The following is a 63,509-nucleotide window of genomic DNA, read 5'->3' as shown; positions in this document are numbered from 1 at the left end:
TATACAAGCATTTAAGCTCTTTCTCATTATACCAACATTTAGCTGCATATTTCTTTTTACGAGCATTGTAAGCTAATTCTTGTTATACCAGCGTCCTATGCAGCTTCTTGTTATACCTGCATCCTAAGCTACTTGTTGTTATATCAGTTAAAGCTGCTTCTTGTTATACCTGCATCCTAAGCTACTTGTTGTTATATCAGTTAAAGCTGCTTCTTGTTATACCAATATCCTAAGCTACTTGTTGTTATTTCAGTTAAAGCTGCTTCTTGTTATACCAATATCCTAAGCTACTTGTTGTTAAATCAGTCAAAGCTGCTTCTTGTTATACCAATATCCTAAGCTACTTGTTGTTATATCAGTTAAAGCTGCTTCTTGTTATACCAATATCCTAAGCTACTTGTTGTTATATCAGTTAATGCTGCTTCTTGTTATACCAATATCCTAAGCTACTTGTTGTTATACCAGTTAAAGCTGCTTCTTGTTATACCAATATCCTAAGCTACTTGTTGTTATATCAGTTAAAGCTGCTTCTTGTTATACCAATATCCTAAGCTACTTGTTGTTATATCAGTTAAAGCTGCTTCTTGTTATACCAATATCCTAAGCTACTTGTTGTTATATCAGTTAAAGCTGCTTCTTGTTATACCAATATCCTAAGCTACTTGTTGTTATATCAGTTAAAGCTGCTTCTTGTTATACCAATATCCTAAGCTACTTGTTGTTATATCAGTCAAAGCTGCTTCTTGTTATACCAATATCCAAAGCTACTTGTTGTTATATCAGTTAATGCTGCTTCTTGTTATACCAATATCCTAAGCTACTTGTTGTTATACCAGTTAAAGCTGCTTCTTGTTATACCAATATCCTAAGCTACTTGTTGTTATATCAGTTAAAGCTGCTTCTTGTTATACCAATATCCTAAGCTACTTGTTGTTATATCAGTTAAAGCTGCTTCTTGTTATACCAATATCCTAAGCTACTTGTTGTTATATCAGTTAAAGCTGCTTCTTGTTATACCAATATCCTAAGCTACTTGTTGTTATATCAGTTAAAGCTGCTTCTTATATCAGTCAAAGCTGCTTCTTGTTATACCAATATCCTAAGCTACTTGTTGTTATATCAGTTAATGCTGCTTCTTGTTATACCAATATCCTAAGCTACTTGTTGTTATATCAGTTAAAGCTGCTTCTTGTTATACCAATATCCTAAGCTACTTGTTGTTATATCAGTTAAAGCTGTTTCTTGTTATACCAATATCCTAAGCTACTTGTTGTTATATCAGTTAAAGCTGCTTCTTGTTATACCAATATCCTAAGCTACTTGTTGTTATATCAGTCAAAGCTGCTTCTTGTTATACCAATATCCTAAGCTACTTGTTGTTATATCAGTTAATGCTGCTTCTTGTTATACCAATATCCTAAGCTACTTGTTGTTATATCAGTTAAAGCTGCTTCTTGTTATACCAATATCCTAAGCTACTTGTTGTTATATCAGTTAATGCTGCTTCTTGTTATACCAATATCCTAAGCTACTTGTTGTTATATCAGTTAAAGCTGCTTCTTGTTATACCAATATCCTAAGCTACTTGTTGTTATATCAGTTAAAGCTGTTTCTTGTTATACCAATATCCTAAGCTACTTGTTGTTATATCAGTTAAAGCTGCTTCTTGTTATACCAATATCCTAAGCTACTTGTTGTTATATCAGTTAAAGCTGTTTCTTGTTATACCAATATCCTAAGCTACTTGTTGTTATATCAGTTAAAGCTGTTTCTTGTTATACCAATATCCTAAGCTACTTGTTGTTATATCAGTTAAAGCTGCTTCTTGTTATACCAATATCCTAAGCTACTTGTTGTTATATCAGTTAAAGCTGCTTCTTGTTATACCAATATCCTAAGCTACTTGTTGTTATATCAGTTAAAGCTGTTTCTTGTTATACCAATATCCTAAGCTACTTGTTGTTATATCAGTTAAAGCTGCTTCTTGTTATACCAATATCCTAAGCTACTTGTTGTTATATCAGTTAAAGCTGCTTCTTGTTATACCAATATCCTAAGCTACTTGTTGTTATATCAGTTAAAGCTGCTTCTTGTTATACCAATATCCTAAGCTACTTGTTGTTATATCAGTTAAAGCTGTTTCTTGTTATACCAATATCCTAAGCTACCTCTCTTAAACCAGCCTTCTTAGCTGTTCTCATTAAACCAGAACCTGTAGGTGTTCTTTAATTATACCAACGTCAGTCCAAATGAGAACAGGCAACATGCCCATGTATGGTCATCACGCATTAAATACAGGGCTAGTATTGACGTGGTTCTCCGCAGAAAAAAGGTAACCAAATGAACTCTATCACTGTTGGTGATGCATGTGGTAGCTAGCTGATGGAAGGATAGTCAATTCCTAGAAGAATGATAATATAATTTTTCCAAGAGGTTCTTTTAGATTCACAGTCTAACAAGAACTCCTGGAACTGCACTCGGTTATCTTTGTTAAAATACAGTGATATCAGACTCTGGTCTCCAGATTTCCTCGATATGCCTTTCATTATACCCGTCTTTATCTGAATGCCCCCCAAGGGATGAGCTTCCTGAAGGATGGGCTTCCCGAATGATGGGCTTCCCAAATTATGGGTTTCTGCTGGATGGGCTTGCTGAAAGGGCTCCCTGAAGGATGGGCTTATAGTAATCAAATTGCCCATTTCTTAGTCCATCCTTTTGTACAGATGTCAGACTGCCCGTTACCTATTCACAGCAATAACTTGAGTACTGATGGGATTGAATTAAATTTCACATAATTGTAGAGCATCGTTAGAGGAAATTTTATATCAGAAGTCAAGGTAAGTGTTATACAATTTGGTTTTCATAGTAGTAATTTGTGTCTCAGCAACATTTTTACTACGGATGGGAATTCAATCAATTTCCTTTATAAAGCATTATGGGATGGTTTGTTGAGCATAAAATTCTTCCTTTATTCTCAAAGGTCAAGGTCATACTTTTACAATATGGATAGGGGCTCCTAGCAATAATTATTAAAATCTTTTTTGGTACTATTTCAGTCACAGCCATCTATTCAAATTTTCTTCACTTATACAATATGGCTACCACTACGACAAGGCCAAATCAGGGTCATTTGCCACAGGTCTTTGACAGCTTGTTTCTCTTTATTTCTATGTAATGTCGAATTTCTTTACAACATATGTTTGACTATAGATGTGAATGTACTCTTGCAGTCTCAGCGGATGAATTTTACCCTTTATGGCAGAAAAGGTGCTAAATTGTCAAGACGTTTCCAGCTAATAGAGGGTGATGTACAACAGTCATGTACACGTGATGATTCAGAAGATCAAGCAGTATTAAGTACTACCAGAGTGAAACCAACTCTTCTGGTTTTATAACTTTTCCATTGTGAAAAAATGGCAATGGTGAATGAATACAATTGACCATGCAATACTACTGCCTGTTAGCAGATAAATATTCCTGGATTGAAAAAAAAAACAATCTAGGATGATCAAACATTTCTGTCTGACAAACATAATCGTTTGTGCTCCAGTTGTGTAATTAATTCCTTCGTTAAAATAAGAGAAGAGCCATCCGCTCGTGCACAGCTTATGTACTGTGCGTTCGCTTGGTTCAGTAAACACCGAGCAAGTCTTAGTGACTTACATGGTACAGTAGATATGGCTCAATACTTGCAGAATTTATTTTTTTGTTCGGACATTGCCACATTATTGCTGGATGCTATTTGGGCTCATTTGACTGCATTTTCTTTCTATATTCCTGTCATCAACTGTCAACAGACTGTTATCACAAAGGATGTGTTCATGGCCTGTAATATCTTGCCAAGCAATAAAAAACAAAAAGGAAAATATGAGGGGAAGATGCTTCATTATGGCATACAGTGTCATAATGTTTTCAAACAAAACACCAGAATAACTTCATGAGTATTTTATTGTTTTAGTGATTACCACATAACACATAATTTGACAACAGGACCAGAGATTGAAAAGAAATAACATCTAGGTAAATTTACCCTAATTTCCATCAATGTAGCATGAATAAAATACATATAATTATAATACAAGACAATGGCATGGTTTTCAGAATTTGAGAAAACTTATCAACAACATGTTAATCGTACTGGTACTCTCCCGAGCGAGTCTTTATTAATATCACTATTGTATATAATAGTGAATATGACCATGTTCAAATCAAACTTGCATTCATGCAAGGAAATTTGAGAATGTCAAGCTTATTGCCTTTTCCTGTTCCTATCAACTCTTTACCATCATCACAGAGTTTAGTGAAGTCAGCTTCATGTACAATGTTCAATGCCATTTGACCAGTATATTCTGAACAAAATGAACAGATTGAAAATAGTTATTGATGTATATCAAAAATGCCATCCACTCAAAAAAGTATTCAGTTATATAATTCATTGGTGACTGAATATTTCTCAGTTCCAAAGATGTTGCACCACAATGTCCTACCAGTCCAAGTGTTTGGAGAAGCCAGGATTAAGGATAAACTATTTGGACCAGAAATGCTTAGAACATGAAGTACAATAAAGTTCACTAAGTACACTAAAACATATTGCCAGTTCTCAACATAGTAGCACGATTTATTACTACCATCAAAACAATAGTATATTCCAGGGACAACTTTTTCAAGTCTATGTTGACTTTGAAGTGGTACATATTTGTGTTGATACGACTCCTTACCTCCAGTTAATAGCTCAGTCTGTGTTTATGGCAGACGAATGGCCTATTAACATGTTAATATCATATTGGAAAACTGGTAGAACTGTTCAATATGTCCAATTAGCAACAAAAAACTACAGCTCCAATGTAAGTTGGAAAAATGTAGTAAAGAAACATAGAGATTTACTTGACATGGATTTTAAATATTCAGCATCTGAAATGAGCATTGATCACTGGTGCAGGCCCTGCTGCATGCTGGAACAATATCAAGTAGTTTGAACAAGTTTGTTGAACATAATCTGTTGCATAATTTAAAAATCCACGCTCTTTTAAGGGACTCATTAGATTTTAAGTCAGTAACAATTACTTTTCTAACTCTGTTACAAGGAAATTATCTTAAGTCTTTTTTACGACCTCACACCAAACATCAACAACAACAACAGCTACTCATTTATACAGAATTTGGAAAACCAAGCCTGAAGTTATGATATTTTCATTAGAGTTTTTCGAATACCTTTCTGTATTGTTTGTCATATTTGTAAATAAATGTCAAAAAAGAGCTGTTATTTAATATTTTGGTGATGTATAACATTGCTACAAGCATTTTCCTTGCATTCCTCAAGATTGTTTTTTGATGTCCGTCCTATAAAGCGTGGCCGCAATATAATGGATTCATTATTTCATAACATTCCACCCAATATAACATGCAATGCAGAAGTGTGTGCTTAATAAGAGAGTGACAAACAATGAATATATTTCTTACTTTGCCATTTTTAGAGTCCCCTAATTTGCTGGTTTACACTTGCCTGATTATTATTTGTTAACACAAAATTATCCTGGGAAAACAGTACACTGTAATGAAAAGGAACTGTGGAAAAACACAATGCCTGTTTTACTATATCCTTACAATAACAAAACAGACTAGTGGTCATATCCATAAAGCATCTTTGCGAATGTTTTCAAAGTAGTTAAACATTGTTAAACACGGTTGAATTTAAAGAAATGCAACAATGTTTTTTTCAAACAAAATTTTTCAAACAAAAATATGAAAATAAGCAAGAAAAATGTCCAAATAATAAAAAACAAATTTGAATAAAATTGATGAAAAATGGAAGGTATTTAAATTATTTGTTTTCACTAAGCTGAAATGTTCACTAAGAAGCTTTATGATTACGGCCCCAGGAAAACATACCATACCACCATCACACTCAGATGCTTCATAAAATCTCAAATGTACATGAAATCTTTCTCCTTTCAAATACATGTGCACAAAATCACTAGCTTTATAATAACAATATCTCCAAGTAAATCAATTTATAACACCAAATATATATATATATATAATCTTTAACAACAAAAAAGAAATGTAAAGAAAATAAAAATAAAAACAACAATGCACTATGATAAGAAATTTAGCGTCACACTCAACGACTGACATCAGTTATGACTGGCTCAGTTTGTTTCGTACATGTATCTGCTTTGGGGGTACTTGATCGTGAGGCAGATTTTACTGAAGATGTGGAGTTTACGGGGCTTGGGGAGCGTCGGGGGCTGTGAGAGGGTCTTGGGGACATTGCGACTGTGTGTGGAGGTGATCCACGCTGGGTGGGCACTGCTGACAACGACGCCTTGCCACACACGTGGTGGTGGTTTTCCCAGTCCTTGTGTTGACAGAAGCTCCCGCAGTAGCGCGCCGTGTTACAACCACTACAAGTCTCACTTGCCTTACGTCCGCAGTTCCAACAACTCTGTAAAATAGAGTACAGATCAAACTTATTTCAAGGTTGTTTTTTGGTTATGTTTTACTATAAGGAAATTCTATGGAAAATACTGTTATTGCTGGACAGATAATAATTGCTATCAATTACATGACATGCCTATTCAAACCAGTCATTCCAAACACTAAACTGAACATTATCATTCTATATATTTGATTTTGTATACACAAATAACAAAGTAAATTATCAATTAACATTCACTTCTTACTGAGTGTAGAATAATTATCTGATCTGTCCTGGAATTATCAAACTATGTTGATGTCACTATTTATTATTTTTCACACACTGACTTCTTATTAAACACCCACCTCGCTACTCTCTTCCTGGTGGTTAATGGAGGTGATCACTTCTTCTCGCGTCTGTTTGCGGATGTCTTGTATCGAGCGCTCCATTTTAGCTCGCTCCTGGGATACCATTGTGGTGGCCTTGGACTCCGCTGCTGTTACGGCCTTGTGAAGTTCCAACATGGCCTGTCGCTTCACTTCCTGTACGGCTTCTTCTGTAAGAGGTAACACTAGCATGAACATTGGGAACAGTATACAATAGAAGTCTATTATGATTCAGATTACAACATACATAAAGTGCCTATTGGCCACTAATTAGTACAACACATAATAATTAAAAATTGCAGTTTTACAATTTTGAACACATGAGGTCACTTTTTTGTTCCCTCGATGCTAAAAAAACACATTATAATCCAGTCAGACAATAGTGCAAAATCTTAATTAGTAAGAAGGGCTTGCTAGCTATACTCGTCCATTCTATTAATATTACATAATTGCCTATGACCAAATCATATACAGAAAAACAATATATTATCAGAACACAGGATTAAAACTCAGCTCTTGTGTAAAAACACCTTACAGTAAATGTTCCATGAAACATTTTACAATAAAACATATATACTTCAGGCTCAACATAATCATTGTCGACCTCAAATACATAGGTTACAACTTATGGTTGACAAGATACAGAATATTACTGGAATATCCACTTTTAATATTCATAATTCACCATTTTTAACTGATAACTTCAGGCATGGGTAATAGTCATCATGATTGATTGTGATGCTTGAAAATACTTGAAAACAAATGAAATTAAACTGATTTGAAAAATCAAATACAATCAAAGTAAATTTATTGATTACTTCTGAAAAATATGCACTTATCATTGATCATATTTTGATAACATTATAATTACATATCCATTATGAAATAGCATCTATTACCTGCTCTTCTGCGAACATCTGCAATTCTATCATCCACATTTCTCATGCCTGACCAGTCAGAATTTGACCGTTTTTTAAGGTCAATCTCCTCGCCAGCCCCTCGACGAGTCCACATGGACAACTCCTCACGATCCCGCAAACTTCGGTCTTGGAGAACGGAGAGTGCCCTTCTCGTTTTGTCCACCATTCCAATTATACACGACAACATCTGGAAATAATCAATTATTTTTAATATAAATCAAAACTAATAAATGAATGACCACGGTTAAAAACTTGAATGCATGCTCAATATGATGGTTTTACACATACACAGTCTGACTTGTAATAGTTTCGAAAGCCAAATATTAAAGGTCGGTTGTGATTTCTGATCTATACCCTGATGGATGACCGTAATATTGAACATCAATAAAATGGTATAATAATCAAATGTAAATAGGAAATTAATAACTCTTGATTTTCTAGAATTGTTATCATACATTGACAGTGTATGTGTGGTATAATGTACACATTAATCAAAATAAGTCTTAAATTTAGGGGAAGGGAGTTTGGTCCACATAAAGAAAAGACAGTATACCTGGTTAGAACTACCACGAGGCCTTTTTTTTTACAGATCTCAGCCATAAAGTGGTACAATCTTACTGTCCTTCACTGATTATTCTGCTTTTTTTTCGTTAATTTTTGCACCAATCAAAATTGAAAACAAAGTCAGTTGTTTATTGTCTATGTTTCCAAAGTCTCTGTATGATGGCCATCATATACAAGCAGTATTTGTGACGGCCATATACAAGCAGTATTGGTACTGTATGATGACCATCATATACAAGCAGTATTGGTGCTGTATGACGGCCATATACAAGCAGTATTGGTGCTGTATGACGGCCATCATATACAAGCAGTATTGGTGCTGTATGACGGCCATATACAAGCAGTATTGGTACTGTATGACGACCATCATATACAAGCAGTATTGGTGCTGTATGACGGCCATATACAAGCAGTACTGGTGCTGTATGATGACCATCATAATTTATACAAGCAGTATTGGTGCTGTATGACGGCCATATACAAGCAGTATTGGTGCTGTATGACGGCCATATACAAGCAGTATTGGTACTGTATGATGACCATCATATACAAGCAGTATTGGTGCTGTATGACGGCCATATACAAGCAGTACTGGTGCTGTATGACGGCCATATACAAGCAGTACTGGTGCTGTATGACGGCCATATACAAGCAGTATTGGTGCTGTATGACGGCCATATACAAGCAGTATTGGTGCTGTATGACGGCCATATACAAGCAGTATTGGTGCTGTATGACGGCCATATACAAGCAGTACTGGTGCTGTATGACGGCCATCATATACAAGCAGTACTGGTGCTGTATGACGGCCATCATATACAAGCATTACTGGTGCTGTATGATGACCATCATATACAAGCAGTATTGGTGCTGTATGACGGCCATATACAAGCAGTATTGGTGCTGTATGACGGCCATATACAAGCAGTATTGGTGCTGTATGACGGCCATATACAAGCAGTACTGGTGCTGTATGACGGCCATATACAAGCAGTAATTAATAACTCTTGATTTTCTAGAATTGTTATCATACATTGACAGTGTATGTGTGGTATAATGTACACATTAATCAAAATAAGTCTTAAATTTAGGGGAAGGGAGTTTGGTCCACATAAAGAAAAGACAGTATACCTGGTTAGAACTACCACGAGGCCTTTTTTTTACAGATCTCAGCCATAAAGTGGTACAATCTTACTGTCCTTCACTGATTATTCTGCTTTTTTTTCGTTAATTTTTGCACCAATCAAAATTGAAAACAAAGTCAGTTGTTTATTGTCTATGTTTCCAAAGTCTCTGTATGATGGCCATCATATACAAGCAGTATTTGTGACGGCCATATACAAGCAGTATTGGTACTGTATGATGACCATCATATACAAGCAGTATTGGTGCTGTATGACGGCCATATACAAGCAGTATTGGTGCTGTATGACGGCCATCATATACAAGCAGTATTGGTGCTGTATGACGGCCATATACAAGCAGTATTGGTACTGTATGACGACCATCATATACAAGCAGTATTGGTGCTGTATGACGGCCATATACAAGCAGTACTGGTGCTGTATGATGACCATCATAATTTATACAAGCAGTATTGGTGCTGTATGACGGCCATATACAAGCAGTATTGGTGCTGTATGACGGCCATATACAAGCAGTATTGGTACTGTATGATGACCATCATATACAAGCAGTATTGGTGCTGTATGACGGCCATATACAAGCAGTACTGGTGCTGTATGACGGCCATCATATACAAGCAGTATTGGTGCTGTATGACGGCCATATACAAGCAGTACTGGTACTGTATGATGACCATCATATACAAGCAGTACTGGTGCTGTATGACGGCCATCATATACAAGCAGCATTGGTGCTGTATGACGGCCATATACAAGCAGTATTGGTGCTGTATGACGGCCATATACAAGCAGTACTGGTGCTGTATGACGGCCATATACAAGCAGTACTGGTGCTGTATGACGGCCATATACAAGCAGCACTGGTGCTGTATGACGGCCATATACAAGCAGTACTGGTGCTGTATGACGGCCATATACAAGCAGTACTGGTGCTGTATGACGGCCATATACAAGCAGTACTGGTGCTGTATGACGGCCATATACAAGCAGTACTGGTGCTGTATGACGGCCATATACAAGCAGTACTGGTGCTGTATGACGGCCATATACAAGCAGTACTGGTGCTGTATGACGGCCATATACAAGCAGTACTGGTGCTGTATGACGGCCATATACAAGCAGTATTGGTCCTGTATGACGGCCATATACAAGCAGTATTGGTGCTGTATGACGGCCATATACAAGCAGTATTGGTAATGTATGACGGCCATATACAAGCAGTATTGGTGCTGTATGACGGCCATATACAAGCAGTATTGGTGCTGCTTAACTTGACACATGAGGTTATGCTTTTTAGTGCTATAAATTCCCGTTTGATCATGATGTAGATTGTTTATTAATGCTGCTATTAATAAGTTTTTTTTATTAAACAATGTGGGAGTTAATGGGAATGGCTTGAAAAAACCTTGGCAGTGTTGGTCTAAAATCCTACAACAGTTCATTCATTATCAAACACACAAAAAAACAAAAATAAACATGTTCTGGGAAAGGTATGAACAACTAAATAGCATGTGACAAACAAGTATTGAGACAGCTACTTCAAGGGATGATAAGTACAAGATTTGTTTCCATATGTATGGGCTTGATTGAGAAATGTGTTTATTCCACTCTGTTTAATAGAGGCAGAACTTACTGTTTCTACGTGTCTCCAGTCATCATCATATCGTTCCAGAGGGTCAAAGGCCGACTCAGAGCGGCCAAAGTCTGAAATCATTGATTAGAAAAATAAGATTTTAACAGACAACATTAATTTTAAAATAAAGTGGCATTTTTTTCATTAACAAAAATATGTACAATATTCAATTTTGGCACTTTGCTTTCACATCTCAATATAATTATAACTAAATTTTTTAAAGATAATCAACTTCAGTTAATTTCATAGTGATGGTGTTGTTTCACTGTGTGGCGTGATATGACTGACAGTGTGATTATATTGTCCAGGATTTCATTTAAAATAGAAAGGTATAACATTTACATAGTCTAAAATGTAGACAAACGTTATCAGAACATTATCAAAAGCAGTTTACAAACACTCACTAAATGCCTGAAATTGTCTGTCTCTGCCCTCGTAATCGCGTTCCCGATGTTCTTGGCGGTCTTTTTCCCGTTCCCTTTCCAGTTTTTCCCGTTCCCTGAGTTCTCGTGACAGACTGAGTTCCTCGAGTCTGATTGGTCCGTTAGAAAGGTTGAGAATGCCATTTGGGCTGATACGACTGTTGCTGTGAGGACTGTGGGACTGGTGACGCTTCGCCGGTTGAGGCTCCAGACCGTTCTCATGGTGACTAGAGATTGGAAAGAACATAAAAATTACAGATATATTTGATGTTCGAAAAAATTATTTTGTACAACTCGTCAGAATGGGATTTTTTTTCTTATTATACTCGAAAATAATGGTCACTGTGAAGTCATTATCTAAAAAAAAATCATTGCCAACACTTAACGTTCCATTGGTAAAATATATACTGAGTTTATCATCTTTTATTTTCAACGTAAATAATATTCCAATGATCATGTTTTTTTTACTTTTTAGAAAAATTATTTCTTTTTCAAAATAACTCAAATCTGACAAAAAAAACAATAGTATTTCATTTTTAATATACTGTTCTGAATTAATCAGGAAATAAGTCTATAATTTTTTTTATCACAGTCCACTCCAATCACATACCTATTTGGTGAGAGCCTTTTTCCATTCTCATTGATCTGTGGGGGAGCAGAGGAATTTTCCTGAGGGTCAAGAGGGGATTGTGCAGCGTTCAGGAGAATGTGCTCATTCTGAGATAGGTACAGCTGAGGTGTCTGCTTCGCCATGCGTGCCAGGTGCATCAATTCTCGCTGCAGGAGCGGCAAATTGGCCTGGCAGGAAAAAAACAATTTGAATATAAAATGACATAGATCCAGGCACCAAGTGATGTCATAAAAAAATAATCTGAACATAAAAATGCTCATAAAAGTATATCACACTTTTTTGATACATCAGATTCCCAGAAGATACATAGGGCTGAAGAGTGTTATTTAAAGTTACTTTTTAACTTTTATGAAGGTTAAAATATAATTTTGTTTCATGGTGCATCAAAACTCCATACATAAATGGTCCTTACCTTTAAGAATGGAATAACAAAAGGCCGTAGTGGAAAGTTAGTCGCCTCCTGCAGTTTTGAATGGAATTCTTCTATTGATAAATGGGAATTCTGCAATAAAAAATAGAATTTATCCTACTTGAATAATTTAGAGCATTCACTTTAAGAACTTAACGTAACAGAATAAAATGTCAATCGTTTAATCACAATTGAAAAATTTCATGTACAGTAACTTCAAATTTCACAAACATTACTTGAAAGAAAGTCAACAATTTATTTAAGATTGACAGTGAAGAAAGCTTCCTGCTAATTTGCATCCCACTCAAGTCTGTTTCCTGGGTAGAAACCCGTATATCTACTGGCGTCCATTGTGAGAGGCCATGTGAATATGCCCCAGTTCAGGCTTGAATCATGGAGGAATTAGATGAGAGGCAGAATACTTAAGCAGTGGAAATCTACGACCCCTACTACAAGTAATCACTTTCATCACTACAAGTCAAAGATTTTCATGACAAATTACTCATATTCATTAATAGAAGAGCAACAACCCAACATTTAAGTGAAGATGTAATGTACTTACGACCAGCCCGAAAAAAGTAACAACCCAACATTTAAGTGAAGATGTAATGTACTTACAACCAGTCCAAGGACTAGTGCTCGTACCCGCTCCCCGATCTCGGGCGATATATCAGAACCAAACTGCTGTAGCGTCGTCAGGAACCTCTTAAGCTTGGAGAGCTGTCGGGCGCCACACGCTGGCGGTAGTTGCTGGGAGGAAGATGTCGGTGTTGACGTCGGCGACGGCACCTGGCCGTTCATCATGCCTGGCGTCACCGGAGACAATTCACCTGAAACATGCACAATCATTTTGTAAACATTTTTCTTTTCATCTTTCAAGTGCATCTCTAATGCAGTGTAATTCTACTGTCATTTTTTGTTCATTTTGTTTGAATGTGTATTCTCCAAATGCTTTGAAAATATGCATTTTCAGAATGAGCTATCTTTTTCTTTAACAAAATAACTCCTTATATCCATTATTTAATATCAGCGTTATGTTTTCTTCATTCCAAATCGCTTTAATATGCAAAATTCACAAATAGTTACCATCAAAAGTAAAACATCTGATTTCCTTTTTTTCTGATTCCATTACAGCACAGTACATCATCTGTTTTCAAAACACCTGTATGTTATGATAGTGTTTGAAATTGAGTCGCTTTCTTTATACTATACCATCAGTTCTAAAAACAGAAGCTGCTAATATGCATGTTACGTCAAGTATTTACGTTAGCAAAAATCCACGTCAGGAAGTCTTGTTTCCTATAAGCTAGGATGGAGGTGTTGAGTATATGACATCAAAGCTCCAGGAAAAGTCTACTTATTTGCTGTTAACATGCTCATTATCCACTATGACATCAGGAAGTCTTGTTTCATATTAGCTAGGATGGAGGTGTTGAGTATATGACATCAAAGTTCCAGGGAAAGTCTACTTATTTGCTGTTAATTTGCTCATTGCATCATTAGAGAAACCAAGTCCTGAAAACGCCAACAATGGCATGTACATTGCCTTCCCCGAGCGTGAGAGTAAGTAGCTCACCCTTAACTCCCCATCCCAATATAGCTACAAAATCAAGCAAGAGTACACTCTATGGTTTGCATCTTTATCAGAGCAAGTTTCAGAACAATTGCTTTTGCAAAGAGAATCAAGAGGTTTGTTTAAAAAAAAATCATATATATTATATTGAATAGTGTTAAAAAAGTAAATATTTATGTTCAAGGGCACATAACTTCTGAATGACCGCTGCAACTAACAGAAATATGTTAGACACTTTAACACATTAAAAGGATTAAATGCACAAAGTTTCAGTACTTTGCCGCTCTTTAAGTATTCAAATAGTTTGCACCACAAACTTCAGTATAGCTATTATCCGGTAAGTAAAATTAGGTCATATAGCTCTTAAATAATTTGGGCACATTTAAAAAAAATGCGTAAGGCACTAATAAAGTTCATGGTGATCAGGGGTACTAAATTTCAGAACAATCTGTCGAAGAACGTTGCTCCACAAACTGAGCTAACACTCATGACCACCAGGACACTAGCAGGAGAATTATTGACTGAGGTAACATGTGGTAGCTTTTATTATTGCACCCTCAGAGGTGCTGTGGCTGTGGCCCAAATATTTTGTCTAAGTATAAAAAAAAATGACTTCCTTTTTTTCCATTTACCCAAAATATTTCAACCGAACTTTCTAAAGAAATTGTCACCTACAGAATAACACTTTACGGTTGATGGAAATGACAAAAAAAAATGTATCTGTCAATTTATGAATTGCCAATCTGTATTTATGTTGTCATCGCTATCCAGATAAGAAAGTTTTCTATGAATCTAGAATAATCACAGGAAATATTCCACAACATTTTCCATCAGGTTTTTATTGTCCTGTTGTACATGGAGACACCAGGAAAGGTTGCACCAGGGTAATAACCTTCTCAGGACAAAAAATGCAGGTGGAACACAGGTCCCGACAATGAGGAACACATTACATTGATTACCAACATGTTGCTTCTATCGGCTGGCATCATGTGCAGGTGAAAGCTGTGTTAATGGTTGTGTAATTGAGCTGTTTGCCTTGATTACCCCCGTGCACTAATCTGGTTTCCATTAATCTACTTTGCTGGAAAACTAGTTGCCTGTACCATTGTGGAATGTTTTTCTGGCAAACAAAGTAAAACAGCTAAGGCATTAACCGGAGCCACATCCAGGGTTAAACACTGCTTCAAAGAAAGAATCTTTAAAAACAATGATAAAAATATGGATCCAAATTCAGGTGAATCATAGACACAATCAAAAGCTGTCTTACCATCATATTTTTTTAAAGCCTTGTAACCGACATAATTTTTTTGTTTTTTAAGTATATTAAGTAACAAAATGATGTTTCTGTCAATGGATTTCACTCAATAGGGGAGGTAAACCAGGACATATTCAATATTAATTTTGTGTGCAAATTACTCCCCTTGGACAAACAAAATTTCATTAGTTAGTAAAGGAATTTCCTATGAGCCTCACAAAGTGTATCACAGCATAATATGAAGTCAGCACATGGGCCATGTGCGCCCATGTGCTTTTTAAAGAAAGAAAAAGCTACATAAAAACACTGTCTTCATTGGATATAAAAAGAAAACCAAACTCAGTGCAGATTAAATGACATTATTTTTTCTATATCACAATAATCTATCCGCTATTCTCAAGCAGTAACAAGATCATTGAAACACCCAAATGGATGACCGCATAATGCATAATTTGTAGCATGCCACAGTCTGCTACCAATATTATGATCAGGTGCGGTCAATGTCCGGTCAATGGACACCTGTAATGATCTTTGTTGGTAGTTTGTGAGTAGCTAAATGCAATTAACTCTGACACTGTTTGACTGTATAATAAAATCCCATCATGTCTTGCAAAATGCAATCGAAACTGACTATTTGGCTGATTGTACAGTTAAAGCCCACCATTTCTAGCCAAATACAATTGAAACTGACAATGTTCGACAGTAATAAAAATCTACAAAAATCAAATTGTTGCTGATGAGATTGGAACTTTATTTTTTTTCAGTTTTTTTTTTTTTTTTAAATTCTTCTATTCCTCGTACATATAATACTGTGAAATCATAAATATTTGTGGGATATAAGATTAATGGTTTCCAGGGGTTGGGTAATCCACAATTTCAAGATCACAGATATTGGACCTTAAATCCTCAAAATATACTACCTATGTACAAAGGTATCCTTGTAGTCACATTAAATATTCATGGTCACCATATTAAGTGTAAGTATCTATCAAAATGATGAAAATCATTGTTCATATTACTAACTATAACATGATATTGTTAAATATTAAATAATTTCAATAATAATATATTAAAGGCAATAACTTGCATTCGATGTTATTGTATGACATAAAAGTAACATTCAAATGCTGATTATTGCCCTCCAGTGCAGGAACAAACATAACATGCTGTTTTGAAACCTTGTGCGTTTCAGTGTCGGCACTTGACTTTGGTTGCTTGATGAAATATTAAATTGATCATGTCCTAGCTGCATCAATAATGCACAGATAACGAGTCAACGTAAAATAACAGTTTATTGTCCTTTTTCAAAAAACCAACAAATTAAATGCCAAAGAACATAAATGATTCCACAGGATAATGCTCCAAATCTCAATCAAGACAACAAAGATACATATGTGCATATCCATGACTGTGTAACATGTCTTGGCCCAATTAAAAAACATTCAGGAGGCCGATGGCAACATCACAAACGATGCCGTTGGGCTTTGACAATACTCCCACTTTTTCGCTTAAGTTCAGATAAACTGACAAACTCAAACACTAGTGCTATACTCACCAGAGTTGTTATTAGAGAGGGGCCTGGCTGGATCTCTGTGGGCAGGGGCTGCAACCCCACCCGTCATTGGGACAGGGGAGGTTACTGGCGTCTGGTGATGTCCCTTGGTCTCAGGGCTTTCCGGCATTATGCCCTCAGAGTGATCTGCAAGTAAATTATGACATATTGATATCACAACTATTTCTTCCTTCTGTAAGGTAGCATTCTTTAATGGAAGGAAGGATAGCGTAACAGTTCGGAGACAATCCAAATTGTAGAAGAAGTCAAAATAACTACTTGTATATAAATTATTAATAGAAAAGTTCGCTTCAAAGAGATTGTTTATCATCTAGTCCACTTTTTGTCTGGCAAGCTAATATCAATTATTGTCTTATGAAATATAAAAATTTAATACAATTCCATTTACTGTATATTGAGTCAATCTGATACAATAAATGCTAATTTAAATAATCCAATATATTTTTTCTGAAAAAACAACAACAACTCATACTTAAACAAAGACTAGGAACTCCTACAATTACCTATAGGCAGAAAATATCCTTTCATGGTCTTTTCTAATTAATTATTTATACACTTTAGTTCGTGTCACTCTTCTAAATGGCCCACAAGGAAATTACAACATTGATTTTTAAAATCTTTGAAGGTAAAAATGTCACATTCAGTTTTTTTTTATAGCAAGTCTGCATCATGAAGCACAAGAACCTTTGAAGTGGTGCGCATGTTAAAACACAACATCAGCTCAAAACAACAGTTTTCTCAAGTCTTGCTTTTATCCATTTAAATATGATTGAGAAGAAGTATTTCTTTAAAAATGTAAATGATTTATCAAGAACAGCTCTGAATATTTGTGAACATTCACAACTCCTACTGCTCGCGGATCCTTTCTTAATAGTTTATTGCTCTCAAATTGCTCACAGAAGTCTCACTGGCTGAAACTGTTCAAACTGCACAAGCACTTGCACATGACTAAGTTTGGAACCATTCTAGTTACAACATGTGAACAGTGGCAGGTTTATTCTGCATGATATGCTGTCATTGTGCTCAGTCTTCAACAGATAAGGATTCCTTAATATGTCTTTCATTACATTGCAGGTAAATCTAAATTAAACTTCATATTCCTTTTCACAGAGTTAAGTCTCTTGTAATGTTTTTTTAATGATATACTTCTCAACAACAACAAAAATGCTGTCATAAGTTGATATCACATATGGGCAATTGAGAACTCCCGCGAAAGACACGTTTTTAACATATATGGAGACAACAAAAACTTAAAATTATAAATTATAGAAAGAGGGCAATAAAAACCTTTTAAAATTTGGTTCCAGTTCAAACAATCACTTAAAATTGCCCTTTTATTCCCAAGTGCGAAAAAGATGTGACAATTACATCCCCTATCTAACCAGCATCTTTAAGAGTGTAATTGCCGTTAGAAGTCAAATTGGTCGGAAACAAATCACAATACACGTCAATTTGCTTCTTTGTGTCACCAGCATGCCAATCGCCATGATCAGCATGGCGGATAATAAATCGCTAGTCATGTCTTTGTCATTTGAAGTGATAGGAGAGATTTTACACATGCCTTTGATCAATAGGATGCTGTTAAAAATCCCGCAAATCAGTCTTTAAATTCATTTTAGAAATTGTTATTGTTGCTATAACAACAAAACCAAAAGAAAAAGTTCAAAAAGAACAAAATAATAAATATTTGATAAATTTGTTTCATGTAAAGGCTAATATTGATAAACTCCTCAATGGCTCATAACAGTATTAGAAATTCAAACATTTAAGATATTCTCTAAGGTAATGGTGCAATAAACAGAAAGCAATTTATTATCCATTCGATAAAACAATTAGAATTTGGATGCAATTAACAGAAATGGATAAACACTATGGGTTGAACTGTGGCAAAAATTGATTTCACTTGAAATAGTTTAAATTTTTAATCACCAAGCCGATGTGTATTATTGTAACCACTGAGAACTTCAGCATATGGAAAGTGGGAGCCTGCCAGGAGCAAATATTTGTTGTTATTGAATAATCAATCCCTCCTCACTGTCTTTAGCCCAGAAGGACATATTCCAGCAGATGGTCAGCATATTATACCATTCCCAGGGGTCATCTCAGGGCACAATTTCAGGGGTCATGCACTGCTGGTGTTATTTAATTCTCCAGGGTCATTTCAAAAGCCTTTAGCATGGTCTGGTTTCCAGCTGCTGATACAAGTGAATTTTCTGAACAAAGATCTCACAGACAATTCAGGGCATGGTGTCATCCACATTCGTAACACATTTTTACACTGAACATATGTTATATCTGGGTAAGCAGTGTTCTATGCACCATAACATTTTCTGTATATCAAGTTTGCCTGATATTCATCAAACCTTCCACATTTTTCTCCCTACTAGAATGCTATTGATTGATTTATTTGTGTTTTCCAAAGAATTTATGACATTTTAATAACCTATCAAGAGTTTGTAAAACTTTAAATGAATTGTAACGTACCTACATCAATTAATTACAGGTTGGATACCTGTCAAAATAAATAAAGGTTTTCTCTTCAAAATTGTCACCAATTAAGGTCCAATCTATCTCCTGTCTCAACAACTTTACTGTCTAAAAGTGCTACTTCATAATTACTGTGTATTTCCAGGAATTTTAATCAACTATGTGGACAAACAAACAAACACTCCAGGGACACAGAAGGGAGGCAGATGCAGGAAACATTTTATGTGTGGGGTTTAACTACCATGAGCCAGTTCTGCAGTGTTACCATCAAGATTACCATCTGCTGCCCCAGCAGAAACATCAGGACAGAAAAAACAAGCATGCCCCGAGTCGGAGACCATCAGTATTCTGATATGAACAAAATTAATATTGTATAAGGTAGGAATTGTTCATGAAATGTATTGCACAAAAGAATTTCATAAACAAAATCTACAAACATATTTTACTAATGGTTGACTCTGCCAAACAACTGAATGTGCCCAAATTGTTATAACTAAGCCATACCTGTTTGTTTGTCTAGGGATTTGTGTCCAAGCTAGGCTCAGATATTTCATGATATTATGTTATCATTTGCATACAGAAATTAATCCTTATATTTACCTATCTACTTATACAATCATCTTCCTCCTCACCCAAATTGTTAAATAATTATAATTATGTTAATTTTTCACCCTTTATGCTATTCAGAAAACATGAGTTCCGAAAAAATCCTTTGTTAAAAGTTTTATAGTGTCCGACATCTAAAATAATAATTTCACATGAACTGTGAACAAATTTCTTGTAACAATGAAAAAACATAATCAAAAATTAAAATTTGTTATCCACTGTTTATTTTAAAAATGTGACAGACAATATTCCACAGTGGAGAACCCAGTCGTGACTGATTGGTCAAGTGTACAGCAAAAATTGGAAATTATAAATAACTCTCAAAAATCCTCCCAATATTAAGAAAGTAATATCTTTAAAACCTTCCTGAGTCGAGACCTATTATTTACAATTATTTACAATTTTTGTAATTTAGATTTACAGTATTCTGTACAAATGAGTATCTACAAATTGTTGTTTTGGTTTTGTTCATAAAAGTAGGTAAAATAACTTAATGCTCATAGCTTTAAAGCAACTGTGCACCAGATGATCAATTTGCAAGAAAAAAAAGATAGGAATATTGTCGAAAACTGTCATAGACTTGGTATTAATGTGTACAATGCATTGAAACTTACTAACTGAAGTACCACATAGTTTACAATTTATTTAAGTTTAGCAGTTATTTCGTACTTTTCCATTAAAAAAGATTACTGGGTATGTCTACCTAGTAGAATTCATTCCTTATGCCTGATTGGCTAGTCAGTGTTATCAAGGGATATTACTGAGTTAGGTGTATAGCCCGATTAGAGTAAGCCGTCGTAGCTCAGTGGATAGGACACTGGACTGCTATTTTGGCGACACGGGTTCGAACCCGGTCTCCGACACATTTTTTTTTTACATTAATTATGATATCAAAGCGTAACACATTCTATTAAATAATTGTCCTGAGATTCGTTACAGAAAAAAACTTTTTTTGGTGCCAATCTGGTGTACAGTCCCTTTAAAAAAAAATTCGCCAATATGAATTCTGTGAGCAAGTCCCTTTCATTTTACCAGGTATTTCTGAGGACCCTGTTGTTTAGTGTGAGAAGAAAATTTATACATTTCCAATTAACACAAGAAAAAACACACACAGCAGATACAGTGTTAAATCACTTATATTCATCTATATCTATTCCTGCCACATTCAAATTAGGCACATCTGTTCAAGATTTTGTTACATTAAAAATTAAAGATGTAAATCAAACAAGAACAATACAAGCAACTCATCATGGATACAGTTTGTAATACTAGTTTATGAGGGGATTTATAAAGGCCAATACAATAATAATATTTTTTCTTTGTATGATTATATGTATTAGAGAGGCAAAACCTTGTCCAACAAGTTCATTGTATACAGATAAAAAACTTATTATGAGCAATTTCTGCTTGAATTTCTTTCTCAACCTAGAAACCATGGTCTGGTTGGATATTTTCATTATTTGCGTTACCAAAAAAATGAAAATGATGTAATGAAATATATTGAAATGGGGCCTGTATGTACACCCGAGGAAACACTCAATATATCAGAGGTAATAAATAAATGCGATTCGTTATTAACAAATTAATGTTGAAAACATAATGTACACACCTCTTGAATTATTCCATATTTGAGAAACTCATGCAATCATTTATTTCCATTACCCAGTAAATTCCCCGAACACTTCAGACACGTCGAAACAAAGCACCCTTATCAAAACATGACATAAAAACATAGCAATTTATGATATATTTTCTAGTCATTGTAGAAATATGAAATAGAACCAGTAGAACACATTCTTTCTGCTACATTTACAAGCATTTAAGTTGTGCACATGTTTCCGTCTCTCACAATTCCCTGTTGGGATCCACCATATGTGGCCACAGAACGTATCACAGGACAGGCTGTTACCAACAGAAATCTATCAATAAGCCTCACAACACAAGAGACTTGTGTTGCATATAAGCTAAAACTCACTGATAAAATATGATTGTTTTTTTTTCTTTCGTTTGCAGCACATAGTTTTGTATTCAGTTGTCACCAAATGAGGAAATGGGGCGTGGCTAGACCAATCATAATGTTTAAACACAAAACCTACAGCGTCATTGCCTAACATTCCCCTTTATCCTTTTTGCAATTTTTTAGAATTATAAGGATTATGCCAGAAGAACATCACCATATAGAGGACCTCCTGACATGACCGTATAGAGGACCTCCTGACATGACCATATAGCGTATAGCCGATCTCCTGACATCACCATATAGAGGACCTCCTGACATGACCGTATAGCATAATATAGCACATCTCGTGACATCATCATATAGCGAATCTCCTGACATCACCTTATAGAGGATAAGCTGGCATTAACCACACTGTACATTATCTTTCACTTTTGCAGCTGATGTTACTTACAGAAACCCTAGAACCCTTATAGTTACATGTTAGCCGCCTCTGGAAAATATTTGAATTATGAAAACCGCACAAAAATTGGGAATCATTCCTCCACAAATAATTTTTCAATGGTGTTGCATGGCACCAATTTTTCTGATTAATTAAAATTAAAACAACTTTTCTCTGCAAAAATACCATTCAATAAATCTAACACAAAAAAATCATATAATATACTGTCTATTAATTACAACCAAAGACTTGTTTAAATTGCACAAAATAATTTGTAACAAATTTCAAACAGACTCCCACATCTTGGTGATATTATCTCATATCTTTTAATGGCAATTTGCCACCTACATAACAGTTCCATATGTGTACTTTAATACCTCAGTTACATTTGCTCTAAGGCTAGGCTACCGCGGCTTGAATAAGCCCCTGAAATCGAGAGATACATACAGTGGTGCAGAGTATCTAAATAATGTGGCCTCAGGGTAACTGTACAGCATGTCCCAATATTTAACAGGCCGTAACTTTTTTTCATTCCCACATTTGCAGGATTTTTTTTTGATATTTCATTTATCCAACAATATACATTTGCCGAGGAATAGATATGCTGTAGCCATGCCATAGAGTGGTTCCACTGTGACCGTAAGCAATGCCATGGTGGCCTTGCGCCTGCCCTAGGGTCTTATGAATTACAATTTACATTTTCAGACCCTACGGCTGCCGGGGCAAATGTGACTGTAAATCTCTATTCACAACATATTATAGTTCCAGCAAGAGAAAGACCATTTAAGTTTAATGTGCCAATCTTATTAATGCATGATGACATGTTTTCAAATTAAAATTTCTTAGTAATCATTATGCAGCTGTAGCACCTTGCCTTGCTAACATTTGTATTGTATGATCACTTTTTTAAATCAGTATCCCTAAGAAGTATTGATGCATAGTTTGAAACAGGTTCAAACAATGATATATATAAGACAAAGATTGTTTGAATTGGCAATAAAATTTGTGAAAATAACCTATAATTTCAAACCAAAACTTTCCATTTTACAATATTTTGTTTTACTTTGTCGATAACATTCCACTACTATTAATATTAAAAACTCAGAATTTTTATCGGCAGTTTCAGCAAAATTTATTTCATTTTCAAGTCAGACTTCCAATTTGATATATGACAATTGCTAAAAATTTAACTGCAATACTTAATTTTACCATCGCTTTTGTGGTATGCTTGTTTATGATGGCCCCAATATATTTTACAAAATATTTTACAATTGCAAACTTCATAAAACTAGATTTCATTTTGTGTTCATGAAAATATCCTTAGACAATACATAATGACTTATATTCAAAGAATATAACACACAGCTGAGGGTCATTAATGTCAATTATAAGGAATGGCCATTCAGCCCCCAAAGTCTATATGGACCAAGGCTTTTAGACATTACCAGAGGTCTGTTCACCTTCGGGAGAGGTGTCCTGGTCTTTATAAGACCATATGGCCCAAAGTGTGATTTTATTTCTTATATATAATATTATATAAAACATTAAATTACCATTCAATCTTCTGGCAATGTTTACTTGCAATTTTTTTTCAGCATTGTCAAAATCGCATAGCCGCACCGTAACAATTTTTTGATGAATTGTTTGGGGACAGGTCTGGACTGGCCCCCCAAAAAGGACTTGTAAAATACAATTATAGTTATTAGTACTTGGTTTTGTTTCAGGAGGATCATATACAACTCAAGGGGAATTTTGCTGATTCCGAGTGAAATCAATATCTGCAAATATTCATAATAAGAGTTGCATATGACATTCCAGGTCAAAGCAGCACTTATAACACTTCTATGATATACATTATTGGAGCAATCTCTTACAGAGACACATGTTTAAATAATAAATGTCATTTTAATGCCACACTTTTTTGTTTTACAATGTCAATTTTATCATGGTGCAATCATACTGTTGAGGATGTGTTGTTAGGACTGGAATTATATAACGGCAATATTACACCAAAGTATTTTGCAATACGTATTGCGTGTGGATTTATGATGGTATAAAACAAATTGATGAACGGAGGGATCAACTTTATATTATACAAAGGAGGGACACATTTATAAAAAGTTTAACAGTAGAAAATACCTAGAAAGTGCAGAATAATTAATATTGGGAAATACTTGTAAAATATTTCAATATTTTGGATAATACATTGGTGATATATTGATTTATCATTTTATACTGACTGGTGGTGACATGATAAAACTTCAGATACAGATGGGTGTGGGTTGCAGAAATGTATTTACGAGGTGTTTATGCCCACACTGTAAGTAGGGGCAGGTGGATCTCAGATTCAGGGCTTTATAACATGGACAAGGGTGATCAAAGTTTTAAACTCACAGTCTTTTGGCATTTGGAATTTGGCAATGATTCATTTTGGCATCTGCTTGAATGAATCTTTTGAACAAACACAAATCAAAACCAAGGGTCCTGACAAAAAAACATGATGGAATTAGAGTTTTGTGTACAGATACTTAATAAATATCCTCAATCCGCATATGTAAAACAATATGTCCCCAGAAAAAAATAATTAATATACCAGGACTTAAAGCAGAAAAATAATCACTGTGAAGATGTTGTTTTTGTTATTGTTTTATTTTTATTTTTTTATTATCTTTTATTGTTTTTAAGCTGTAACACGCCATAGTAATAATTCAGCATCTAAAGTTATGTTTTTAGATCATTTGTGATTTTTCAATTCTGTATTGAACATAACATCAGATAATTAATTCAGCGAAATCCTTCTCTAAGAACTTTTGCAATCACTTTACCAGAAAGTGTCATGATTGCTTAGTTTGTCTCAAGACATTCCATCATCCTTGCTAAGTCAGTCAAATGGACCACATAATTTATCAAAATGTGGTAAATTTCTTACCACTAATATTTCTTCAAAAGCGTATGGGCATGGTGGGGGATTAATGTTAACTTAAAAAAAAGTCATTTAATGCTTCAATCAACCGGGAAATAAACAAATTTCAGGGTTGGTACCGTTTGCTGAAGACAAAACGTATGGACAAAAATAAGTCAAATATTATTTGTTGTTTGGTGTATTTTCTTGCTTCATGATGATGTATTAACTTGATACCTCAAAGGGATAAAACACAAGATTAAAGCGGAAAAAGTTAATTATTTTGCTCCAGGAATTTTAGACCCTAGGGATGGCAGTTTAATACAATCAGGTTTCAGGCTTTCATTTATACTGTCATTTCTGTGATATTGCCATTTCAAAATTGAAAAACTGTTACCATGGTAACCAAAGTTAATCATGTTAAAAACTAATGGGAAAACAAAAATTCTTCAAAAATCAAGAATTTCAATGTGATTTTTTCTCCAAGTATCACAGTCATACTGATGAATTTTAGAGGGTTTTAGTTGCATAATTATTGTGTAGTTGTTCTTTGAATAATAAACAAAGTTTTATCTAAATATTTTGGTGGAATTAAAAATCTTTACCTTTCCAAATGATCAGCCTATATTATGAATTAAGTTAATAAAAGGGTAAAATAAATATTGTTCTTCTAGATTGCATATTAATAATTAATTTACAAAAAATAATAACACTGTCCTGTATGAATGAAACTTACAAAAATAAATGTGAGCAAAAATGACAACTGATTTATCGAAATAAATGTATTGGCAAATTTGAAGTCTTATAACTGTCTTCTCATTTGACAAAACAAAATGTTGCCCACGAAATAAAACTGTACTTGGCAGAAATATCAATTTTCACCAAATCATAAACCAAACTTACCATTGAAATTCTTGACAAGCTGTTCAATTTGTATATCCAATGTTTTAACAGAAATATCAATTTTAACCAAATCATAAACCAAACTTACCATTGAAATTCTTGACAAGCTGTTCAATTTGTATATCCAATGTTTTAACACAAATAATTCCAGCTGAAAGTATATATTCTATTTACTCCATATGTGTTAAACAGTTTACTTCAAAACCATTACTCCTTCCTTCCTGTTCGGACTTTAACTGTCTGAGAAAATATCATCAGTGTAAACATTAACCATAAGAAATTTCTGAGGAACTCTTTTTAAGCTAAACATTTACAGTCAGTATTTATCACACAAGCACTTAAATGACAACGTTCAGAAGTTTCTTACTATTTATAACATTTATTTGTTCAAGGTTCAAACAAGAGTAGAATGCACAAACCACTTGATTTCCAACACTGACAATTTACAGCAAACAAACACATCCAATAATTGTCTATCAATAAAATGACTGGGATAAAGAATGGAGGAGAGCAGTCAGCCAGATATTGGAGAGTTCTGGGAAACTCCAGCCCTGTGGAGGCCTGATATCTGACAACGCCACTTGCAATGCACAGATAGTAGAATTTACTAGTATTATCTCATATTCCAATAATGATTATGTATTGTTTCTCTATGACAATATAATGGCATTTTGGATAAGTATCTTTAATAACTTTCATTAGCAAAATTAAACACTGAGATTGAAACTTTTTATATCAGAGAAATTCTAACCACTGCACTAACAGGACAACCTGAACTTTGTTATTTAATTCAAAACTTCGAAAAATTCAGGCAGGAGTAAAAGATGTAATTAATACCTACATGTAGTTCTTCAATCTTTGATTTGAAATAAAATATGTAAATACTCATTTTTCTGCTTACATCATTGTTATATTGCAATTGCTTTAAATTGCACATCAAAGATAATTAATAAGGATATCAGTGGCCTCACTTCAAAATGCGAAGCTGTATTTTTCTGTTTCGGAATTTTTACATCACTAAAATCATAAAGGCGAGCTGCACCAACTGCAAAATGTCGAGTAAATAGTCTATTGAGAAAATGCTGTTGTATCATGTGATCAAAATGTCAAGCAATGATTGGATATCTCACAGAGAAGCAAAAAAGCCGAACTACATAAATTGTAGCTTCTGCATTTTGTAAAAAAAATGTGTGATCAAATTACCAAGATTAAGTACTAAAAACTTTGCTCCAGAAAACATGGAATTTTGTAGCTTTGACATTTGGAAGTGAGGCCATCAATATGATTAAAGATTTCATAACATAATACATGGATCCCGGATCCCTGGGAAGTGGAGGTGAAACCAGACCCACTTACACCATGGTGACAGATTACTGCAACATGTTTTATGGAATATATAAGCAAATTATCATCACCAGGCCTCCCGTGTTAAAATGAACGTAACGTAACGTTGATTTGCAGGAGTGAAAAATTAACATTTACAAGACTCTTACCGCATTACTTAAAAAAATGTAATAACCGGAAGCGACAATAGCAATATCAATTTTGGCCCTATCCACTTTCGATTGTGGCTGACATGACATTGTCAGCGACGATTAATCAACAGTACTCAATCATTGTTTCATCAAGTGCTAAAATAATTTAAAAAATAAATGTGTGACTATCATGAATTAAGTCATCATATCAAATAAAATATGTGACTATATCATTAAAGGGACAAAATATAGCTGGACGCAAAAATAGTTCTTTTTAAAACAAGAGCGGTCACAGACAGCTATATCCCCCACCTCATGGGGACATTTTTTGTAACGAAAGCCAATCAATGATAAGGGTAGTTTCTCAGGAACATAAGAAATGTGTAAAATTAAGAAAGGGCAATAACTCTTTCAAAAAAGGTCAAATTGCAAAAGCCTGACAATATGCCCTGTGTCACTATATAGTCATAAATGAAAGGAGTTGCGAAGAAACCAATTTTAAATGTAAAATAAAGAAAGGGCAATAACTCTTTCAAAAATGGCCGAATCGCGAAAGCCCGACAATATGCGCTGCATCACTATATAGTCATCAATCTGTGAAAGTTTGGTAGAAATCGCTTGAAAACTGTAAGAGGATTTGTGAAGAAACCAATTTTAAATGTAAAATAAGCAAAGGGCAATAACTCTTTCAAAAATGGTCGAATTAGGAAAGCCCGACAATACGCCATGCTTCACTTTATGATCATCAATCTGTAAGTGTTTGGTAGAAATCGCATGAAAAACGTAAGAGGAGTTGCGAAGAAACCAATTTTAAATGTAAAATAAGCAAAGGGCAATAACTCTTTCAAAAATGGTCGAATCGGGAAAGCCCGACAATATGCGCTGCTTCACTTTATGATCATCAATCTGTAAAAATTGGTAGAAATCACATGAAAAATGTAACAGGAGTTGCGAAGAAACCAATTTTAAATGTAAAATAAACAAAGGGCTATAACTCTTTCAAAAATGGTCAAATCAGGAAAGCCTGACAATATGCGCTGCTTCACTTTATGATCATCAATCTGTGATAGTTTGGTAGAAATCGCATGAAAAACGTAAGAGGAGTTGCGAAGAAACCAATTTTAAATGTAAAATCAACAAAGGGCTATAACTCTTTCATAAATGGTCGAATCCTAAAAGCCCGACAATATGCGCTGCTTCACTTTATGATTATCAATCTGTGATAGTTTGGTAGAAATCGCATGAAAAACGTAAGAGGAGTTGCGAAGAAACTAATTTTAAATGTAAAATAAACAAAGGGCTATAACTCTTTCAAAAATGGTCGAATCCTAAAAGCCCGACAATATGCGCTGCTTCACTTTATGATCATCAATCTGTGACGCACGCAAACACACACGCACGGAATCGCGCCCACCATTACTATATCCCCTCGCCTTTTCAAGGCGGGGGATAATAAAAGCATTATCATGTTAAGCTTATTTGACTTTTATCAACGAAACTAAAACACATGTGTACGGACCAAAAAAAAATATGAGCAATTTTTTGGCCCTTTTTCAACTGGCTAATATTTAAAGGTTCATAAAATTATTATTTATCTGTAGCCAAAATCATATGTTTTGTTCTGTTTCCATCATCAAGTGAAACGAGTTCAACATGAGGATGCATTAATTAAAAAATAAATTACATCAACCTTTGTTGTGGCCCTTTAAGTGCTAAAAATATATCATTTCTAATATATGTGAGTATTATTAAGTGCTTATATCATTTCTAATATATGTGAGTATCATTAAGTGCTTATATCATTTCTAATATATGTGACTATCATTAAGTGCTTATATCATTTCTAATATATGTGACTATCATTAAGTGCTTATATCATTTCTAATATATGTGACTATCATTAAGTGCTTATATCATTTCTAATATATGTGAGCATCATTAAGTGCTTATATCATTTCTAATATGTGAGCATCATTCAGTGCTTATACCATTTCTAATATATGTGAGCATCATTAAGTGCTTATATCATTTCTAATAAAGAATCATTATGTGCAAGGCAAGTGTGCATGCAAGAAGTGCACATAATGATTCTATTATTTTAAATTATAATGGCCAGTGATTGCTTAAAGTGACTAGCTCAAATTTTGGGGTCAAAAATTAGTTTTCATGGTAATGCATCTGAAAACAGCTATCGAAATTGCAGAAAAATATAGTTATAGCATAAAATAGTATTTTGTTTTTGGTAGGGTTCGAACCCACGCAGGTAAATTTTATTTTTTTTAGAAAAAAGCCGGATAGTCCACTCAGCTGCCAGGACTTTAATAAAAGTGGTGGATATTTTGACCTGTTAATGATACATTGATAACATCATGTGATAATGTCAATCAAACGATCACGCAACACCACAGCAGTAATTATTTGCAATCGCATTAGAAAATTGTGGTCCTAAAAGACGATATTTTGAGCAAATATCAACATTTGCTGAAGGGTTCCAGCTTTTGGTATTTTTGTTTTAACACTCCTTATGATTTGCCACACTTTATTTTGTAATTAAAAAAGAAGTGCATTTTACAAACCATGAGGGAGTCTCTTTAAGGAATATACCACATCCAAAAAGATTCACCATCACTTCTTTTGAAATAGTTTCAATTAACATTATGGCACAAAAATACATTTTGTGCTCTCTTTTATGTCCATTTGGAGCAGACTAACACATTTTGAGACAAAAATGTCTCCAAACAAACAGCCTAATAACTAGAAAGACATAAATTGCCCCCAAGGGAAATATTGGAATCACATTAGGGCTGATCCATCATAATATCTCTATATATTAGCAGGTGGTTAAGTGAGCCATGCTGTGAATTCTTTCATTTACTTTATTATCAACAAATGAGACAACCATTCTTACTGTTTCTACACATATGGTGCAAAAAGAAATTTCCATAATGAAACACTTGAGTTATGCTTGTGATCTGTCAGTCTTTTTATAATGAAAAACTTGGGCCAAAAACAAAATTGTTTGCTTCTGAAATCACTGCCAAAAATAAAACAGTTTGTACATGAAGATTTTTTTTATGTAAATTATGCTTGTGAATTCTTCTTTGGTTCGGTGCCTTTTCACTAGGCTTGTTTTTAATTGTGTGGTGCCAGTTTGGTTGTGTGGTGCCTGTTTGGTTATGTGGTGCCTGTTCACTTGTGTTAGTGCTGTCTTGCTTGTGTGGGTGCCAGATTGCTTGTGTGATTGCCAGCTTGCTTGTGTGGGTGCAAGCTTGCTTGTGTGGGTGCCAGCTTGCTCGTGTAAGTGCAAGCTGGATTGTGTGCATGCCAGCTTGCTTATGTGGAAGGCAGCTTGCTTGTGTGGGTGCCTGCTTGCTTGTGTGGGTGGCAGCTTGCTTGTGTGGGTGCCAGCTTGCTTGTGTGGTTGGCAGGGTGCCAGCTTGCTTGTGTGAGTGTCAGCTTGCTTATGTGGGTGCAAGCATGTTTAAGATAGTGCCAGCTCGCTTGTGAGGGTGCCAGCTTGTTTCATTGATGGCCAGCTTGCTTAAGTGGTGGAGAGCTTGCTTCTTTGGGTGCTGGCTTGCTTGTGAGGTGCCAGCTTGCTTGTGTTGGTGCCTTCTTCCTTGTGTGGGCGCCTGCTTGCTTGTGTGGGTTCATTCTTGCTTTTGTGGGTCCCAGCTTGCTTGTGTGGGTGCCGTCTTGCTTGTGTGGGGGCCTTTTGCTTGTATAGGTGCCTTCTTTCTTGTGTGTGTGCCTGCTTGTTTGTTTGGGTGCCTTCTTGCTTCTGTGGTGCCTGCTTGCTTGTGAGGTGCCTTAATGGTTGTGTGTTGCCAGCTTGCTTGTGTGTTGCTAGCTTATTTATGTCAGTGTTCTCTTGCTTGTGTGTCACAAGCTTGCTTGTGTCAGTGCCTTCTTGCTTGTGTGTAACAAGCTTGCTTGTGTGTTGCCACCTTTCTTGTGTCAGTGCCTTCTTGCCTGTGTGGCTGCCTTCTTGCTTCTGTGGTGCTTGCTTGCTTGTAAAGTGCCTTTTTGCTTGTGTGTTGCCAGCTTGCTTATGTGTTGGCAGCTTCCTTATGTCGGTGCCTATTTGCTTGTGTGTTGCAAGCTTGCTTATGTGTAGCCTGCTTCCTTATATCGGTGTCTATTTGCTTGTGTGTTGCCAGCTTCCTTATGTAGGTGGATATTTGCTTGTGTGTTGCCAGCTTATTTATGTCAGTGCCTATTTGCTTGTGTGTTGCCAGCTTCCTTATGGCGGTGCCTATTTGCTTGTGTGTTGCCAGCTTCCTTATGGCGGTGCCTATTTGCTTGTGTGTTGCCAGCTTGCTTATGTGTTGCCAGCTTCCTTATGTCGGTGCCTATTTGCTTGTGTGTTGCCAGCTTGCTTATGTCGGTGCCTTTTTGCTTGTGTGTCACAAGCTTGCTTGTGTCGGTGCCAGCTTCCTTATGGCGGTGCCTATTTGCTTGTGTATTGCCAGCTTGCTTATGTGTTGCCAGCTTCCTTATGTCGGTGCCTATTTGCTTGTGTGTTGCCAGCTTTCTTATGTCGGTGCCTTCTTGCTTGTGTGTCACAAGCTTGCTTGTGTCGGTGCCTTCTTCCTTATCTCGGTGCCTACTTGCTTGTGTTTAACAAGCTTGCTTGTGTGTTGCCAGCTTTCTTGTGTGGGTGCCTTCTTGCTTGTGTGGGTGCCTTCTTGCTTCTGTGGTGCCTATTTGCTTGTGTGTTGCCAGCTTTCTTGTGACGGTGCCTTCTTGCTTGTGTGTTGTAATCTTGCTTGTGTTAGTGCCTTTTTTTTTTCTTTGGTGCATTTTTGTTTGTGTGGTGCAATATTGCTTGAGTGGTTGCCTTTTTGCTTGTGTGGATGCCTGCATTCTTAATTATAATTGGTTGTCTAGGTGCTTTCTTGCTTGTGCGGGTGCCATCTTGCTTGTGTATGGATGTTTGCTTGCTGGCAGTTTGGTTGTCTGCTTGCTTGAGTGGGTGACTGCAGTCATAATTATGCTTGCTTGTTTTGTTGCCAAACAATTCAAAGACTGTATATGATTCAAGGTTGCTATCTGTTTTACTGAGTTCCAGCTTCATTTAAAATACTGCATTTTAAGCAACAAAATAAAATATTTTGAAAAGAACAAGAGATGTTTGTCAAACATTATGCCCCCTGAGCGCCAAGTTGCCAGAAATATTTGGACAATTGAATGAAATATGCATGGACTGAAATGACAGCTGATTTGTCATTGGATGCATATGAGGCAGGTCATCTACTGGTCATACCTAATCTTCATGTCAAGTTTGATGACCATAGGTCCGGGAATTGTTGAGTTATCACTCGGACAAGCTTTGGTCTTCCAACAGACCGACCGACATGTGCAAAGCAATTATATAACCCCTCTGCTTCGAAGGGGGGCATAATTAAACTAGATGTTCACTGAAAACTGATACTTCAACTCATGCATTTAGTGACATATAAATTTCTACTGTCTACTATATAAGAAAATAAAATATGGACAATCAGAAAACCTTTTTTCAGCTTACAGTCACACTGACCTTGACCTTTGACCCACTGACCTCAAAATCAATAGGGTTCATCTGCTGGTCATGACCAATAAGCCTACCTAGTATGAGGTCCCTGGGTCAAAGCGTTCTCAAGTTATTGATCGGAAACCGTTTTTCATGTTAAGGTCACACTGACCTTGACCTTTGACCCACTGACCTCAAAATCAATAGGGTTCATCTGCTGGTCATGACCAATACACCTACCAAGTATGAGGTTCCTGGGTCAAAGCGTTCTCAAGTTATTGATCGGAAACCGTTTTTCATGTAAAGGTCACACTGACCTTGACCTTTGACCCACTGACCTCAAAATCAATAGGGTTCATCTGCTGGTGATGACCAATACACATACCAAGTATGAGGTTCCTGGGTCAAAGCGTTCTCAAGTTATTGATCGGAAACCGTTTTTCATGTAAAGGTCACACTGACCTTGACCTTTGACCCACTGACCTCAAAATCAATAGGGTTCATCTGCTGGTGATGACCAATACACATACCAAGTATGAGGTCCCTCGGTCAAAGCGTTCTCAAGTTATTGATCGGAAACCATTTGGTATTCCGACCGACCGACAGACAGACAGACAGACAGACAGACAGACAGACAGACAGACCGACCGACCGACATGTGCAAAACAATATACCCCACTTTTTTCAAAAGGGGGCATAACAATGCATACCTCCTTTCATTTGGAGCTTCTTCTGTAAGATTGGCCAAAACGATAATTACAACCCAAATGATATGTATTGAAAGGATTATGAAGGCCTGTTTTCAACTATAAAAAATTATCTTGGACTGGTAGTAAATCAGCATGAAGTTCATTACCTTCATTTCCTAGAAAATAGTAATTAGACTTAAGCAGATCATACAGAAAGCAAGTAATTAACCACACATTTTGCTCCTAGTGATCATGGGCAAAAAATCAAGAGAACCTAGTTACAAAATATGCTCTGGCATTAATGTTAAATCAAAACCTTACATGACAAATTATTATGAACAACATCAAAGCTCATATGCCACCTGAATCCAAGGGGAACAATTACCAACAAGGGAGATAATTAATGACAGAAAGTTCCTAGAAACTGGGTATTGTTATCAGACTGCTGGGCAAATGTTGAAGTCATGTTCCCATCAGTAGCAATCTCATGGAACTAAGCCATGCTGCAGTGTTTTCAATCACTCACTTATTGACAAATTAAAAACAAATGTTCCTGGAATGATCTTGGGGGTATGGTTCCCATCAGATTGGGCCGAAAAATGGCAACATAGATGGGAGCAAAATGAATGCAATAAAAGTCAAACCATAGTCTGCTGATTCTTTTGTCAAAGTACGTTGGTGAAGAGCAAATGGCGGTATTTAAAATGTAGCCTTATTGTAAAAGGGACTAATATGTCGGCAAATAAAGTTTTCACATCAAATTGCAATACATTGATTAACATGATTGAGTAACGCTAAAGATTTTCATAGACTGGAGCACCTACCAGAGCACCTACTGGGGCACCTACAAGAGCACCTACTGGGGCACCTCCCAGAGCACCTACTGGGGCACCTACAATAGCACCTACTGGGGCACCTACCAGAACACCTACAAGGGCACACACCAGAGCACCTACTGGGGCACCTACCAGACCACCTACTGGGGCACACACCAGAGCACCTACTGGGGCACCTACCAGACCACCTACTGGGGCACCTACCAGACCACCTACTAGGGCACATACCAGAACACCTACTGGGGTACCTACCAGAACACCTACTGGGGCACCTACCAGAACACCTACTGGGGCACCTACCAGAGCATCTACTAGGGCACCTACCAGAACACCTACTGGGGCACCTACCAGACCACCTACTGGGGCACCTACCAGACCACCTACTAGGGCACATACCAGAGCACCTACTGGGGCACCTACCAGACCACCTACTGGGGCACACACCAGAGCACCTACTGGGGCATCTACCAGACCACCTACTGGGGCACCTACCAGACCACCTACTAGGGCACATACCAGAACACCTACTGGGGTACCTACCAGAACACCTACTGGGGCACCTACCAGAACACCTACTGGGGCACCTACCAGAGCATCTACTAGGGCACCTACCAGAACACCTACTGGGGCACCTACCAGACCACCTACTGGGGCACCTACCAGACCACCTACTAGGGCACATACCAGAACACCTACTGGGGCACCTACCAGACCACCTACCAGACCACCTACTATGGCACCTACCACACCACCTACTAGGGCACCTACTAGGGCACCTACCAGAGCACCTACTGGGGCACCTACAAGAACACCTACTGGGGCACCTACAAGTACATCTACTGGGGAACCTACCATGGCACTTACGGGGGCACCTACCTGAGCACCTACTAGGGCACCTACCAGAGCATCTACTAGGGCACCTACCAGAGCATCTACTGGGGCACCTACCAGACCACCTACTGGGGCACCTACCAGAGCACCTACTGGGGCACCTTCCAGACCACATACTGGGGCACCTACTTGGGCATCTACCAGAGCACCTACCTGAGCACCTACTGGGGCACCTACCTGAGCACCTACTGGGGCACCTACCAGAGCACCTACCTGAGCAACTACTTGGGCACCTACCAGAGCATCTACTGAGGCACCTACCAGAGCACCTACTGGGGCACCTACCAGAACACCTACTGGGGCACCTACCAGAGCATCTACTGAGGCACCTACCAGAGCACCTACTGGGTCACCTACCTGAGCACCTACTGGGGCACTTACTGGGGGCACCAGTGTACCTACATTTTTGTATTTTTTTGCACTTTTTGGAAGCGAGGAAAGACCAAGACCAAAACATCATGACAGTTTCCAGTATGAAAATCATATTAGAAAACAACTTAACAAAAAAATAAATAATACCTAATCACATCTAAGCTAATAAAACAGAGAAAATTAACACTATTATGTTTATGCTTAAAACATCAATGGTGAGTAAGCATGTAAAACCTTTCTCTGATTATTTGCATCATTCTTCAATTCAAAGAACCTGTTTTTCTCATTAAGATTCTGTGAAATATATCACACCTCCGGTATTAATAAAGCATCTCAACAAGGGCCCCACCAGGGCCTCACAAACTTGGAAATCCCATCACCACTGTTTGTTTCCATTTGGTTAAGCCATCAGAGAGGTGTAAGGAGGAGAGTTCCATGTCAACCATAATGGTATGATGACATTAACACAGGCACAATAACTAATCTTCCATGTTAAAGTGATTCCTCTAACGAGAATAACACAGGAGATGCCCTGTAATGAAAATACTTCTAATGATTACTTCATTTTTCTCCAAACATTATTGTTAAGAATGGTGTGTTTTCTTTACAATGATATTTTAATGTTAGGCATTGTACAGCAATTAAGAACCATTGTTAACAATTATAGAATATTCTCTGACCAGCTGCAGGTCAAATTATTGCCATCTCCTTCAATTTTGTAATTTTAACCACATTGTCTATGTCACACAAGGGACAGTATTTGCATTCAATTAAACTAGTACTAGTGTCGATTTTGAAAGGCCGTGAGAAAGTACCCCTTGTTGGGATCGAACCCACAACCTCCTGGGTGAGAGGCGGACACCTATACCACTAGACCACTCTCACCCAATTTTTCAATTTTGTGATCTCAATTGCATTTTCTTCCACAAGAGAATGAATGCCATTATTGTTCTGTATCTTGAAATCACTAATTTGTTACACAATCTTCAAAGGAGCTTATCACAATATGTACAGACTGACTTATTTATTAACATAAACATGAATTCATATTTTGACAGGTTTAATGCTCAAGATACACTCCACATAATTAAAAGATTTTGTCTCTGGAACTTCTCAATCTTCAGCTGTCGGCAGATTTTTCATAAAAATTCATATTTCACAACACCTGACACTTGTGCAGAAGAAATTTCCTACCCTCTGACCTCGGAAGACTGATACACTACTTTTACATCTGGAATTCATCACATCTGGCAGACACACTGGAACCAGTCTGGTATTTTCAAGCTTCTGTAAGTAAGGAACTTCCTACTCTAAGTTGCTGGAATGTTTTAATTGACAGAAAATGCATGTCTGCCTTCAATTGAAAACACTTGTGTGAGCTGGATGTGTTGAAAATGCTGAGAAAACAGCCTGACTTTAAATTTGAACCATATTTAAAGTCAATAAAACTAATTGAGCAGAGAGAACTCTTATTCTGGAGGTGGTCCCACAGAGTGGCAATGCTCCAGGCTCTCTCAATATCTGGCACCTGTCAGAGGAAATAACAACACCCCAAACAATATACATCATGATGCTCTTATTATGGTAAATAAAACATGTCCAATGTTGGCATAATTTTTGAAGAATACATTGTTCTTCACATGGGAACATAATAAATCATATGTTAATAATTTATTAACATCAACAAAGTCTGATATATCCTATATAAGGCTGAAAAAAGGTAATGTTTCTTCTTTTTAATATGGGCTTAAAAATATAGGGTTGGTAGGTAGTGACTTTATTTGAGTATACACATGCTTCTTGATGGCAGCAAAAAATACAGTTGTGGGCTTTTTAATTTTAAAGGAAATGAAATCAGAAACATATAAAAAAAAATGTTTACCCCTAACAGTGATACATAAAGCTAACTAAACAGATAAGTTCACTGTCTCCTGTAAAATCATTCAGCTGGTGTCGCAGACTTGATCATTGATCAGGTTCAACTCTTAGTATTTAATTTTTATCACCTATTTCTTATGAACATTTAAAGGCACATAAAGTAGGTTCAATGATGCCAATTTTTATTTTTTCATTTTAATACATTAAAATGTTTTACTCATTGGGCTCGAATGGTTACAAAATAATATATAAGCCTAAAGTTATCAATAGCTTTTTTTTTAATTAATTGCTTCGAAGCCACAGTTCCCTAGTTAAAAAAGCCCCAAATACCTCTTATATTCTTTATCTGTACCTAAAACATATGCATTTTTATGTTTTGATCATTAAAGTCAAATGAGTTGAACACATCATCATAATGCATTCAAATTCAAAAAGAGGTGGTTTTTTCATCAGCCCATGTTGTGCGCCTTAATGCAGAAAATATAAGGAACTGTATTTGTAGATATCTAAAACCTCTGACTGTAAAGATTCCCAATAAAGAACCAATGTACTTCTTTCTGAAATGTTTATTTGATAATGCATAGCCCATCTATTCACTATTTTATCATTGAAAGTCCAAGAATGGAACTGGCCAAATTTGTTTTTTGTTTTTTTTTGGGGGGGGGGGGGTTGCATATAAAAGAATATCCCCATGTCAACAGCTATGATAGGAACAATCAAATGAAATTGAGGTAAGTGTTTGCACACATAATTATTGTTAAAACTTTCACATACTTTCTTTAAAAAAACAACAGTTAATTAGATTAATAAAGATGATTAAATCCCTGCTAAGTAGCCCCACATGATAAACAACTTACATATTTAAAGCGTGACAATCAACAAGTGTAGATCTGACTTTCCTCCATATATATGACAAAAAGTTGCAACATCTGTCCATTCATCAATGGGCAGCTGCAGTATTGTAACAAAATAACAGCACATGTTGTAAACTGTAGATGACAGAGATTGTGAACTGTAGATGGCAGAGATTGTGAACTGTAGATGGCAGAGATTGTAAACTGTAGATGGCAGAGATTGTAAACTGTGGATGGCAGAGATTGTAAACTGTAGATGGCATATATTGTAAACGGTAGATGGCAGATATTGTAAACTGTAGATGGCAGAGATTATAAACTGTAGATGCCAGATATTGTAAACTGTAGATGGCAGAGATGGTAGACTGTAGATGGCAGAGATTGTAAACTGTAGATGGCAGATATTGTAAACAGTAGATGGCAGAAATTATAAACTGTAGATGGCAAAGATTGCAAACTGTAGACTGCAGTGATTGTGAACTCTTTATGGCAGATATTGTAAACTGTAGATGGCAGAGATTGCAAACTGTAGACTGTTGTGATTGTGATCTCTTTATGGCAGATATTGTAAACTGTAGATGGCAGATATTGTAAACTGTAGATGGCAGATATTGTAAACTGTAGTTGGCAGATATTGTAAACTGTAGATGGCAGATATTGTAAACTGTAGATGGCAGAGATTGTAAACTGTAGATGGCAGATATTGTAAACTGTAGATGGCAGAGATGGTAGACTGTAGATGGCAGATATTGTAAACTGTAGATGGCAGATATTGTAAACTGTAGATGGCAGATATTGTAAACAGTAGATGGCAGAAATTGTAAACTGTAGATGGCAGAGATTGCAAACTGTAGACTGCAGTGATTGTGAACTTTTTATGGCAGATATTGTAAACTGTAGATGGTAGAGATTGCAAACTGTAGATGGCAGTGATTGTAAACTGTATATGACAGATATTGTAAACTGTATATTGAAGATACTGTAAACTCTATATGGCAGATATTGTAAACTGTAGATGGCAGAGATGGTAAACTGTAGATGGATGATTGTAAACTGTAGATGGCAGAGATTGTAAACTGTATATGGCAGGGATTGTGAACTGTAGATGGCAGGGATTGTAAACTGTAGATGGCAAAGATTGTAAACTGTAGATGGCAGAGATTGTAAACTGTAGATGGCAGGGATTGTAAACTATAGATGGCAGAGATTGTAAACTGTAGATGGCAGGGATTGTGAACTGTAGATGGCAGAGATTGTAAACTGTAGATGGCAGGGATTGTGAACTGTAGATGGCAGAGATTGTAAACTGTATATGGCAGAGATTGTAAACTGTAGACTGCAGTGATTGTGAACTGTAGATGGCAGAGATGGTAAACTGTAGATGGCAGATATTGTAAACTGTAGATGGCAGAGATGGTAAACTGTAGATGGCAGATATTGTAAACTGTAGATGGCAGAGATTGTAAACGGTAAATGGCAGGGATTGTAACTGTAGATGGCAGGGATTGTAAACTGTAAATGACAGAGATTGTAAACTGTAAATGACAGAGGTTGTAAACTGTAGATGGCAGGGATTGTAAACTGTAGATGGCAGAGATTGTAAACTGTAGATGGCAGGGATTGTGAACTGTAGATGGCAGAGATTGTAAACTGTAGATGGCAGGGATTGTGAACTGTAGATGGCAGAGATTGTAAACTGTATATGGCAGAGATTGTAAACTGTAGACTGCAGTGATTGTGAACTGTAGATGGCAGAGATGGTAAACTGTAGATGGCAGATATTGTAAACTGTAGATGGCAGAGATTGTAAACTGTAGATGGCAGATAATATAAACTGTAGATGGCCGATATTGTAAACTGTAGATGGCAGATATTGTAAACTGTAGATGGCAGAGATTGTAAACTGTAGATGGCAGATATTGTGAACTGTAGATGGCAGAGAGTGTAAACTGTATATGGCAGAGAGTGTAAACTGTAGACTGCAGTGATTGTGAACTCTATATGGCAGATATTGTCAACTGTAGATGGCAGATATTGTAAACTGTAGATGAAAGAGATTGTAAACTGTAGACTGCAGTGATTGTGAACTCTATATGGCAGATATTGTGAACTGTAGATGGCAGATATTGTAAACTGTAGATGACAGAGATTGTAAACTGTATATGGCAGAGATGGTAGACTGTATATGGCAGATATTGTAAACTGTAGATGGCAGAGGTTGCAAACTGTATATGGCAGAGATTGTAAACTGTATATGGCAGATATTGTAAACTGTAGATAACAGAGATTGTAAACTGTATATGGCAGATATTTTAAACTGTAAATGGCAGAGATTGTAAACTGTATATGACAGATATTGTAAACTGTATATTGAAGATACTGTAAACTCTATATGGCAGATATTGTAAACTGTAGATGGCAGATATTGTCAACTGTGGATGGCAGATATTGTAAACTGTAGATGGCAGATATTGTAAACTGTGGATGGCAGATTGTAAACTCTATATGGCAGTTATTGTGGCTAATAGTTGTATAAAGGATCTCTGACACAAACGAAAACAGAGACATGGTGTAATAATGGTGTTATTTGATTCTGACAAAATAACACTAAAATTCTCCCTTTTCATGATGTTTTACCCCAAAAGCCTTGCCTTAAAAAATATATCCTACAAAATTTCAGCAGTAAATTATGACAGTATAATTCTTTTTTACACACAACCCCCATACAGCTGATTTTGGATATAAAAGAACTATTAAAACCCTAAGAATCATTTCTGTACAAAAAGCTTTTTATCTCAAAAGTACAAAAGCAGAACAATCAAAGGGCTGAGGAACAACAGCCAGACCAAACCAGTCACCAATTACTGGAATAACGAAATAACCCGACAGCTTGCATGACAGAAGCTGATGACACCAAAAACAAGAATTGCCTGGAATGGTTTAAGCCCCTGAAATTGAGGCATTAGTGCTATTTCCAAGAAAGACTTACTGTCTTTGTCAGGCAACTGATATAAAGTATAAAGGATAATTTATCTGGGGATGACAGAGTGATCATTTTCATGCTGGGGCAGTGTATTGCACACTGCTTTTGACAGAAGGAGACTATTCCAAGGTATCATGGATAACATTCAACCATTCACTAAAATCAGACACTCTCTTCATGTGTGCCTAAAGAGCAGTCAAGGCTGCAATTAACACTAATGTGGAATAAAACAGATATCCTCATCAGGGATGGCTTCTAGAAGTACCACTGACAATCTCATTTGCTGTGATAATGGCTGATTCAGAAGTATTAAGTAATCAAACTCCTCTGATCACAATCATTGTTATTGTGCGTTGACTGATTGGTTTTCCTGTTACCACCTGATACCCCGCTTTATTTAAATCCTCTCATAAAACTCCTGTCTCATGAATTCTTTTCGTGGAAAAAAACAAAACACAACCAAAGACATATTTAGAGACCAGAGAATTTCTTTTTGATCGTGCATTTTCAGGATAACCAGTTTCTGACATGTTTAAGCAAACGTTCCGTGGAAGAAGAACTTTAAATTTGTACGAGTTACACATTTTGCTTATATTTTTGTCAAGCAATTTTAATTCAGTCACAAACGCCATAATATCAATAATAAAAGATCAATTTATAAAACAAGAGGGCCAAATGGCCCTGAATCGCTCACCTGTCATATATTGCACATTCTTCCATTATATACAAATATTGAAAACCTAAGCCTATGAACACAGGGCGTGGCCAATTTTGACCCCAGGGCTAAAGTTTGAACAATCTTAATAGTGGTCCGATAAACAATGCTTCATACCAAATATCTAAGGCCTTCGCCTTTTGGTTTCGGAGAAGAAGATTTTTTAAGTTTTCATCATATACATATATAAGGAAACCCATGACCGCCCGGGTGGGGCCATTTTTTGACCCCAGGGCCATAATTTGAACAATATTGGTACAAGTCAACTAGATGATATATCATGCCAAATATCTAAGCTCTTGTCACTACTTGATTTTACGTGTGTATCTATATATGTATATTTGTTATTAATTGTTGTATGTGGCCCATATTGAAAATTGGTATGTGTACTTAATATGTTATCCAGTTTAAATTAAGACGTTACTTGTCTTTGTGAGTTCGGAGAAGATTTTTTAAGTTTTCACTATAACACATATAGAGAAAACCCATCAGCCCCGGGGTGTGGCCAATTTTGACCCCAGGGCCATAATTTGAACAAACTTTGTAGAGTTCCACTAGACGATGAATCATGCCAAATATCTAAGCTCTTAGCAACGTAAGTTCAGAGGAGATGATATTTAAAGTTTTCACTATAAACATATAGAGAAAACCCATGACCCCCCAAGGGGGCGGGGCCAATTTTGACCCCAAGGCCATAATTTGAACAAAATTTGTAGAGGTCCACTAGACGATGAATCATGCCAAATATCTCAGCTCTAGTCCAAGTAAGTTAAGAGGAGAAGATTTTTGAAGTTTTAACTGGCAACCAGAGTTCTGCATGGAATTGAATTCTTTGAACAACTTTGATAGAAGAACACCCAAGGAACATCCCTATGAAGTTTTATTAATATTGGCCCAGCGGTTAAGGAGGAGATGTCTTTTAAGTAAATTGTTGACGGACGCCGCACGACGCACGCCGCACGCCGGACGCCGGACAAAAGGCGATCACAAAAGCTCACCTTGTCACAAAGTGACAGGTGAGCTAAAAAAATAATGAATATAATTATTTGTCTTCATTTGTTTGTCTCTGTTGCTTGATCACTTAGTTTTTTTTCTTTAATAGAAATGTCACTTTGGAATTTTTAAAGAAGAAAGACCCAATATATCCCTCTGATTCAAGAATACACAAGCCATAGGTGCAAATGAATAAAATTTCCATTCAACAAGGGATCAACTAGGGTACAAGGAATGCTCATACAGCACAAAAGAGGTATTAAGGCTACATTTTCAGGTTCAACTAAGATGTGCCTGCCTAATACATCAACATGTACAATATGAGGAGGAAAAGTATTGACAGGTGATAGTTCTAGGCAGTCAATACTTCACATGAAGCAGGCAGAGGGAGAGCAAGATGTCCGGAACACCTGCACTGATAATTACCTCTCGTCACCTGGCCAGCCGGATACACTTGGCCTGTCTGTTATTCCCTGATAATTAACGTGATAAGCACCCGGCTACTGCTACCTTGGACAGATAGATCATCTACTATCACTAGCTGCTCCTTTTTTCCTTCATTAAATCTCTGGATGATGAGCAATTCAGGAACTTGCAGTTAAAATTTATATGAATGATAAGTGTATAGCTGGTAGAACCATTAAATTGATCAAATTCTTATCATGGTATACATAAAACTTCCATGATAGGGAGTTAGATGACTAAATTATTTTTCCCTATCTGAGTATTTGTATTTTTGCAAGACTACAGGGAAAGATAAAAGACCAATCGGGGACAGGAAATAATTCAATTTCTGAATGCCATGATATAATTATCAACCTTAAAAGTAATGATACTGGAATGTTACAGCTTTATATTCGCAATGCAGATTTGTAAATCAGATTCGTAATGCACATGGCAAACAGCAGAAAAAAACACACACCCATGATTATATAAGAGAGAAATAAGTTTATTTATGACTTAACCCTATTTTTTTGCTCTTGTTTTAAGTCCAGAAAAAGCAGCCCCAGCATCTGGCTAGCTGGTATTCAAGTAGGTAGGGTGTACTGGTTAAAGTCACGAGTCAAAATCAAGTGCACCCTGGATTCTGTCAGTCCACAAGTGGGTGGGGTATGGGAATTTGGCATCCAAAGCTGGTTTAGCACTCCAAGAAGTAGATAACACAAGTCCATGACAAGATGCACATGTTAAGACTGGCTGAAAAGGTAAAACAAGTGAGGCGCCAGCCTGCCAAAGGTGTTTTGTTTCATATCAAGATATGCTGATGGATTAAAATCACAGAAACATTAAAACTATGTGGTTCTTCTGCAACCCTTCAAAGCAATATCTGGCATTTGAGTTAAATTATATCTGTTTCTTGATTTTGAAGAATTTATAGTAGAATAATCTTATCAAAAATAAATTGAAGAAATTTTCAGCATTTCTTTCGGCAAAATACTGGTAAAAGATAAACTCAACTCACATACATGGAACTTTTATCATTTAATGTAACCAAATAAGGCAATGTGACTCAGCCATATCTTTACCTTTCCCAAAAAGCAACCATTTTGCAGTCTTGTCGTCATACATGTACCTATTTACCTTCAAGCGAATTACTATTAATATAATGGACACTATATATACAAACGCTGCAGTATAGCAAAAGGTGCAGAGAAACACCCACTATGCTACGGAATATACCTATATGTAACAATTATTGGAAGAAAATAGAATGCCCCCTGGCTAGTGTGTTTATTGGAGTGCGATCTTACAGAAAGGAGGGTCACACAAAAGCGGAACAAACATATGAGGCAAGCTGTTGTTATCCCTTTTCCACCATCAATCAAGGGGCAAAACTCTTTAAATATCTTGACAGAGGTTACAGGACTTGCTAAACATATATCAACATAGTGAACATATTATATACACTTTATACTAAGAGTTTAAGTCATATGATTTTAAAGTCATGGGCCATTTAGGTTAAGGCTTTACATTGACAATATCAAACAGTGACAATGCCAAACAAAATATTGCCCTTTTAATACCATTGCAATTTACATGGACACACACCCTGTGAGACTTGAATGTATCTTCTCCATGGGGTAATTATAAAAAACATCATTAGCCTGAAACATTATTGAAAAGGTAAGGTAAATTATGTTTCAAAAGATAAATAAAAGCAAACATAAAATCCTTGCAAACATTAGATAAGAACAAGGGTCACACCAGAGCACAAGTTACTCAACATCAAATGTACGCACAAAGATTGCAAAGACATTTCCAAACAACTGACATTTTGTTACAACTCTGCAAAAAAGAAGCTTTTTTAAAGAAAATTCTGACAAGACTGTATATATAATGTGCACAAATGCTATGTTACTGATTCCTATCAACATGATGATTGTGTAAGTGGAAGCTCTGAGCCATTTCCCTAGGGGGGTAACACATTGCAACTGAACCCAGGTGACTGGCTGGCTCACATTTAACCAAGGCCGACTCCTTTTTTTCTTGTTAGTCATTTACCACCAAATTCTGTGGGTCTAAATTATTCTCTTCTTTAACTCTATACATTATTTATATTAATGATGAGGGTAAATTTCCCCTTTAGGCTTCCCTTGAATTTCATGGAGATACAGTAGGGTCAGGACATAATAAAGCCATTAGGCGCAGTTTGACCTTAAAGACTTTTATTCTGGTAGAAAGTCTAGACATGTGAAAGGCTGACCAATGTAAGCATGATTAGTGCTGAACAACTGAATTGTACTAATTTACCTGCAACAATTTTTATCACAGAGGAACAGGGCCGAGTGCAGTAAAAGAAACTGCACTGAAAAGTAAAATTAGGTCCGATCCCTTTTTTGCAAATGTGGTATTACATACCATGAACCCATGGAAAACAGGGAACATTGGTGACATAATTATTTTGTGCAGCGGGCATATCAATTTCAGATAGCAATGATACATGATTAGAGGCTTGCAACAAGAATTTATAAATCGAGATTTTGACAAAAAGTTTTAATACTTGTGCAGGAATTAGAAAAATCAATGAAATGCGTCTTAATTCCCAGGTTTCTTTTCTACAACTTTCTGCATATTTTCAACAATTATGAAATATCATGAATCATGAATTAATCAGTTCACCAAATATGTGAGACACTCAACAGGTGTCTTCTGCTATTTTCTCAGGTGTTCCCCAAAATATTTACAAGTTGTAAGAACAGTAGACATGCCGTGGGACCATCTGGTGCCATGTATCTGTGTATCCCAGCATGCCTTCATGACTTCCTGGTTGGTGGGAAACTGCCTTCAGCTAACAGCCCAAATGTCTGGACATTGACCGGATGAAAGGTGGTATCTTTGATGTTGTAAGATGGAAAGAACTCTCACAAATTTCATAAAATCTTACAAAATTTAAAATAAAGTTCACATCAGGACTTGCAGGACAAACACTTATGGCACCTTACAAATATGTTGTACAATTTGCAAAAAAACTCTGACATAAGAGTACATTACTACAGGAAATCAACCAATCAAACTCCCCAGCCCTAGAATCAAAATCAGGTCGCCTTATTGAGAAGCAAGTGCGCTAATCACTGTGCTATCCGGACAACATCAGCCTTTTTATTGCACTCAATGGACTGGTTTCCCATCTCCCCTTAAATAGCACACCATGTACTGGTTTCCTGTCTCCCCTTTTATTGCACATCATGAACTGGTTTTCTGTCGACCCTTTATATTCCACACAATGGACTGGTTTCCTGTCAACTCATTATATTGAACACAATGTACTGGTTTCCTGTCTCCGCCTTTAATTGCACACCATGAACTGGTTTCCTGTCGACCCTTTATATTCCACACAATGGACTGGTTTCCTGTCACCCTCTATATTGCACACAATAGATTGGTTTCCTGTCTTCCCTTGTTTTGCACACCATGGACTGTTTTTCTGTCACCCCTGATATGGACTGATTCCAGTTTCCCCCTTATATTGCACACCATGAACTGGTTTCCTGTCGACCCTTTATATTCCACACAATGGACTGGTTTCCTGTCGACCCTTTATATTCCACACAATGGACTGGTTTCATGTCACCCTCTATATTGCACACAATAGATTGGTTTCCTGTCTTCCCTTGTTTTGCACACCATGGACTGTTTTTCTGTCACCCCTGATATGGACTGATTCCAGTCTCCCCCTTATATTGCACACCATGGACTGGTTTCCTGTCTTCCTTTGAACTTTGAACTTTTATTCATATCAAGGCACACAGTATGCATGTGATAACAATAGGTACAAACAAGAATGAAACTGTCAATGACAGCAAATATGAGAAATTATTTGAGATTGTAGTAACACACATATATCCCCTTATATTGCACACCATGGACTGGTTTCCTGGGACCCCCTAAATTGCACACAATGGACTGGTTTCCTTTCGCCCTTATAATGCACACAATAGAAGTGTTTCCTGTCGACCTTTATATTGCCCACCATGGACTGGTTTCCTGCTGCCCCTAATATTGTTCACAACGGACTAGTTTTCTGTCCCCTTACATTGCACATCATGGACATGGACATACCAGAAGCATGAGCATGGTTCACAATAGTTGATTCCTAAGTCGATCTTTGCCACAATTAAACTAATCATTCAAAGGACTTTATCCAACATTTTACTTATCTACATGTACAAGTTATGGTATTAATTAAAACAAATATGGTAAACATTAAAAGGAACAATTAAGGTCAATAACCCAAGAATGGCAATCCCTTGAGACCACCATATGTTCAAGTCCCCCCTTCAATGAAACTGTTGTGACATTAAATGTTCATTGATAAACTGAAAAAGATAAATGATAGACCAATGAGAAGGCAAGATTTTTTCCTGGTCCGTGGGAATTTGTACTACACTGACATGAACCATGTTTACCATGCAGCCTGATAAGTTAATATATAGAAACATATTTATCTTCATGAATGACCATATTTGAACGTAATTCTTAAAGTAACTTGTAATGACCTTGACATTACTAAAGCATGCAAGATGGAAATGTTATCAAGTTTTGTCCAGGCGCATTATTTCAGCATTAAAGGAGAAATAAACTGCATTAAAGCATCATTTTAAGGTCATGCCCGATATATTTTATGTGTGGCATCGTAATGGGTGTAACAGAATCAAAATAACAATACAAATAAGGGCAAAATACAGACAAAAAATATAGGTTATAATGCAAGTGTATCACATGAAGCCATGTATTCTAAAAATAGAAATGATGGGTTATAGACAATAGACTAGGTGTCGATCTCCGCCAAAAAAGCACCTTCACACCGATTAAAGTCAAATGTAGTCAGAACTAATCATTCCTTTCCGTAAAAATAACCTTTATTTCATCAGTGCGCTTCGACCGCTTCCATAAAGAAGATCACATAAACTGGGTGCTTATTTGCGGAATTACACAAATATTTTTTTAACATAATTAGTGAAAACTGTCAATAATGCCTTGAAATTTGAAGCTTGGACAGTTACTCAATAGTTCATATTGGTAGGTAAAACTGTCATTGTTTTCTCTGATTTTGCCCATTTCTTTAAAAATATTCAAACATAAGCGCTGCAGTACCACAGCAAAAGTAAAGTGCAATATAAAGGTGACACAAGTCCTGATCCGAGGAAAAAACAAAATGATGTTTTTCAAATTTTAATTTCATTCCCTCCTCCTAAAACAGTTGTGGATCCAGGTGGTCCGTGAAACAAAGAATAAAAACTTAAAGTCCTCGGCATCATTGACATGAAAAAGCTATATCACAGTCAGCCATCATTGGAGCCACAACATTTTGTTATGCATTGAAAATTCTCCAATGTGTCTACCGCTCTGCCAATGAGCTGTAAATGGATGTCTACAGTTAGCATGGTCTCTTATTTTTTGTTTTCAATGGTTAATACATTGTAGTCCAGAGTTATATTAAACAATTGGTGAAATGTGTAGATCCACAATGTATTTGAAATGGTACATTATTTGCCTCCTCATTTACCTTGACAGTTTGCCCTCATTTTTTATTAGGTATAATGACAATGATGCTAAGTATTTTTCTCTATTTTGTTTTTCCCTGCATAATCACTAAGATAGGTATTCAAATTGGAAACCGATTCAGTATGGCATAACTTCCATCATGTCCGCCCAGAATAATAATTGCTACCCTCATATGCATACCAGCACAATCAGAAATCAAGCTGCCACATTATTGAAAAGTCATTTTGTTTTCTCTTTGTTACTTTCTTTCAAAATATCGCTGCACAAGCTCAGCTGCAAATTGTGCAAATATTTGGCTGTTTCTTTTTTTCAGCGACTCATCCATAAAACTGACAATAACGTTGAACATGAGTGGGCACTATAGAAGACTTGAGCAATATTTTGATGAAATGAAAGAGAGCAAATATTTATTGTATAACTTGTAAATATTATTATAGTATTCTACTACTATACAATTAGTGTGGGAAAACAAATAAATTAAAAAAGTATGTCGAATGATTGACTATTTGGTAGCAAAAAAAACAGGAAAGATTGTTAATTTTATCAAATGTGGATGGACTGCTTAAATTTATATGGTTGTCCGGTTGCGCAGTGGTTAGCGCACTCGCTTCTCACCAAGGCAATCCGGGTTTGATTCCCGACCTGGGCGCATGTGAGTTTGGTTAGTTACCAAGCCGGACAAGTGGGTTTTCTCCGGCCACTCCGGTTTCCCCCACAACAAAAGACCACTCTCTAGCGCAACATCTTGCCAATGAGTGTGACTTTGTATAAATCATAACTTTCTTCACAATCATATATTCGTGTGCATGAAGGTTTCTTTGGCCCAGAACCTTGCCAACAACCATCACAATATATTCAGCAAGCAATGAACCTTGTAACACTCTTTTAAAGAGACCATGGAGACAGAATCACCATACACATCGGTCAACAGAAGTGCAACAACCAGGCATGGGGACCACACAAACATGTTCAACTACTGCCAGTATTACTTTGCAGACAATTATGTTTATTGGTATTTCAATAGTATTCAACAATATTATCAGCAATAACCACCCACCAGACCTCCTGCATTCTTATACAAGAGGTGGCCGTGTCAATAACGGTTCCCTGTAATCAACTAGACAGTTACCAGAGATCAGTTGTATGTGAATTTACATAACAAGTCACATCTGGAAGTCTTCCTGGTGCTTTACTTGGACAAACAGGCAGCGTCTAGGAGCCAAGTGAAGTAAAACAGACACCAATTTTGGAAATGAAATCCTCCAATGTTTAAGGTGGTTGTCCCAGGCCATTTTTACAAATGTGCAGAGACACATTCCAGGCAACTGGAACAGTTCATAAGATGTGTGCACAAGATAAGGCCATTCTAAATTAATACCATGTTTAGCTTTAGGTACCTATGTATGCCCGAGGATAAAACAAACAGCTGTTAAAAAAAAATAAGCAAGCATCATGAAAATTTGTAGGTTCATGCATCTAGAAAAAGGATATTGATTCTGTACATGCTACAAAGAGTTACTTAAAAGATTTTAAAAGTCATGAAATTATCAATGTTATTCATTATTAGCTCCAGCGCCTTTTAATTTTTATTACTTTCTGAAAGCTGAAAACCTCCTGAACGATTAGGCTTACCTGATACACTCAATCTGGCATGATCTAGAAGTTGGTTGGAGTTCCTTTGTAGAAATAAGTACCAGGGTATATGATGCTTGAATGGGGTAGGATCACTCTCCAGTATTACTTACTTTGTAAACAAAAGAAATAACGATTCAAAGTATTACGGCATTTGTATAAGTATTATGCCCCACATTTTTGCTACATAAATTAAATATAAATTTATGTAAAAATGATAATTGTAATTACAAATATTTGTTTTTATTTGGATAATATGTGTATTTTGTTTAACTCAGAATTACTTATTTAGATATAGTTTAAGAATAACTATTATGACTAAAACTCCTTTTCGAACTTTGCATGTCTATACATCATGTAAACATATTAATGCCTGCAGCCTGTATAATATTTTTGGCAGTTTATAAACATCTTTTTAGATTCTTAACTTGTTTTTAAGTTTAATAATTTGGCCACCTTAGGCTAAGTGGTTTCCTTTAATTACCTTAATTGATGTCAACCTATCATATAATTTTCTTCAAAACTGTAGCACAATCCCTCAGGATACTCAGCTTCAATTTTAGAATTTTTGTACTGACAAGTTAATGATTTAATGATGCTTATCAAATCTGAGATCTGTATCATATTGTTAAAAACTTAGTATTTAAGATGAAGCATGTGTCCTGAAAATCATAAAGGACTTGATTTTCAAATAAACTTCATCTTCATTATTCAGGTATGTTGTCATTATTTTTATATATTACTTTTTTGTGTTTAACTCAATTCATTTTATCAAAGTACTTTTAAATATAATAGTTTTAATATTTTGTGAATTTATTGTTAAAACATTTAGAAGTTATATTCATATAATAACAAGTTTGAATTATGTGGGAATTATGTTATTCAATTATTTGTCTTAAAATATGAACTCACTGAGAAATGTACAGATGTTATTTCTGTTTGCAAGTATTTATAAAGTTCATTTTATTAAAGTTATTAAACAAACAATTATTAAATTAAACTAATTGTAATATGAAATGTTGTCAACCAGTTAACCTTTCACATGCATTTTTAAAAGCGAGTTGTATGCTAATTTCCCCAAATTAGTTTAAGTATTTGTAACATCTATTTGTACTTTGTGTTTATTGATATATATATATATATATATATATATGTGTGTGTGTGTTTGCTTTCAAAATAAATAAAGGACTTGATTTTCAAATAAACTTCATCTTCATTATTCAGCTCAGTCAGTGAAGCTCCCATTTTCGGGAACAATCTCCTCAGCGACCCGACAACTTCCGCGACCTCCCATTTTGACATACTCTCGACAGCCGCACTAAGCGCGTCCCGACCGGCATAAAAGATTTGGTTGGGAAACCGGCGATTAATGACAACGCCAGCAAATCGACAGTATTACCTGCGCAGTACAGTCAGTGAGCAACAGCCACCAGACGCTGTGACAGGAACTGCCTACGAGGATTCACTTAACCTAAGTGATATTAGTGACTCGGCCGTCGAAGAGACTCTTGTCTTTGAGGTTATTAGGGAAGAGGAAACCGAAATGGGAGCAATCACATTGCCAAAGTTTTCTGGAAACCCAAGGAACAGGGCAGAAGACTGGCAAGTGTGGTGCACTGAATGGGCTGAAGAGAAGATGAAGTACGAGCATAAATTTCTTCAAATGTATCATAAGAATGGAAAGCTCAGAAGAAAAACAATGTTGCATTAAGATTTCAATATACCGTGATGTTCTGTAAGTTTTCAAATGACTAGGTACCCCTTTATTTTTTATGCGCGCTATTCTGTCTTATCTTCTTCTTTCTTAACTCAGTAATGATTCTGATTTGACAAACCTATTGCTATATATAGGTGCTTTTGACAAGCTTGTTGAAATAAATAAGTGCTCTAGCTCTCTCTCTTCTTTCTCAGAATCGTTGCTGGTGTTTTAAAACCCTTTCTAACTTTCAGGGATACCAGGTGTTGTATGAATCTTACCAGTTCTCATGTTGACATTATTGTTTTTCTTGTGCTATTGTTATTTCTTCACTACAGTAATTATATACTAATAGATATTTTACATTCCGACATATATCAAAACTGTGTTTAGAAATCACATGCAGACGTCAATATGTCCTCATTGTTGAGGTCACACTACAATATACCTAGTTTTCTTCAACTTTTATTATGCCTATAACAAATGAATAAAAGAAAGTTGGACATTTTCATGACATGATATACAATACCAACAACACGACATGCCATACTCATCGATTTATATATAACTATGTATTATTTTGTTTCTCTACATATATGTCACTGCATACTTGTTTAAGGTAATTTGATTTGCGTTTGCTTTACTATGTTTATGTTTAATATTATAACCTAAATATTCAACCCTTTTCAAACTTTGGGGACCAAAGTCTCCGTAGTAGGGGGGAATATTATGCCCCACATTTTTGCTACATAAATTAAATATAAATTTATGTAAAAATGATAATTGTAATTACAAATATTTGTTTTTATTTGGATAATATGTGTATTTTGTTTAACTCAGAATTACTTATTTAGATATAGTTTAAGAATAACTATTATGACTAAAACTCCTTTTCGAACTTTGCATGTCTATACATCATGTAAACATATTAATGCCTGCAGCCTGTATAATATTTTTGGCAGTTTATAAACATCTTTTTAGATTCTTAACTTGTTTTTAAGTTTAATAATTTGGCCACCTTAGGCTAAGTGGTTTCCTTTAATTACCTTAATTGATGTCAACCTATCATATAATTTTCTTCAAAACTGTAGCACAATCCCTCAGGATACTCAGCTTCAATTTTAGAATTTTTGTACTGACAAGTTAATGATTTAATGATGCTTATCAAATCTGAGATCTGTATCATATTGTTAAAAACTTAGTATTTAAGATGAAGCATGTGTCCTGAAAATCATAAAGGACTTGATTTTCAAATAAACTTCATCTTCATTATTCAGGTATGTTGTCATTATTTTTATATATTACTTTTTTGTGTTTAACTCAATTCATTTTATCAAAGTACTTTTAAATATAATAGTTTTAATATTTTGTGAATTTATTGTTAAAACATTTAGAAGTTATATTCATATAATAACAAGTTTGAATTATGTGGGAATTATGTTATTCAATTATTTGTCTTAAAATATGAACTCACTGAGAAATGTACAGATGTTATTTCTGTTTGCAAGTATTTATAAAGTTCATTTTATTAAAGTTATTAAACAAACAATTATTAAATTAAACTAATTGTAATATGAAATGTTGTCAACCAGTTAACCTTTCACATGCATTTTTAAAAGCGAGTTGTATGCTAATTTCCCCAAATTAGTTTAAGTATTTGTAACATCTATTTGTACTTTGTGTTTATTGATATATATATATATATATATATATATGTGTGTGTGTGTTTGCTTTCAAAATAAATAAAGGACTTGATTTTCAAATAAACTTCATCTTCATTATTCAGCTCAGTCAGTGAAGCTCCCATTTTCGGGAACAATCTCCTCAGCGACCCGACAACTTCCGCGACCTCCCATTTTGACATACTCTCGACAGCCGCACTAAGCTCGTCCCGACCGGCATAAAATAAGTCTTATAATATGCGTAAATGTTCTCAAAATGTCAAGACATATATCATTGTTGTGTACACTAAATTACCAAAATAAGACAATAATAATCGAAATACACAAGACAGTTACCAAAATATGCCTTATATACAATTTTTTGTTTGTTTTTTACTTCAATATATATGTTATAAATACTTGACCAACCTCAATTTTTCGGCTCCGATTTTGACATTTTTCCGCTGCGTCCTATCTTATAAGATATATTATATCAAGGGTTTTTACCCGTTTTCTCAACTATTTTTTTGCCTGCGTCCTATCTATGCTAGCGTCCTATACATGATATAATACGGTATATGATGCTTGAATGGGGTAGGATCACTCTCCAGTATTACTTACTTTGTAAACAAAAGAAATAACGATTCAAAGTTCATGTGCATGTGTTTGTCCAGGGTTTTCATCATGTATAATTCATGCAATAATTTCATCAAAAGTGCATGTATGTATTTCCATGCTCTTAAAGCTGCACTCTCACAATTGAAACGTTTTGACAACTTTTTTATTTTTTGTCTTGGAACGAGCAATTTTTAGCGAAAATCCATGGAACCCAGTTATATAAGATTTCTGACAAAAAATTAGATCGCAGATTTTTATATTTATATTCAAAACTTGATGTTTTATGCATTTTTCCTAAACCGTTAGTAACGGTTTAAGCCATAAAACATTAATTTTCGAACGGAAATATGAAAATTTGCGATCTGATCTTTTGTCGGCAGTATTTTATTATTGGTATTCAGATATTTACGCACAAATTTGCTCTTTCCAAGACAAAAAATAAAAAAGTTGTAAAATTGGTAAATCTGTGAGAGTGCAGCTTTAAAGTAGTCGTTAAAATAGTTGTACATGTTGTAGCTGATCTGCGTAGAGGGTCAAAACTGAACAAAAGTTTAGCAGGAGTGATTGGACTTCCTACAAATGACTGCATTTTGACAGTTATTGTTCATAGCCATATGCACAGTAAAATGATGTTTTCTCTGATAAATAGATGGGGCCCAAGCTCTGTTTCAACAAGACACCAAAGCCAAAATAGAATAACAACCAACAGTGGATTAAATTATAAAGAACAAAAGAACTGTACATCCAAGATCTTTCCCAGACATTCCAATTCAGACCATATGTGTGGAACTGAAGGCTTCCTTTTGCAATTGACAGCCCAAACCAAATTATGGTTCAAATATAGATGAGATAACAAGGGCCAAATCTTTGTACAAAGTTTTCAATGTCTACATTGTTTATAGCTACTTTGATGAACAAATTGTTTTCTTCCCTAATCATTGTGCAAGCTGGACCTTCAAGAAGTGATTGAACTGAAGGATGATTGAGCACTTGTATGTCTGAGCAATTTTGTAAAGAAAATTTGCACAGCTGTTTTTGTTAATTGAAAGGTGATGCAGGGAGAAATATGAATGACCTTCTTGTAATGTTGACACAAATGTTTTACCCCATAACCATTTTTATAAACAATTTACAAATCACACCTTTTTCACGTCTTTTTTTTTCATTCTGTTTTTTTTATTGAAACTGGACATTTTAGACACTTAAAATGATCAGGGAATATTGAACTTTGCCTGTAAATAACCCATGCCTGTAAGGGTAAGTCTGAAAACAAAAACCTTTGCACTCAAATCTTTCAAAAACAGCCCCCTTTATTAATATAACTGAACTTTAAATCTAAATATGTGTGAAGATCTCAACCTTATGTTCCTGCATTCCATTATTCTCAACCATGATTATAATTAGGCTTAAAAAATAGGTTTGTTTCCGTTTTCATTTTTTTTTTAGGGGGGGGGGGGATTATTTGTTTCTAACGCAACTTTTTTCTCAATATCTTTCTGATACCAAAAACTAAAGGTTTAATGCTTAAGAACATCCATACGAATATAAGCATCGGTGGTATTGTTCAAAGCCGCAAACACTTAATTTTTAACTTTTAATAGATTAAATCAAAACAAATGAAAAAATATATTTCTCAAGGTGATATAAATGGCCTACGGTCAGGGAAAAAACATAGCCCTGGTAAGTTAGAAAACAATGACAACGAAAAACAAGATTACGCCTTAGCAGGCAACAAAGTTCTTTCCATTGATGAAAACCATTTTTCTTTCTACTTTCTTTCATGAAGATGGCATTATTTCTGTCATGCATTTGGTAACTTTCTGTCATGAGCATGGCATACTTTCTGACATGAGCATGGGATACTTTCTGCCATGAGCATGGCATATTTTATGTCATGAGCATGGCATACTTTCTGTCATGAGCATGGCATACTTTCTATCATAAGCATGGCAAACTTTCTGTATTGAACATGGCATACTTTCTGCTATAACCATGACATACTTTTTATGAGCATGACATACTTTCTATCATGAACATGACTTGTCTAACTGTTTTTCATGAATCTGACATACTTTCTGTCATGAACATGACTATCTGTCTTTCATGATCCTGGGACACTTTCTGTCATGAACCTGGTATACTTTATGTCATGAACCTGACACACTTTCTGTCATGAACATTGCATACTTTCTGTCAAAAAAACATGGCATTCTTTCTGTCATAGACATGGCATACTGTCTTTCATGAACATGGCAAACTGTCTTTCATGAACATGGCATACTTTCTTTCATAAACATGGCATACTGTCTGTCATGAACATGGCATACTGTCTTTCATGAACATGGCATACATTCTTTCATAAACATGGCATACTTTCTTTCATGAACATGTCATACTTTCTATCATAAGCATTGCATACTTTATTTCATGAACATGGCATACTGTCTTTCATGAACCAGATATACTTTCTTTCATGAACATGGTATATTTTCTGTCATGATCATTGTAACGTTTCTGTCATGAATGTGACATACTTTCTGTCATGAACATGACATACTTGCTTTCATGAATTTGATATACTTTCTGTCAAGAACATGACATACTTGCTTTCATGAACATGACATACTTTCTGTCATGGACATGACATACTTGCTTTCATGAACCTGACATACTTTCTGTCATGTCTCTCTTTATGTACTTGTATGTGAAGCTATGTGTACTTGTATGTGAAGCTAATTGTTTACTTTTATGTGTACTTATATGTGAAGCTATGTGTGTTTGCATGTGAAGCTATGTGTACTTGTATGTGAAGCTATGTGTATTTGTATTTGAAGCTAAGTATATTTGTATGTGAAGCTATGTGTATTTGTAAGTGTACTTGTGTATAAAGTTATGTGTACCTGTATGTGAAGCTAATTGTGTACTTGTATGTGAAGCATTTTGTTATTGTATGTGAAACTATGTGTACATGTTTGTGGAGCTATGGGTACATGTTTGTGAAGCTATGTGTACTTGTATGTGAAACTATGTGTACTTGCATTTGAAGTTATGTGTACTTGTATGTGAAGTTATGTGTACTTGCATGTGAAGCTGTGTGTACTTGTATGTGAAGTAATGTGTATTTGTATGTGAAGCTATGTGTACTTGTTTGTGAAGGTATGTGTACTTTAATGTAAATATATGTGTACTTGCATGACATTTTTTTGTGGAGCTATATGTCCAAATTTGCAGTTAAGCAAAATTTCACTTGAACTTGTTCTTGTAGATTCACTGATACTCGCATAAATTATATTTCTGATGCTATCCCAACTTTTTATAACAAAATGTTTTACCTTCCTTAAGAGCAGCAATCACCCTCTCAAGCTCCAAGCTTTTTTGTGCATCCATTTATGTATGTATGATCATCAACACAAACACTTTTTACTATAAAATCATTGAAAATATATTACCTATAATAAAATGGTGTCTGAATTTATAGACACATAGCTGTTTGCAATAACATTTGTGATAGGGATTTCTGTTTAACTCTTTTAACCATATTTGTGGCTAATCTTGCTGCAAATGAAAACAAACCTGTGTCAATATTTACCAAAAAAGACAATCATGAGCAAAGCAAAGAATTAACAAAGAATGTTAAAGTTCATTGTATATAAGGAATTATCAAGAATGTAGATCAAGAAATTTACAAGTGATGCATGTTCTTTATCTTTACTACAAAAAAAGTCTTTTAAGATAATTCTGTCATACAATGAGGTCACATTTGCTTTTCTTTAAGATAATACTGTCATACAATGAGAAATATCATTTTTCCATGCAACCTCAACTGGAAGTTCATTTCCCAAGGGAAATGAACAACAACAGTTGGTGGACCAGAGTGGTTCATGAAATATCCACAATTCATGAACAAATCTTAAATTTCTTCAAATGCAAAATGAAAGTCCAATTCCTAACCAAGAGTGCCAATATGGCCTATATCATGCCTCCAACATAAATGACGCAACGCCATTGGTCCAGGACTGGTCGCGTGGTGACTCCATATTTTCCATATTGGGTCACCAAACTTATATCGTACCAAAATGGCGTCTATATTACGATGGATAATTGAAACATTAAAACATGTAAACAGGTTGTCGACGTGATGTATACGAAACAGGGTTAGTAGGTGACCCAATATGGGATATACAGGGAGCAGGAAACCATATTCGGATTCGAGCTTCGCTCTCACCCAATATGGTTTCTTTTGCCCCATATATCCCATATCGGGCCACCTTCTTATCTCGAAATTTATAATATTGCTCACCTGATTGGACTAAAGCTTCTGAAGTTATTGATCCGACAACATACTGGACGCCTCCCGCCCAAATGCTCGCCTACCCATACGCCGAAGTTGAAACTATAATATATCCCGTTAAAGACGCGTATAAAAACATGAATAATACTTATTTGTTCAAAAGGTTCCAAAGTGCCATAAGAAGTTGGAGTTATGTTACTTGTCACAAAAAAGCACATTGTTACTGTGAATAAGTTCATGTTTGAAAATGGTATCTTCAATGATTGTAAAACAATAAAATAAAAAAAAGTAAACAAAAAAATAAATAAAAATCAATTAACAAGGCATAAAAAACATTTCTGTTAAAATATTTCGAAATCTGGCCATTGGTTTTTGAAGATATTTTTTTTCTGTTCAGACATACATTGAAAGTCAAATGAAATTTCACATGAAGAAAATTAAACTCATGTGTTTAAATCAATGTTATGCAATGCATATGATGCAAGCATCTTTGAATGAAAATTTATCAATGTTGTAAAATTAAAAATCACTGATTTAATGTATCAGTACTAATTGTCTTATTACCTCCCTTTTTCAGTTGAAAATAAATTAACTTTCAATTGAAATATTTAATTAAAAAACAACAGTATAAGTATGATTATTTTGTTCAAGAAAATATTTAAACTATTATAAATTCTTAGTTAAAAATGGAAATCATCAGTATATAATTATGCAATATACCACATGGCATCAAGAAATGTAATAGAAAAATATGTGTTATAATTAAAGTATACTTTTAACTTGTGGCATGTTTGTTAGTGCAATAAATGCATGTATTTTTTTTATTAAACTGGTGGTTAATATGAAATGTCAAAAAAGGTTAAGAGAAGTCATGTGGATATACATACAAAAAAGTAAGTCAACATTACTTAACATACTGAAAATTTAAGCAACTTAAAAAAAACTTTTTTACCTGTTCTACCTTATATATACATAATGTAACAGTAGTCTCACCTAATCTTCAGGGAACCTCTACAGGCTGCAGGGCCATCACTTCATTTCTTTTTGGCAAATGGTGGCATATGATCCGAACTCGACAAGAAACACATCTTGGCATCAACCTGAAATAAGAAAATCACATGGTCAACATTAACCTTGCTGTGGTTTTACAAAAATGCTAAAAGATAGATGCATCGCATGCATGTAGTGGCTGTGCTGTAGGCAAAGAAATAGAATAAACGGTGATACATTTCAAACTATTTTTTTCTCTACAATCATTACAATAAATTCCTAGCTTATATCAACGTCCATGCTAAAGGTCAGGGTTCCCAGCAAACATTTGATGTCACTTCAAATTCACCTAAATGTGGGTTTGACATGTGATGTAAGTAGGTTGTGCATGGTGGTTTGACTTCGAAATCCCAGGACACATATATGACCGTATGTGATGTAGACACATTCCAACAAAAGTTATATTTCCATTTACTTCTTTTTAAACCCACCAACTGCAAACAAAGGGTTTTCAGCTGAGCAGCAGATTCAAATTTGGAGGCATTTCCAACAAAGTTTTGCAAATAAAGCCATCCAACAGTTTAAAAATTTAGCAGAATTGTGTCAATTCAATCATTATAACATACTTAGAGACAGGTAATGCCAAAAATGACTTTCCATTCTAGACAGAAATTTGGCCATTACCAATTAGTTTCTTCCACTCCCTAACACAATAGGAGATATCATGGCAAAACGTATACAGTCGAAACTCGATGGCTCGATATTCTAGGGACCAGCCAAAGTACTTCAAGCCTCGAGAATATCGAGCCAAGCGAAATTGCTTACAAAATGTTATTTTTTCATTTGTTACATAAAGTCTTATTAACCTCTTTGTTATTTGCTATGCTATCTCCGCAAGAGAAGGAAGAGTATTTATTGGGCATAGTTACACACCCTAAATTTTGTAATATGACTTATTCGATTATTAAAAATATCATTTTATTTTTTTATTTATAATAAAAATACATTTATGCGAAAACAAGCAATTGTAAACAGTGGGTAACACAAACGTAGTTTAAAAGTTACATCAAATTTAGGGATGGATAAGAATTAGAGACAGAACTTAAAGTGATGGCATGTTTATTCAAACAGATAAACCATTTAAATTCGATAATAATTATAATATCAGTCAAGCAATTTTAATCGATAAGCGCCTTGTGCTAAATGAAGCCAATCAAACAAATCAAGGTGTGAGATTCTTAACTGAACCCGCGAAAATGACATCGACCCAAGCAAACAAATTAAAGTGTGAAATTCTTGTTTGGGAGCGTGGAGAAATATCGACCCTCAAGATATCAAGCCATCCGATCGAAATTTATATGAACAAAGAGTAAATAAAAATTGGTCCTTTTAATATGGTTCGAGCCAACGAGGATATCGAGCCATGAGATATCGAGCCAACGAGTTTCGACTGTATATATTAAGACACCATGATTCATTTCAAACAATTGTTTCAATAGTCAGAAATTATCAAATTGTTGGTCTTTGGATACCAAAATGTTTTAATTTTGTTATCTTGATGACATGAAACAAATGATCCTAAAATAAATACATTTTTGGGTCAACTTCGTTCATATACTTAACATTCGGAGAAGAACTTTATCTGTAAACTAAGTGATCATGAAAGCCAATGATCTGATCTTAGTCAATTTTTGAACTCTTGGTAATCATTTGATCATGGACAGATTTTTTCTTCAAAAAGTTCTGGAGCTTCAATTAAGAACTAATTCCAACCAATTCAAAAAATCATCCTTTAGTGGCCTGCAATGCTCCTGCTTTCAAGAAACAACATTTCTCAGGAGATACATTCTTAATTGAGAGTCCCATGCAACCTCATTTAGGAGTTCCCTACATCTTGAACTGGGATTTCTATGCATCCTAAGCTGGGAGTTCCAGGCATCCTCAACTGGGAGTTCAATGCATCCTCAACTGGGAGTTCCAGGCATCCTCAACTGGGAGTTCCATGCATCCTCAACTGGGAGTTCCAGGCATCCTCAACTGGGAGTTCAATGCATCCTCAACTGGGAGTTCCATGCATCCTAAACAGGGAGTTCCATGCATCCTCAACTGGGAGTTCCATGCATCCTCAACTGGGAGTTCCATGCATCCTTAACAGGGAGTTCCATGCATCCTCAACTGGGAGTTCCATGCATCCTTAACTGGGAGTTCCATGCATCCTCAACTAGGGGTTCCATGTATCCTCAACTGGGAGTACCATGCATCCTCAACTGGGAGTTCCATGCATCCTAAACTGGGAGTTCCATGCATCCTTAACTGGGAGTTCCATGCATCCTTAAATGGGGGTTCCATGCATCCTCAACTAGGAGTTCCATGCATCCTCAGCTGGGAGTTCCATGCATCCTCAACTGGGGGTTTCATGCATCCTCAACTGGGAGTTCCATGCATCCTCAACTGGGGGTTCCATGCATCCTCAACTAGGAGTTCCATGCATCTTCAACTGGGAGTTCCATGCATCCTTAACTGGGGGTTCCATGCATCCTTAACTGGGAGTTCCATGCATCTTCAACTGGGAGTTCCATGTATCCTCAACTGGGAGTTCCATGTATCCTTAACTGGGAGTTCCATGCATCCTCAACTGGGAGTTTCATGTATCTTCAACTGGGAGTTTCATGCATCCTTAACTGGGAGTTCCATGCATCTTCAACTGGGAGTTCCATGCATCCTCAACTGGGAGTTCCTTGCATCCTTAACTGGGAGTTCCATGCATCTTCAACTGGGAGTTCCATGCATCTTCCCTGGGAGTTCCATGCATCTTGAACTGGGATTTCTATGCATCCTAAGCTGGGAGTTCCATGCATCCTTAACTGGGAGTTCCATGCATCCTCAACTGGGAGTTCCATGCATCCTCAACTGGAAGTTCCATGCATCCTTAACTGGGAGTTCCATGCATCCTCAACTGGGAGTTCCATGAATCCTCAACTGGGGATTCCATGCATCCTTAACTGGGAGTTCCATGCATCCTTAACTGGAAGTTCCATGCATCCTCAACTAGGAGTTCCATGCATCTCAACTGGGGGTTCCATGCATCTTCAACTGGGAGTTCCATGTATCCTTAACGGGGAGTTCCATGTATCTTTAACTGGGAGTTCCATGCATCTTCAACTGGGAGTTCCATGTATCTTCAACTGGGA

The 63,509-nt window shown here is 35.9% G+C and overlaps 1 protein-coding gene across 4 annotated transcripts; it reads right to left on the bottom strand.

The window, feature by feature from the left end:
* Positions 1–3,930: 3,930 nt before the first annotated feature.
* On the bottom strand, positions 3,931–60,609 carry LOC128243580 (protein CBFA2T1-like). 4 transcript variants are annotated; one of them, XM_052961430.1, is made up of 11 exons: positions 60,322–60,609; positions 59,338–59,430; positions 16,912–17,055; positions 13,147–13,358; positions 12,532–12,621; positions 12,099–12,286; positions 11,471–11,715; positions 11,067–11,137; positions 7,704–7,911; positions 6,784–6,974; positions 3,931–6,445 (listed from the first exon to the last, which is right to left on the bottom strand). In XM_052961430.1, the coding sequence occupies exons 3-11, from the start codon at positions 17,036–17,038 to the stop codon at positions 6,122–6,124; spliced, it is 1,656 nt and encodes a 551-aa protein (XP_052817390.1). In that variant the 5' UTR covers positions 17,039–17,055; positions 59,338–59,430; positions 60,322–60,609; the 3' UTR covers positions 3,931–6,121. The 4 variants fall into 4 exon arrangements, with proteins under 4 accessions (XP_052817390.1, XP_052817388.1, XP_052817389.1 ...); XM_052961428.1 differs by lacking the exons at positions 59,338–59,430; positions 60,322–60,609 and adding an exon at positions 26,315–26,756; XM_052961429.1 differs by lacking the exons at positions 59,338–59,430; positions 60,322–60,609 and adding an exon at positions 21,632–21,846.
* Between the last annotated feature and the right edge of the window lie 2,900 nt (positions 60,610–63,509).

The sequence above is a fragment of the Mya arenaria genome, chromosome 8, assembly GCF_026914265.1.
Source record: "Mya arenaria isolate MELC-2E11 chromosome 8, ASM2691426v1".
Lineage (NCBI taxonomy): Eukaryota > Metazoa > Mollusca > Bivalvia > Myida > Myidae > Mya > Mya arenaria.
Note: the sequence above shows the minus strand (reverse complement) of the source record. Positions and strands in the feature narration are given on the sequence as shown.

Coding starts and splice junctions, on each gene's coding strand:
- LOC128243580 (XM_052961427.1), bottom strand. CDS start 17,457: ATGAAAGGATATTTTCTGCCTATAG. Junction 13,359..16,911: donor CCTCTCTAATAACAACTCTG/GTGAGTATAGCA, acceptor TGCATGTTTCAG/GTGAATTGTCTCCGGTGACG. Junction 12,622..13,146: donor CACTAGTCCTTGGACTGGTT/GTAAGTACATTA, acceptor TTTTTATTGCAG/AATTCCCATTTATCAATAGA.